This window comes from Bacillus rossius, chromosome 7, assembly GCF_032445375.1.
Source record: "Bacillus rossius redtenbacheri isolate Brsri chromosome 7, Brsri_v3, whole genome shotgun sequence".
In the NCBI taxonomy this organism is placed as follows: Eukaryota; Metazoa; Arthropoda; class Insecta; order Phasmatodea; family Bacillidae; genus Bacillus; species Bacillus rossius.
In genome coordinates, this window is record NC_086335.1 from 70,134,848 (window position 1) to 70,206,936 (window position 72,089).

The 72,089-nt window shown below is 40.3% G+C and overlaps 3 protein-coding genes across 3 annotated transcripts in view; all 3 read left to right on the forward strand.

Moving 5' to 3' along the window:
* Positions 1 to 1,821: 1,821 nt before the first annotated feature.
* On the forward strand, positions 1,822 to 33,916 carry LOC134534483 (uncharacterized). Its single transcript, XM_063372961.1, has 3 exons — positions 1,822 to 1,890; positions 31,099 to 31,210; positions 32,603 to 33,916. The coding sequence occupies exons 1-3, from the start codon at positions 1,873 to 1,875 to the stop codon at positions 33,049 to 33,051; spliced, it is 579 nt and encodes a 192-aa protein (XP_063229031.1). The 5' UTR covers positions 1,822 to 1,872; the 3' UTR covers positions 33,052 to 33,916.
* Positions 33,917 to 64,168: 30,252 nt separating this feature from the next.
* Positions 64,169 to 66,356, forward strand: LOC134534484 (prisilkin-39-like). The gene is made up of 2 exons (XM_063372962.1): positions 64,169 to 64,225; positions 65,745 to 66,356. Exons 1-2 carry the CDS (start codon positions 64,214 to 64,216, stop codon positions 66,165 to 66,167), a joined length of 435 nt encoding a protein of 144 aa, XP_063229032.1. The 5' UTR covers positions 64,169 to 64,213; the 3' UTR covers positions 66,168 to 66,356.
* Positions 66,357 to 71,645: 5,289 nt separating this feature from the next.
* LOC134534486 (scale keratin-like) overlaps positions 71,646 to 72,089 on the forward strand; it is a 4,011-nt gene continuing 3,567 nt past the window's right edge. The window contains exon 1 of the mRNA XM_063372963.1: positions 71,646 to 71,705. Coding sequence (XP_063229033.1) covers positions 71,694 to 71,705 — 12 coding nt within the window. The 5' untranslated portion in view covers positions 71,646 to 71,693. The remainder of the gene's footprint in view (positions 71,706 to 72,089) is intronic.

A 72,089-nucleotide genomic window follows, 5' to 3' on the forward strand; every position in this document is an offset into this window, starting at 1 on the left:
AGAGGGGGGGGGGGGGGCAAAATACTCTTGCCCCCCCCCCCCCCCTGTTGTTGCGCCCCTGTCTGCTACATTAATATTGCCGAAAAAAATTATTGTTTCTGAAACCAATAAAATATTTTAATATAATTAATGACTTTCTTGTAGAATCATAAAATCTGGTGGTTAGATGTTATGTGTAGTGTGAGTAGATTAAATACAAATTTAGTAATTTTAAGAAATTTTTTCTCTGGCTATTCTGAAATCCTAGAGTGAACCTCTGGATCCGCCACTGTACAGGATACAGAGGATGGTATGGATGAAGAGTTGGACAGAGTAGAAAAAAGTCCATCATGCGAGGTTGGGGAACTTGGGGAAACACATTCCACTTTCATATTTGTATCCATTGCTGGGTTCGTGACCAGGGTCTCTCGCTTCCTGGTGTTGAGTGGCTGCACCGACCACTCACTCCGCCTCCAGTGAGCACATAGCTCTGCAGAAGAAAGAAAAGCAGACAAACTTAACCCTACTAGGCATTTGATTAGTCAAGATTCTATGATATGCACAGCTCACAGCAGGGATGAGAGCCACGCCCAAACAATTCTGAAGTTCTCCATAGTTTGCTGATCGCTTGTGAGAAAACACTACAGCATTGGTATATTTTACGGTCATAGAGTATTTTTAAATAACGGTAACCTAACCTTACCAACCGTTAAATTTAGTTACGAACTTAATTTAACCTACCCTCCCCGGAAAAGAAAACGGGGTTGTCTGTAAAGTCGGTTTATGGACGATAATTTTGCGTGATTTGATATTATTGAAAATTTTCTCGCACGGTGGTTGGCCGCTTCTTGCACGCTCGGCTCAGGCGGAACGTGACTGTGAGTCATGCTTTTTACGTGCGTGCAGCCGGCGTTCATCGATTTATAAGACGTTATCACGTCAAAAGAACTATTGCTTATTACACTGAACGAACTTAACTTAACTTTTACTTAAGTAAACTGTTCCGGGATGTGGATTTCATCCATTTTTATCTCATCGTCAATTGCAGACGTTACCATGACTTAAACACGGATTATGAAATAGCCCGCGTGATGATTTTCTTTTCTATTGTTTTGAAACACTTGGAGGCGGGTGGTTGTTGACGTGACAGCGTGGCTCGTGGCCCGTGCAGGTGGAAGCGCCGGCGAGGCAGCGCAGCCTCGCGTGGGTGAAAGCGAGGTGACCACTGGACCGAGGAGGAAGGAAGGCCACGCCCCAGCCAGTTGCCTCACCGGGGGGGCGTGCCGCCGGCTGCATTGTCCCAGCGCCGGTACCTGCACGTCCGGGCGATGTCCCGCAGCTAACTGGGGGCATTTGTAACATCTGTTAGGCGTTTCTTATAATATATTTATTATTAGAGACCGGAAAAATTCGCGGGTTCAATGACCTGCAGGATAGACTCCAATATCCTCTACACACTCGGGCAAATGCCAACTGTTCATTGGCTGTTGACTTGTGAGTCGTCTCGATTGTGTGGGCCTGTGATTCGACGCTTCTATGAGTGATGGGTCTCTAATTGGCCCTCAGTCCTCCAGATTAACAGTGAACCAATGACAGAAGCAGAACTAAGGTATAATTATTTGAATTTTAGCATAACACGAAATGAATCTGCGAATTTTTCAGGTCTCTATTTATTATTGTATAAGTTATGTACATGTTAAATCCGTGGCTGAGCGTGTCCACGCCACGTGTAAGAGCGAGACGGCATGACCGAGTGTGGCAGTGCAGCGGGGTGCTGGGGCGGTAGTGGGGGCGAGGCACGGGGTGAAAGCGGGGCGCGGCCTAACGCGCGCGGCCAGTCCCGTGTCCCAGGTCGCCGCCTGCCGTGCGCGCCGCCGCTCCGCTTCCGGCGCCATGAGGACCCGGCTTCCGGTGAGTCTGCCCCCACCCCGCCCCCCCGGGCGCCGTCGTGACGTCACTGGCCCCGCTTTACCCCCCCCCCCCCCCCCTTTTGGTCCTGCCGCGCGTGCCGTGTTTGTTATACGACGGGAAGCCTTCTTTTCACAGACGAGAGGGCCAAACTTCCGATCGTGCATCTTCGGCTTTTTTTGTTCATTGTAAATAAATATGGCGGTGTTGATAAAAGGAAAGACCATAAACAAGGCAACGGTATTTATTTGTACGCCACCATATTTTTCGTTTGCCGTGAATGTTTATTTTGGACAACTCATGATAACTAATGGCCAATTAGGTTAGGTTAGCTACATTATAAATATTTTAAAACATCGTGGACGGTTGTTTTGGTTGGGATAGCTACATTAAAGATACTGTGAAATCATGTAAACGGTTTCCTAGCGCTGGATAGCTACGTATTAAAAAGTTATTTGCTAAGCAACCATAAAATGATTTTACAGTATTTTTTTATGTAGCTATACTTACCTAATATAACCAACCATCCACAATGTTTTAAAGTAGTATTTATAATGTAGCTAACCTATCCTAATCGACCGCAAAATTTAATGCCACACCGGTTTATACAATGAGATAGAACGGAAAAAAAAGCGAGCATGAACTTCGGGGAACTTCGGGTGTGGCTCTCTCGTCTGTGAAATGAAGGCTTTCCCACATCCCCCCCCCCCTGCTGTCCCGTCACCTTGCACGAGCACAAACCAACACACACGCTTATAACATTGTTTAGTTAGTGAACGAAAAAAAAAAAAAAAAAAAAAAAAAATGGTTATGGCATGCCAATTGTTGAAAACCAATATGGCGAATTTTTTGAAGTGAAAATCTTCTTCAGCCGCGTTGAGCGATTTTTTTTTGGTAGGGGGCAAAACTTATGGGTTCGCGTCACCGACATGCTAGTGACGTATTGCGCCAGACTGGCGACGCGCAGTGGCCTATCTGAGCACAGGGTTTTTAGAATAAAATAAATTTTAATTTAGCTGAAACAAGTTTCATTGTAAATTTTTTTCTTCTATTTTTTTTATCAATTGAAAAAAAAAAAAAAAACATTGTTCGGAGTGTCAATAGATGTGAAAACCAGACTCTTGTTAATAATTTCAATTTACAAATTATGTAATTTTAATTATTGAAACCATAATTAATTCAAAAATTAAAAAAAAAAAATTGAACACAGTTATTCTAAAGTTTTAAGTTTTCACTTCTGACGGCAGTCCCCATAATTGCCAATTAATTTTTTTTTTATTTCACTTCCCCTTAAGGACGCCGCCTACCCGAACACTCATACAGTGTGTAAACCTTCAGAAGAAAACAACGTGAACTGAAAACTGCTGAAGATATCAGAGTGGCGACTGTTTACGGAAAAAAACCGTTAAAAAATACGCTGGAGTAGTTCTGTTTCCGTATTTCGTTAAAAAAAAAAAAATTGTAATTTTAGAAGAGAGAAAATGGTTTGAAAGCGTGTTTTCAGAGTAATTTTTGGACATGACATATCCTGTACGTACTTGAACCACGCCATTATCTTTATTTCTCCGCCATGCACTGTCGTGGCTGCCAGTCCAGAGGCGACACCGCGCCGGAGACAACAGCCAGTCCCACCTCGCTGACAGATAGATACACCCCTGACTAGGACACGGTCTGCCATGCAGTGCAGGGGAACAGAGTGACGCAAATTGTAATAAAAAATACGTTTCCACCATCTTGAAAATCCGTAATTTTTAACCTAGAAAATTGAAGAAAAAAAAATAAAAATAAAAAAATAAATAAAAAAATAACGAAATTAAATTTTGATAATAAAATTTATATCAATATATTGGTTTCGAACAGGAAAAGTCATTCGATTCAAAATGGAGATGGATCCTTCCTGCATGGAAGCCACCGGCAGATTGATCTCCCACCAATAATTCCAAGGATTATATTACTGCAGCCAGTATGACGTCATGGCGGTCACATGGTCGTCTGCTCGAGGCCGCAATATTGGATCCGACACATTATTTTCATCTGCTAGAGGGTGCTGCTGCCACATCATTTTTAATTTTTACCCGCTAAAGTGCTGTAATAATTTATCACCTTGACATCCGCCATATTGTCTCCCGTCTTGGCCGCCATTACGAAAACCTGTAATTTTTTTAGCTAGAAATTTGAGAAGCACTATAAAAAAATATCGCATATTAGAATAGTGATTGATAAAATCTATTGCAGTATAATAATTTGCAATGAGCATGTCAAACAACTGGGGAACTATAAAATTAATCAGCGAGATATATGCATTCGATAAAATTCCCAATGGCATTACGTAAAAATTAGTTTCTAATAACTGATAAAATTAAAAAAAAAATCCGATATAAATAGTATATCCATTTTGTACTAACTCTATGCTAAATAATTTTCATTCGGTGAATTTAATAAATTTAAAGATAAATACTCTGTAATAAGAGTTGAGGTTGGATTGATAATGCTGGTTAATTTCATGCCAGCGGTATGCTGACGTCCAGCCACCGACACCATTAGACGGCAAACCACAGGGAACCGCAGAGAGAACATTGCGAGTGTCGACAAACCACAGGGAACCGCAGTCGGAACCCAGCGAGTGTATTGTTCCACCACTGAGTGGACTCGCTGTATGGCTATGTGTAACTCGTGGCCGCCGGCTGCCGCGCCATGAAGAGTGGGCTGCCCCAGGCTACAGCTCGGCAGACTCCTGCCGCCGAGTGGGCTGGATGCTCGGTCAGTAGGACCTGCTCTCCGTGGCGACCACAGCGGCACCCGGGTTCGAGTCCCGTAGCGCGTAACACGGGACGGGCGTTGCCTTAAACAGGTGGGTTCTCTCTCGCCCATTCCTTCCCAGTGCTCCGAACTCGTCTCGTCGTTGAATTTAATCAATTCAAATTGAATATCAATCACCAAATTTGTTGATTGCTCTGACTGATGGCTAGGGACAGGAAAAATTCGCGGATTCAATGACCTCTAGGATAGCCTCCATTATCCTCTGCATTTCTCAAGTAAACACGCGTGTTCATTGGGTACTAAATTGTGAGGCGTCTCCACTGGGTAGCTTGTGATTCGACTGGTCGATAGTCTCTCATTGGCCCAGAGAGTTCCAGTTAAACTGCGAGCCAATAGCAGAACCAGCAGAATTGTACACATGTTTGAATTTCAGCCTAGCACGAAATGAATCCGCGAATTTTTCCGGCCTCTACTGTTGGCATATAAAAAAATATTTCAACACCGAGAGGAACTGATAACAGTGCTATTATAACGAATCGTTAGGTGCAGGCATCTTTCGCTAAAAAAAATCTGTATTTCCATTAGACAGCAATACTTGTGTGCTCCGCGACATTTGAAAGAGAAGCCGTTGCCTTATTTAACAAGGGACATTCAGGACTGCAGAACGCTCGAAGTGGCTTTTTCACCGGTTGGCAAAAGCCAAAGTCACTCTCTGTCGATGCTAATTGGAACAGGTTGTTCGAGTCGAATGCCTTTCACTGCGACAAGAGACTTTTGCGAATTCCTGGGCCGGCGCGGACGAGTGTTTATGCAATCGCCCAGGTTTGTACTCTGAGCGGTAAACCACGCACTTAGCAGCTACTTGTTCGAGACTGAGTTCACTTCAGACTTCCACAGAGCAACAAGCCGAGACGACAATACTAGAATCCTATAATTACAATCTCGCATGCATACGCGAGTAGTACGTGAATGTTCCTCTCTGCTGCTGGAGATGGTGAGTGGTGTGTTGTGGGGTCAGTGACCGACAACTCTGACGTCACGGCGGCCATATTGGATGTCTTTGATCCAAACCTTTACCTAAACGGCCATACTGGATCTACCATTAGTAATCGAGTGCCCCGCTCACTAATGTTGCACTTTTCGTTACGCACATCTTGAATTCTAATGACGTGTTCGCTATCTTGGATCTGATGTCACAGGCATGTTTTTTTTCGATTCTGACGTCATATCCTCCATGTTGTTTTTGTCTGATTGAGGCCGCATCTTGAATAATGTCAAGGCTACCATTTTTTTCTGTTCTGCTGGAGGCCGCCATATTGGATACCGAAATATTTTTTCCCCGTGGTTTACTCCTAGAGAGAAACAGCATCGCTCTGTCTCATTACATAAGGTCAATGTTCCGTTAACTACAAGAGCTGTTATGGTCCTTATCGACATATTAAATTAAATTTTTTTAAGCAAATACATTAGAAGCACTGTGATTCGAACCAACACAGAGCATGCTTTTAACCACTCGGTCATCAAGATATTGACCTAACCGAGAGTTAAATAAAGAAACACACTTATTTGAACATGTATTTTTTTAAATTTGAAGTAATAATAGCATTGCCTTTTCTATACAGAACCGCCATCTTGTTTTTAGTATTCGCTACCAAGATATTGAAAACAAGATGGTGGCAGCACTCTCTAGCAAATGCCGTGTGTACTACGTGACATTAGTGCTCCTGGTAGTGAGTACTGAAAACCGGATGGTGGTTCTGTCTCAAACAAGTGATTATATTATTACTTCAAACTAAAAAAATACATGTCCAACTATGTATGTTATTATTTAAATATCTTATTTATTTTTTGGTCTGGTTAATGTATTGATGCCTGAGCGGTTAAAGGCGTATGTTTTTCCAACCCAGAGGTAAGAGCTGTGTTGGTTCGAATCACAGTGCTTCTAATGTATTTTGCGTAAAAAATTAAATTTAAAATGTCGATAAGGACCGTAAGAGCCATAACGGAACATCGACCCTATGTGATGAGACAGAGCGATGCTGGCGCTCTCTAGGAGTAAACAGCGGAAACAAAGATGTGGGTAGCGGCCTTTAGCAGAACAGCGGCCGTGACATCATCCAAGATGGCGGCTTCCAGCATATGAAAACATAATGGCGGACATGTTTTCAGAATAAAAAAAAGTGGCGGACATGTTATTAGAATTCAAGATGGCCGCCGTAACGAAAATTGCAACGTTATATAATCCAAGATGGCGGCCGTAACAAAAATGCAAACATGACGTCATACAAATTCAAGATGGCGTGCGCAACGAAAAGTGCAACATTAGTGACCGGGGCACTCTATTTCAAGATGGCGGATACAATATGGTCGTCGAGGTCAAGGTCAAGGCCATACAAGATGGCCACCGTTACGTCAGAGCGGTCGGTCATTGACCCCACCACACACCAAGGGAACACGCAAGAGGAACATTCATATACTACTCTCGTGGTCACCCTCATTACAAAACAATATTTATGCGAAGAAATAAGTTATGCTGCACTGCGAACTCAAAACTGTTAAAACTTCTGTTAACCAATTTAACACGAAACTATTTTAATAAAATATTGAAATTATATCTGACTGATATGCAGAAGTTTGTCGTGTTTAAGAGGAGTTGCTGATTTATAAGCTAGAAACGTTATCAACAACTACAATACACAGTTATAACAGTGTGTTGGTTCAAGGTAACAATTAGAGTAACTCAAACAGTTTCAAGTGAAGAGTTTTACTGAATTATCGGAAGTCCCTGACCGTTTGATTGGTCGTAATGGTAGAGACGACAGAGCTCTTTTTCGCTGGCCTCCACGTTCACCTGACATATCTTTGGATCTACGTTCCGCCGCTACCTAATTATTTTCCAGAGCTGAGACGTCTTAACAAAAGTGTGGGAAGAATGGGACTTTGGGTTGGATTTGTGCCGTATAAGTAGGGGCATGCATATTTCGCGAAAAAGATTCCGAGACCTACTGAAAGTTAAAACACTGTAGCATATTATGTGTTTCGTGATTGTGTGAGTTTTTTTTCAGGTACACGTATTTCGTTACAGCACCAATCACAGTAATCCAGTGCGGAAGCGAACGCGTCCTGAGTGTCTCGGTCAAATAAGACAAAACAACTTCTCTCGCAGACGGCCGCCAATCACAAGGAAGAAAAACGCTGGTGCGCGTATACCTTGTTGCAGTCTAATAGGCGTTCAGATTTTTGTCGCGAAAAATACCTGCCCCTACGTATAAGTAAAAGTACACAATTTGAACATTTGTAACATTTATAAGAACAAAAAAGGGGTTGTCTGTAAAGTCGGTTTACGGACGATAATTTTACGTGATAACGTCATAAGAAAACATTGATGAAAAATTGCATACTTATTAATTTTCAAATATTATTTACGGTTTTTGCAAATGTAATTTAAATAATTTGTTTAAATATAATCACGAACAATTAGTTAAAATTCCCGCCTTAACCTTTTTGATATTATAGAAGATTTTCTCGCACGGTGGTTGGCCGGTTCTTGCTCGCTCGGTTCAGGCGGAACGTGACAATGAGTCATGCTTTTTCGTGCGTGCAGCCGGCGTTCATCGATTTATAAGACGTTATCACGTCAAAAAAAACTATCCTATTTTACCTTCAATTTGATCTATGATTTGTTGAAAATAGTTTAAGTTAAACTGTTATAATACACAATTGATAGAGACCTGAAAAATTCGCGGATTCATTTCGTGTCATGCTAAAATTTAAATAATTATACTTTAGTGCTGCTTCTGCCATTGGTTCACTGTTAATCTGGAGGACTGAGGGCCAATCAGAGACCCATCACTCATAGAAGCGTCGAATAACAGGCCCACACAATCGAGACGACTCACAAGTCAGCAGCCAATGAACAGTTGGCATTTGCCCGAGTGTGTAGAGGATATTGGAGTCTATAATGGAGGTCATTGAACCCGAGATTTTTTCCGGTCTCTAGTTATAGTACACAATTGAAACTGGGACAGTCTCTCATGGACGCCCTGTGTTCAGGTTGCAACGTGTAAGTGTGGTTTGTGATCCGCGGGACACAATGGCCCGGGACGTGTAAAGCGGGCTCGCGGTTCACGCGCTTTCGCCAGTGTTCGCGCCGCCGACGCGAGGTCGCGCGACGCAGCTATGTCCAGGCCCGCGGCCGGCGGAGACACACTTTCCAGAACCTGTTTCCGTTCGATTCGGCGCCGCAGTGGTCTCTGTGACCGCGGGCCTCTGTGCTCGCTGCCAACTTGCGGGAAAAAATTGGTTGTCTGTAAAATCGGTTTACGGACGATAGTTTAACGTGACAACGTCACAACAAAACATTGATGAAATGATTGCATACTTTTATGAATAAAATTGACTAATTTTTATTGAAGTATCACTATTTTGTAAGGATACAAAGAAGGAGTGAAATGAAAACTACAATTTAATTGATAAATTTACTTTTATTTGCACTCATTAATTAAAATATGGACAGGAAAAGTAGGAAACGAATGGGAGTGTTTGAAGTTTAATGTTCATCGAAAAAACAAATCGATTGTTGTTCCAATGGAGTGGAAGAGAGATAGATGCGGCGCAAGCATAGAATAAGCGTAACGGGACACAACGTAACGGGAGAATGTGTGTTACGGGACACTTTTTTGCGTGCAGGCGGCGTTCACGAAGAGGAATCAGGAAAGAAACAGGTGTTTCGAAAAGCACGCCCCTCGAAGAGGAATCAGGAAAGAAACAGGTGTTTCGAAAAGCACGCCCCTCGAAGAGGAATCAGGAAAGCAATAGGTGTTTCGAAAAGCACGCCCCTCGAAGAGAAATCAGGAAAGCAATAGGTGTTTCGAAAAGCACGCCCCACGAAGAGGAATCAGGAAAGAAACAGGTGTTTCGAAAAGCACGCCCCACGAAGAGGAATCAGGAAAGAAACAGGTGTTTCGAAAAGCACGCCCCACGAAGAGGAATCAGGAAAGAAACAGGTGTTTCGAAAAGCACGCCCCACGAAGAGGAATCAGGAAAGCAATAGGTGTTTCGAAAAGCACGCCCCACGAAGAGGAATCAGGAAAGAAACAGGTGTTTCGAAAAGCACGCCCCTCGAAGAGGAATCAGGAAAGCAATAGGTGTTTCGAAAAGCACGCCCCACGAAGAGGAATCAGGAAAGAAACAGGTGTTTCGAAAAGCACGCCCCTCGAAGAGGAATCAGGAAAGCAATAGGTGTTTCGAAAAGCACGCCCCACGAAGAGGAATCAGGAAAGAAACAGGTGTTTCGAAAAGCACGCCCCTCGAAGAGGAATCAGGAAAGCAATAGGTGTTTCGAAAAGCACGCCCCACGAAGAGGAATCAGGAAAGAAACAGGTGTTTCGAAAAGCACGCCCCACGAAGAGGAATCAGGAAAGAAACAGGTGTTTCGAAAAGCACGCCCCACGAAGAGGAATCAGGAAAGAAACAGGTGTTTCGAAAAGCACGCCCCACGAAGAGGAATCAGGAAAGCAACAGGTGTTTCGAAAAGCACGCCCCACGAAGAGGAATCAGGAAAGAAACAGGTGTTTCGAAAAGCACGCCCCACGAAGAGGAATCAGGAAAGCAACAGGTGTTTCGAAAAGCACGCCCCACGAAGAGGAATCAGGAAAGCAACAGGTGTTTCGAAAAGCACGCCCCACGAAGAGGAATCAGGAAAGAAACAGGTGTTTCGAAAAGCACGCCCCACGAAGAGGAATCAGGAAAGCAACAGGTGTTTCGAAAAGCACGCCCCACGAAGAGGAATCAGGAAAGCAACAGGTGTTTCGAAAAGCACGCCCCACGAAGAGGAATCAGGAAAGAAACAGGTGTTTCGAAAAGCACGCCCCACGAAGAGGAATCAGGAAAGAAACAGGTGTTTCGAAAAGCACGCCCCACGAAGAGGAATCAGGAAAGAAACAGGTGTTTCGAAAAGCACGCCCCACGAAGAGGAATCAGGAAAGCAATAGGTGTTTCGAAAAGCATGCCCCACGAAGAGGAATCAGGAAAGAAACAGGTGTTTCGAAAAGCACGCCCCTCGAAGAGGAATCAGGAAAGCAATAGGTGTTTCGAAAAGCACGCCCCTCGAAGAGGAATCAGGAAAGCAATAGGTGTTTCGAAAAGCACGCCCCACGAAGAGGAATCAGGAAAGAAACAGGTGTTTCGAAAAGCACGCCCCACGAAGAGGAATCAGGAAAGAAACAGGTGTTTCGAAAAGCACGCCCCACGAAGAGGAATCAGGAAAGAAACAGGTGTTTCGAAAAGCACGCCCCACGAAGAGGAATCAGGAAAGCAACAGGTGTTTCGAAAAGCACGCCCCACGAAGAGGAATCAGGAAAGAAACAGGTGTTTCGAAAAGCACGCCCCACGAAGAGGAATCAGGAAAGCAACAGGTGTTTCGAAAAGCACGCCCCACGAAGAGGAATCAGGAAAGCAACAGGTGTTTCGAAAAGCACGCCCCACGAAGAGGAATCAGGAAAGAAACAGGTGTTTCGAAAAGCACGCACCACGAAGAGGAATCAGGAAAGCAACAGGTGTTTCGAAAAGCACGCCCCACGAAGAGGAATCAGGAAAGAAACAGGTGTTTCGAAAAGCACGCCCCACGAAGAGGAATCAGGAAAGAAACAGGTGTTTCGAAAAGCACGCCCCACGAAGAGGAATCAGGAAAGAAACAGGTGTTTCGAAAAGCACGCCCCACGAAGAGGAATCAGGAAAGAAACAGGTGTTTCGAAAAGCACGCCCCACGAAGAGGAATCAGGAAAGCAATAGGTGTTTCGAAAAGCACGCCCCACAAAGAGGAATCAGGAAAGAAACAGGTGTTTCGAAAAGCACGCCCCTCGAAGAGGAATCAGGAAAGCAATAGGTGTTTCGAAAAGCACACCCCACGAAGAGGAATCAGGAAAGAAACAGGTGTTTCGAAAAGCACGCCCCTCGAAGAGGAATCAGGAAAGCAATAGGTGTTTCGAAAAGCACGCCCCACGAAGAGGAATCAGGAAAGAAACAGGTGTTTCGAAAAGCACGCCCCTCGAAGAGGAATCAGGAAAGCAATAGGTGTTTCGAAAAGCACGCCCCACGAAGAGGAATCAGGAAAGAAACAGGTGTTTCGAAAAGCACGCCCCACGAAGAGGAATCAGGAAAGAAACAGGTGTTTCGAAAAGCACGCCCCACGAAGAGGAATCAGGAAAGAAACAGGTGTTTCGAAAAGCACGCCCCACGAAGAGGAATCAGGAAAGCAACAGGTGTTTCGAAAAGCACGCCCCACGAAGAGGAATCAGAAAAGAAACAGGTGTTTCGAAAAGCACGCCCCACGAAGAGGAATCAGGAAAGCAACAGGTGTTTCGAAAAGCACGCCCCACGAAGAGGAATCAGGAAAGCAACAGGTGTTTCGAAAAGCACGCCCCACGAAGAGGAATCAGGAAAGCAACAGGTGTTTCGAAAAGCACGCCCCACGAAGAAGAATCAGGAAAGAAACAGGTGTTTCGTAAAGCACGCCCCACGAAGAGGAATCAGGAAAGAAACAGGTGTTTCGAAAAGCACGCCCCACGAAGAGGAATCAGGAAAGCAATAGGTGTTTCGAAAAGCACGCCCCTCGAAGAGGAATCAGGAAAGCAATAGGTGTTTCGAAAAGCACGCCCCACGAAGAGGAATCAGGAAAGAAACAGGTGTTTCGAAAAGCACGCCCCTCGAAGAGGAATCAGGAAAGCAATAGGTGTTTCGAAAAGCACGCCCCACGAAGAGGAATCAGGAAAGAAACAGGTGTTTCGAAAAGCACGCCCCACGAAGAGGAATCAGGAAAGCAACAGGTGTTTCGAAAAGCACGCCCCACGAAGAGGAATCAGGAAAGAAACAGGTGTTTCGAAAAGCACGCCCCACGAAGAGGAATCAGGAAAGCAACAGGTGTTTCGAAAAGCACGCCCCACGAAGAGGAATCAGGAAAGCAACAGGTGTTTCGAAAAGCACGCCCCACGAAGAGGAATCAGGAAAGAAACAGGTGTTTCGAAAAGCACGCCCCACGAAGAGGAATCAGGAAAGAAACAGGTGTTTCGAAAAGCACGCCCCACGAAGAGAATTCAGGAAAGAAACAGGTGTTTCGAAAAGCACGCCCCACGAAGAGGAATCAGGAAAGCAATAGGTGTTTCGAAAAGCACGCCCCACGAAGAGGAATCAGGAAAGAAACAGGTGTTTCGAAAAGCACGCCCCTCGAAGAGGAATCAGGAAAGCAACAGGTGTTTCGAAAAACACGCCCCACGAAGAGGAATCAGGAAAGAAACAGGTGTTTCGAAAAGCACGCCCCTCGAAGAGGAATCAGGAAAGCAATAGGTGTTTCGAAAAGCACGCCCCACGAAGAGGAATCAGGAAAGAAACAGGTGTTTCGAAAAGCACGCCCCACGAAGAGGAATCAGGAAAGAAACAGGTGTTTCGAATAGCACGCCCCTCGAAGAGGAATCAGGAAAGCAATAGGTGTTTCGAAAAGCATGCCCCACGAAGAGGAATCAGGAAAGAAACAGGTGTTTCGAAAAGCACGCCCCTCGAAGAGAAATCAGGAAAGCAATAGGTGTTTCGAAAAGCACGCCCCACGAAGAGGAATCAGGAAAGAAACAGGTGTTTCGAAAAGCACGCCCCACGAAGAGGAATCAGGAAAGAAACATGTGTTTTGAAAAGAACGCCCCACGAAGAGGAATCAGGAAAGCAACAGGTGTTTCGAAAAGCACGCCCCACGAAGAGGAATCAGGAAAGAAACAGGTGTTTCGAAAAGCACGCCCCACGAAGAGGAATCAGGAAAGCAATAGGTGTTTCGAAAAGCACGCCCCACGAAGAGGAATCAGGAAAGAAACAGGTGTTTCGAAAAGCACGTCCCTCGAAGAGGAATCAGGAAAGCAATAGGTGTTTCGAAAAGCACGCCCCACGAAGAGGAATCAGGAAAGAAACAGGTGTTTCGAAAAGCACGCCCCACGAAGAGGAATCAGGAAAGCAATAGGTGTTTCGAAAAGCACGCCCCTCGAAGAGGAATCAGGAAAGCAATAGGTGTTTCGAAAAGCACGCCCCTCGAAGAGGAATCAGGAAAGAAATAGGTGTTTCGAAAAGCACGCTCCTCGAAGAGGAATCAGGAAAGAAACAGGTGTTTCGAAAAGCACGCCCCACGAAGAGGAATCAGGAAAGAAACAGGTGTTTCGAAAAGCACGTCCCTCGAAGAGGAATCAGGAAAGCAATAGGTGTTTCGAAAAGCACGCCCCACGAAGAGGAATCAGGAAAGAAATAGGTGTTTCGAAAAGCACGCTCCTCGAAGAGGAATCAGGAAAGAAACAGGTGTTTCGAAAAGCACGCCTCACGAAGAGGAATCAGGAAAGAAACAGGTGTTTCGAAAAGCACGCCCCACGAAGAGGAATCAGGAAAGAAACAGGTGTTTCGAAAAGCACGCCCCACGAAGAGGAATCAGGAAAGCAATAGGTGTTTCGAAAAGCACGCGCCACGAAGAGGAATCAGGAAAGCAATAGGTGTTTCGAAAAGCACGCCCCTCGAAGAGGAATCAGGAAAGCAATAGGTGTTTCGAAAAGCACGCCCCTCGAAGAGGAATCAGGAAAGCAATAGGTGTTTCGAAAAGCACGCGCCACGAAGAGGAATCAGGAAAGCAATAGGTAGGGGCAGGCAATTTTCGCGAATAATTCTGAATGCCTATTAGATTGCAATAAGGTATACCCGCACCAGAGGTTTCTTCCTTGTGATTGGCGGCCGTCTGCGAGGGAAGTAGTTTTTTTTTTTGACCGAGCCACTCAGGATGCGTTTGCTTCCGCACTGAATTACTGTGATTGGTGTTGTAATAATCGACATGCGCCTAAAAGAAATTCACCCAATCACGAAACACAGGCGATGCTACAGTGTTTTAACTTATAACTAATCTCGGAATCTTTCCGCGAAATCTGCATGGCCCTAGAAATAGGTGTATCGGAAAGTACGCCTCATGAAGAGGAATCAGATCTGGAAGAAAAACTTATCTGACGGTTGTTTCGCCAGCGTAACAGCGTCTGGGCTCGTAAAATACGACCTGCGATTATAGGTTCGGCTCTCCCGAGCTAAGCAGATGCGCATAAATTAATAACCGGTCACTAACGCTTGCTTTCTAACGTTAATTCAAACCCAGATCCTCAAGTGATTGAGACTAACAGGCGAGCGAACATGTATCGGCCGTTGAAAAGGAATTCACTTTGAAATATTACAAAACATTACCAGAAAAATTCAATTTGTGGCAGTATTAAAAAAAACAAACTTAAATGTTCGCAGGAAAGCAGGCATGGTAACCTAGGAACAAGTAAAGTGCGAGGTATGTAAAGGTTCACAGCTAATCAAAGAACACAAAGTGAATGAAAAAAAAATGTTATGGGTTCGTGTACTCATATACGTGCGTCAGAAGTTAAACTTACTTTGAGTAATACAAATCTTACTTAAATTTTGCATGCAAATAATTAATAGAAAAAAATATATAACAGGACTGGAGTGATACTATAAATACGGTTCGTAAATTATTAATTTAATCTAATTTTAATAAAAAAATTTAATAAATACTCAGTATTCAATATTAATATAAAATGCGAATAAAATTTATTATTTTATTTAGTAATATATTCCAGATAAATTTTAATTTATAATGTAAATTAATAATATTGCTGAATATTTATTCTAATTCCTGAATTTTAATTATTAATTAACTAATAATAATATTGTCTATAATGCAAATAAATTATATATACGGAAACATAGCCACACTGATGTAAATACACTTGAAAAATTATATAAACACTATTTATATCGCTAAATTAACAATAAATAAATATTTTTAATGATATGGACCAGCATTCAATAGCGATCACTTAAGTATAAGATTTAAAAGCACATATATAATATTTATTTGAATGTAAACATTTCTTAATGTAGCCTTTTTTTCTCCTGTGAAAATTTCGTTGCGTGGTGCGCGCTCAACGTAAAAATTCACTGTAATTTTTTTTGTCATAACTCGCCTAAAAATGTATAGCTTCTAAAACCAAAGATGGAAGGCGCCAGCTACTGGGTAGTCGACAGGTAAGTGTGGAGTGAGAGGGTGAAGCAGTAGCGATCTCAGTAGCGCTCCTGGAAGCACGAGTCTCCCGGCGCGACAGGTCCTGGGTTCGAGTCCCGGGCGAAGCTTGGCCATAGAGACGTATGGTTCTTAACTAGTCGCAACTTCGTGTCGTACGCTATTAGAAATTACAGCGAATTTGCGGACTTTCCAACGAAACATTTAACTCAAATAACCCGGCAATTTCTTAATAATTTCCAATAACTAACTGAATGTTCGGTGAAACCACGTCGTTGCTTATTTCGTGGAAAAAATAAGACTTTTATTGCTGTAGACTTAACCAGTTTTTAAATGTTGTGCTAATATACCTAGAATACTACTTTGGATTCATGTTTAATGTAAGTGAAGCCAGTGTATGTACATTTAAGAAGATCCAGTGGATAATTTGTAGCCAGCCTTTCTTCGTAAATTGAAGGTGAAAATTTTTAACGGCGTAGACAGTAAATAGTTAAATGGAATGCGTATGTCACTTGTTATCAGGCATAAGTCGTTAAATAATGTTGAGAGTGAAATATCACCGCCGAGCCAAACGTCTGAAACAAGGGGCGAGGCACTGAACTCGCATTGCAGAGGAAATTTTCTTGAGTCCCGGCCAGCCTTACTTCAGTGTTTCTGGTGCTTAGCTCATTCTTTCCCGATGTCTCTGGTGTGTGTTTGATCGCTGTCCGCTAAGTCCGAACAAGAAATGAATAAATAAACAGATAAAAGCGGCGTAGGAGAGCAGAAGAGAGTTGCTCTAAGTCAAACTTCGTGAGGGGTGTGATTTTTTTTTGTGGGTAGTTGGGGGTTGGGGAAATTAATTGTACTTGAAAAGGACAGTAAAAATTTAATACTGGAATTAAAATGGACTTTGAAATACAATGTTTTACATTAAATCACCAAATAAATTAATTTAACAAAATATATTACAGTAAGGCGTTATATAACTAATTAAAATTATTTAGAATTTATATTAAATTAAACTTATAACGCTCAGCGAATATGTTTGATTCTCTTTCAATATAACATGAACCTTTTTGTATTTCTTCATTTACTGACATGTCGTAATTTTATTGCGTGTTAAAAAAAAATTCACTGGAAACTTTCTATCTTTGGCCTGGAGCCTCGATTTGCCGCTGAAGCCTGGCGCGGTGTGCGTATGCAGACCGCGCTACACGCATGCTAGAGCAGTAGTGGGCTTCGCAGAATCAGGCGAACATCGCGAAGGTAGAGCAGCAGGAGCAGAGAAGACTATTACGAGGGCTTATATTATTTTTTAAATCAACCTCCGATGGGCTATAAAAAATGACAAATTAAAATAACATAAAAAATTGAGGCCAGTCCTATATGGTCCCAAGCACTCACTTCAAGCACCAACTATTTTACCAACTCACAAGGTAAACACTTGCTTGCCCAGGTGGGGCCTAACCTGCATATTAAATGAAAATTAAAGGAAATAACCTAGATGCTGAAAACTTTAGAAGTTTGCAGAAAATTAACAAAACAAAACAACCAATTTTATTTAATTTTTTGAAGTGTAAATGTCAAACAAATATAGGGGTGAAAAACAAAAATAATCAATCTGATCTTATTACTTTTTTCAGGTACAAAAAGTTATTTATATTTTGATTTAATCACACGAAATTATCCCAAAAATATTCTCAACTGTCAAATATATATCTCAATATGTCATGTTACTTTATAATAAATGTTTTTAAGCGATAAGATGATAAATCTCTCAAAAATAACACAATATACAATTGCAAATAATTTCAAGGCTTTGGAGAGTTAAGTTACTTTTACTATTCTGAAACAAATATTGCCAACAAGTAAACAGCACAGAAGGTCAGAAAGTGGAAACAAGTGCAGAGTATTATGAGCACAAAAAAAACTAACATTTACTATACTTTACCAGGTGCATCACGTACAAAAGATCAAGGAAAAATGTATCAGGAAACATTTGTGAAATTTACAAATAATCTTGTTCAACATGCAAACATATCAAACCTAAAAGATTACTGACAATTTAAGAAAATAATGAACACAAACATTATACTTAGCCCCTCTATCTCCCTCTGACGTCATTGATTCATGTTGGCGTCGTCTTGATGGTTCTTGCTGCTCCATACTGAACTGCATAAAACCCCGAGATTTTATACCCTACATTCCTCCTTCTCTCCCTCCTATTGCCTCTCAAACTCTCTAGGATGAAATAAAGTCTGGAATGGTTACAGAAAATTCTAGAAGGTTGTTCAATGCAGTCCAAACAATCGATACACAGGCGAGTCTTCCGGTTCTATTCTTCTTCTTACTAACATATTGGTTGGTACCCCTGAGTTAGAAGCGGTTTTGGAAGGAACCCTCATGATTTTGCTTGAAGTGTTCTGTCTTAAAAAGCACACAGCAGTAGCCTAGCTATGACTTGTTATGTCACAAGATGATCATTCCACATGGTAAAAAGGTAAGGTTATGCTTCTCACCTGTCCTTAGATGTTTTCAATGTAGAAAAATAACACGAAACGTCTCGTGACCAATACACACGGCCAAAAAATTTTATCACCAAAAGTACAGCAGGGTATACTTGTTTTTCTACATAATCGCCAAAACGATTGAGATATTTGTTACATCGGAAAAATAGCTTCTCGATAACTCTTCGAGGAAGTCAGCTGTCAGTGAGGAGAGACACAGGGCCAGCGCCTGTACATTCCTCTCCCTCACGACACAGCTGTGAGGCAGGTGGACTATCCTCGCGGTGCATTCTGCCCCCACTTATCTCAAATCTTGCGATAATTCTTGACGCGGAAGCCAGTGCGCCGCGCTATTAGTCCACCCGCCTCACAGTGGTGTCGTGAGGGAGGGATAGGTACAGGCGCTGGCCCTGTGTCTCTCATCACTGGCGGCTGACTTCCTCGAAGACATCGCGAAGCTTGTGTCACTATATGACAAATTCCTCGATCATTTTAGCGATTTTGTAGAAAAAAACGTTGGACCCTGCTTAACGTTTGGTGGTATAATTTTTGTGATATGTTAATTTGTCTTTTTTTATGGCCAATGTATGTTAAAAAAACAGCCCTCGTATTATTGAATTAATAACTCGGGTTTTCGTCAATATGACCACAGTGATAAAATAAACAAGTTATATAGGTCATTACAATATATTTTCTAAGCGTATTATAATTAATATGCAATTCCAGGACATTGTTGATTTAAAAAAAAAAAACCAATTAGGTGTTTTTTTTTCGAGATGGAAAATAAATCAAGGATGTTGCACTATCATCCAAAATCATACTGTCGAAATGTGACTGACAAACATTGGAGTGGGAAGTCTGCCACAATTAGTAAACATTTCATATAGTCATACAATTCTAACAGTTAGAAAAAAATTGACTGAACGGACGTTTAATTTCCAGTTAGGTAGCCAGCAATTGGGAATTATTTGACTCAAGTCTTGAATCAGTTGTAATAAGAACCGATGCAGTAATTACGTTCTTGAGTTTCTATCAACCATAGTTATTATGAGTGATACTAGGCCTCAACTCAACTGAACCTGCTGCAGTGTTAGTTTCTGTGAGTGGCGGAAGTGGTGTAAGTGGTGTAAGTGGTGTAAATGGATAATTAGGTGGAAGTTGCCTGGATTGGCATGGACGGGGCCGTACTTTGAGCTGGTACAAAAGGAAGTGCCTCGCAAGAGAATACTTCGATAAGGCAAAGAAGCGACAAGTAGTATTGTTGGCATTTGGCACAAAACTAATTTTCATGATAAGTAAAAATGTTCTAGACAAATATAGCCAGAAATTTACCGGTTTTGTTACCCCGTGGGGGCATTTAGAATGGCAAAGAGTTCCGTTTGGTGTAAATTTTGGGGCCCAATGTTTATCCCGTATATTGGGTCATATTTTACAGGAGTTCCAATATGAGTTCGTTATCAGTTTCTTATATGATATTTGCATTTTTTTCAGACTCCTTTGACGAACATCTTGAGCATATTAGGAAAGTGCTTCAAAAATTAAGGGAAGCTGGTTTTACTGTCAACCCAGAAACAATTTGTTGGGGCCGGGTGTAAGTGGTGTAAGTGGAGTAAGTGGCGGAAGCGGCAGGAGGCAGCTCGCCACACGGGAGACCACGGCCCGAGCAGGCCTCGGCGCCTCCCAGCAGGCCTCGCGTGTTCGAGACCCGCGCGGGGTGGACCTCGAGTGTCTCGTCAGTGGAAGACGCGGCGGTCGTCTCAGCAGGCAGTGGGTTTCCTCAGGGTGCTCCTGCTTCCACGCCCATCAACACCTCCAACACCCCATCACAAGCTTATGCCTTTCATCGGAACTGTAACTCAAAACTCAAAACATTTTTTTCACTAAAATATGGTGCTAGAAGTTAAAAAAAAGTTTTTTTTAGTTGTTAGTTTATAATCATTCTTTTACGTTAAGAATTTGATTAAATACCTCCACAAAGTAAGTAAATATTGAATTTATCGCTGAAAATCAATTCTGATAACGCCAATATGTCGTCATTATTCATTAAATATTATTAAATGAGACCATTAACACGAAATGTATTTTCGCATGATAATATTCATTAAAATCATTTTTTTTTCAAATATTTTTTTTTATAATTTCTTTTGCGCAATATTAAAATAAATATAATTTTTTAATAAACATTTCTCGCATGTTAAATCACAGTGCTTGTTGTGGTCGACCTGGGCCGATGACGCCCTGCAACCAGCCAGCTCGCTCGTCAACTGGTCGAGAGACGTGAACGCGGAGACTGCGCGCTGAAGCTGAGCGTGGGACACGCTATAGGCGGGAGTGACCTTGACACTCGCGCAAGCGCGGCGGGCGGTCACGGGCCCGCATCACACGATGCGAGTTCCCCTCGCGCGGCGCCCGCGGCGGCTGGCGGGGAGGCTAGCCTCGGAGGGAAGCCTAACATGCACATCGAGTTCTGTCCCTGCCCGAACACGCCCGAATATTCACCTTCGGCCAACCTCGGGATTTGTTTTATTTTTGCGCAGGAAAAATGAATTCAAATATTAAAAGTGATCGGTTAGGTTAGCTACATTAAAACACTTTAAAACACTATGGACGGTTAGTTAGGTTAGTATAACTACATTAAAAAAAACAGAGAAATATAAATATATAAAAATGAACCCGAGGTTGGCCGAAGGTGAATATTCGGGCGTGTTCGGGCAGGGACAGAACTTGATGCACATCTTAGGCTTCCCGGTCGCGCGGAGGAATTACCAGAGCAACGGCCGTTTCCATGCGAGTTCTCGTAGGAGGTGGAAATACTATACAATCATATTGAAGCGGCAGTGTGCCCTAATGTGTTTAAAACGGTAATTTACTTTCGAGGGATATAATTACTGATTTGAAATTAGGTGAACGTGTGGTATATTGAAACAGTCACAGCGTAATGGGAAAATTATGAGAGACATCTATGTTTATAAAATAAAAAAACACAGCAAAAGCACTCGCACAAGCAAGGCCTACGCGAGTCACCGTTCCACGTGTAAATAGTTTCTCCCGTGGAAACACCCAGTCTAGTGGCGGAGAGCCTGTGTGGAACATCCCGTCTTGTAAAACGGGCTCTAGAACAAGGGTGGCCAAACTTTTAAACACATCGATAAATTGTTTTTTTTTCCCCCGATATATCGCTTGAATAATTTCGATACCGTTAAAATATCAACCTAAAATATCGATATTTTCGATGTACCTGTCTATTATGAATTTATTATTTTTAGTTCATGTTATACTGGGTTCTTAATCCATATATTATAATATAAAGAAATTTCTAAATACAAGATTAGGTCTTTATAGCCAAAGTGAATAAAATTTTTTAAAATTTTTTATTATTATCCATTAATACCTTCTCTACATGTTTCAATAAATTTTTTCCCTTTTTTAAAGGTAATTTATTGGATTTTTATAGACTTCTAAAGATGTTAAGCAAGAAAGACGCAAACAAACACGTATAAAAGAGAATAATGAATAATAAAAAAATGAATAATTACTTAGTTGCATTTGATTTGATTTGTTGTTGGGATTGATAAGAGAAAAACATGCTATAGATAATTTAATTATAATGAACTGAAACTAGCAAAAAAAATATTACTAATTTTTTTCAAACTTAGAGGCGTTTTCAGTTATCTATGATCTATCTTTTACTATTTTTCTGCCAAATTTTTTAAATGTAATTTTAGTAAAATAGTGTTTTTTTTTTTTGGGAAAATATAATTGAATTAAAATTCGATATCATTGAAACAACATATATATATATATATATATATATATAAATTATAGTCACTAAAATATCGATACCAAGATATCGATATTTTGAACCTGAAATATCGATATTTCCGTTATAGTAATAAAACGTTGCCATCCCTAGTTCAGGGCCACCACATTCGACCACTATTGCGGTTGCTCTTGAAAAAAAATTGGATATTGCAATAGCAGTTGCACTTTTAGTTAGAAAAAGGAAAAAGAAATAGCAAAGTAACCAAGGAGTATGAACAAAGATGTCTGCCACGACACTCAGCTAATGGACTGGTTGTTTGGAGTGGCGGGACGGTGTTCCTACACGCGGCAGATGGAAAGTTATCAGTTAGTAAGACCATCAGCTCCGACTGACCAGTCCCGTGTCTTCGCTCACACACGGCAGTACCGACCGATGGTTTCGGACCGACAGTTTCGGACTGACGGTTTCGGACTGACAGTTTCGGACCGACAGTTTCAGACTGACAGTTTCGGACTGACGGTTTCGGACTGACGGTTTTGGACTGACAGTTTCGGACTGACAGTTTCGGACCGACAGTTTCGGACTGACAGTTTCGGACCGACAGTTTCGGACCGACGTGCGGGGCCTCTGAGAAGCGGAGCCTGCACGCAGAATTTCTCGAGCGTGCGAGCTATGATCCTACGAGGTTTCACGTCCTCTTGAAATAAAAGCGTGACAGTTGGTTTGCAGGGAAGAGTCCATCTCAAAAATCGCTGGAAAGATTTAAAAATTCATTCAAGGTTTACTATATAATTTCACCCAGGAAAGAAAGACATATTACTAAATTTTGGGAACATGTAAATGACCAAAACTACTGATTAGACAATTCTTAATAATTAAATAATTTGGAATAGTATCGTAAACATTAGGACATGTTTAACTTAATTATTTTTTCAGCAACATATGCGTATTTTATCTGTAAATATGTTAAATTATCTTTTTTCACGTGTTTGAGTATCGAGTTTGTGCATGTGGGACGACCTGAGGTTAATAATTAGCCGTTCATACGATATTTTAATTGGGATTTATTTCGTCTTTGCTGTATATCCCTATTGAAGATCTGATATCCCGTAATTGAGCTTGCACTGGGTAATTTACTTTATATCAGCTTGGATTCATCAAGAACTCGGTATAACACGCAGTAGGCAAGGCACGGGTAAGAGGCTGTGTGTTATAAAGGACCGATACGCCGATGTGTTCGGCAACGCGGTCACGTGACTGCTCGCCGGACCGGTGTTACGGCAGGGGGCGCGGCCCCCCTCCCCCTGCTCTCTGCGGGAGTGGCCTTGGGGACTCTGCCACGCCCTGGGACCATACAGGTTCTCCTGGGACGCCGCTCTGGAGCGACGAGGCGTCCAAGGTCACCGGCTGGCGGTCACGCCTTCAGGCCTCCAGTCCATCCAGGTCTTCAGACCTTCAGACCTTCAGTTCTCCAGGTCTTCAGCTGCCTCTTCGACATACGCGGCTCAACTCTTGTAGCTCTTACCCCTGGTACGGCAACACTCAGTACCATTCTGTCTCATTCTTCTTGATGATAATACTGATAATCTGCCAGGGCTATTGGCGCTACGAGGTGTTTCAATATTGTATCATGTTATCTCTAGAGACCTGAAAAATTCGCGGATTCATTTCGTTTTATGCTGAAATCCAAATAATTATACCTTAGTGCTGCTTCTGCCACTGGTTCACTGTTAATCTGGAGGACTGAGGGCCAATTAGAGACCCATCACTCATAGAAGCGTCGAATCACAGGCCCACACAATCGAGACGACTCACAAGTCAGCAGCCAATGAACAGTTGGCATTTGCCCGAGTGTGTGTAGAGGATATTGGAGTTCATCCTGAAGGTCATTGAACCCGCGATTTTTTCCGCTATCTAGTTATCTCCTTATATAAACAAATATTAGATAACCATAGCTATAAACTCACACCGGTTTACAAACCCTATTGTAATCGTGTTAAAATATCATATTAGGTATATTTTATTCATACTTCTGTTAAAATTTAATATGTTCAGTTATCTCTCGTAATTCATAAAATGTCCTTATCAACTTCTTCCTTATCTTAATCTTCATATCTATGTTTAAAAAAACGACAACTTTCATCGTAATCAACATCGTCGTTCTGTTACAAATTTACATTGTTCCAACTCGTACCTCTTCTTGGAAACAGAGTACCTACATACCTTTAGTTCAATTGATGCTGAAAAAATAAATATTTGGAAAGTTTTGGACTTAAGCCACCTCCGGTTGTCCTTCAAGCTGATTAGCTCTTAGAACGCTGAAGATGGCGATTGCAATGTGTACCGAAACGTCGACGATGAGCGACAGCCAGACGAGGCCAAGGCCCAAGAGACTAGTCACGATGGCCGTTTAAATTAGCGAACTACTTTATTTATTAATAAATTTTGAAACATATTTTTGGTAAACGTACCTTTGGAACGAACAAAAATTGGTTCATAAGGTGTTTTACACGTTTATAAGTTGTGTTATAATGTATTTTGCTTGATTACCACAGTAACAAAAATAACAGTAGACTACTCCTGTAAATTTATTCCTACAGCTCTCTTGCATTTTTTGTTGGGTCACCGACTTTCAAAAAAAAATTACTAATTGTTATTTTAGGTTGTAAAAGGTCATCCAAGAGATTATAACTATGCAATTTTTATCAGTAATAGATTATATTTAGTAAATGTATGCTGAGAAAATTTGAGGTGACACAAAACACAAGAGAACCAATGAGTAGGAACGGAAAAATTCGTGGTTTCGACAACCTTCAGGATAAACTACACAGTTCCCAGTATTCTCGGGAAAATAACGCTAGCTCATTGGTTGTTGGCTATGAATCGTCTCAACTGATTTGCCTGTACCTCCGATACTTCTTTGGTTGAGGGTTTCTCGTTGGCCCAAAAATCGCCCAAATGAACAGTGAACCAAAAGCAAAACCAGTACAGTGATTCCTCGATTTACGTTACCCCGTCTTACGCGAATCCTGAGTTATGCGATTTTTAAATCTTTTCGTAAATTAGTTCGTCTGTTGTTTTAAAGTCTCGCGAATCTCGATTTTTCACTCCGTCCACTCCATTGTTACCGCGCTGTGAGGAAATTTTGCATGAGAAGCAAAAATCTTTGATCCGTCAGATGACTTTGTTAGAATTCATGAAGTCTTCTACGTCAAAATAACCTCAGTTTACGTTTTTGAAATTTACAGTTGTATAATTTGTTGTATTATCTAAGTTTTGTTACACATATTCATTTTTAAATTATTATTTTCTTTATTTTATGGTCCCAATAAAACATAATTTGTATGCATGTATGAGGGCTGTTTTTTTTTCAATCTCAGGACGACTACATAAAAAAGACAAATTTACTAATAATTTTATCACAAAAAGTTTAGTAGGGTCTTAATTATTTTTCTATATAATTGTCAAAATGATCGAGGTAATTGTCACATCGTGACACAAGCTTCTCGAGGAAGTCAGCTGTCAGTGAGGAGAGACACAGGGCCAGCGCCTGTACCTCCCTCTCCCTCATGACACCGCTGTGAGGCGGGTGGACTAATAGTGCGGCGCACGGGTTCCCGCTTCAAGATTTATCGCTAGATTTGCGAATAGTGGTGCAGAAATTATACTTACTTTCCGCGATAAAAAAAACCAACCATAATTTTGGATGTAAATAATGAATATAAATAAAAACTGACAGGAACTGTCTGATATTTAAACAGGTTTGGTAAAATATAAATTAAATTAAAAAAATAATTATTCAATATTAATATCAAAACGCGTATAAAATTAATTATTAATTAAAATAATGTAGACAATTTTTAATTAATAATGTAATCAATAAATATGCTTCAATTATTATTTATTAAATAAATATGTTAAATTATAATTTAAATAAATTATGCATACGAGAACATAACCTACTTATTTAAATATATTTAAAAAGTTTATGAAAACAATTACTATCGCTTATATTCACAACAAAAAAATGATTGTAATGATATGGATCAGTACTCAATATCAATCACCAAGTGTAAGATTTAAAAACACATGTATTATTTTAATTGAATATAGCCGTTTTTTGTCCTGTGAAAATTTCGTTGCATGGTGGCGCGCATCGTAAAATTTCGCTCTCATCATGTTTTAGAAACGCGCCCGAAGAAGTGTGGCTTCGGGAGAACAACAGCAACAACACGCCAAGGTTGCCCGAAAGTGAAAGTTGTCGAGCTGAATGCGGAGCGGGCTCGAAGACACACGCGCCCGCGGTGTGGTTTATATATTTTTTTGGTTAATAGCGCGAGCGGGGCGATGATTGGTCGACCCGGACTGCCTCGGTCACCCTGGTCCAGTAGTTGCCCCGGGGCAGACTGGTCATCGCAGGCAACTCTCGCTCGGGCGGCGGATGCAGACTTCCTTCACGTCGCGTGGTTCAGGGGCGGCGCGCCTTCTGCAGGAACGATGTTCCACATCGGGACGGAGTATCGCCCAGTTGTGACATCACGACACAATGTTATCACCACGACACACGCTATCATCACGACAGACGATATCATCACGACACACGTTATCACCATGACACACGTTATCATCACGACATAATGTTATCATCACGACACACATTATCATCACGGCGCGGCGCACATTATCATCACGACACAATATTGTCATCACGACACAATATTATCATCACGACACATGTTATCATCACGACACAATATTATCATCACGACACAATATTATCATCACGACACAATATTATCATCACGACACACGTTATCATCTCGACACAATGTTATCATCACGACACACGTTATCATCACGGCACAATGTTATCATCACGACACAATGTTATCATCACGACACACGTTATCATCACGGCACAATGTTATCATCACGACACAATGTTATCATCATGACACACGTTATCATCACGACACAATGTTATCACCACGACACACGTTATCACCACGGCACACGTTATCATCACGAAAAATTTCATCGAACTCCATTGTATAGGTTTCATCTGACGCTGGACAGACAGTACCACAGACGGACAACGATTTCCAAAACATGTCCCACGTTACACACACGCCGGCGTAACAGTTTTATTACACACAAAAAAAGACTAACGGGCAACAGTATTTTGTTGTTTCCAGGCTTCTTTGTCCAATAAATTCTCATAGTAAGAAGTGTTACCCACTTTGAAAGAAAAATATGTATGTTTCTGCCGTACTAAAAATATGTAACGTTTAAACTAATAAAATGTCTTATCAAAACATGCCTGATGTGTGAAAAGTTAACATGACAGTATTATCCTGTTTCCTAACCTAAATAAAATAAAACAATATAAATTTAAAACTCGGTGCGTGTACTTAAGTACGCGCGTTATAAGTTATACATAGTTAGTGTAATAAAAAAAAACCTTAATATTATATGCAAACAATTAATTTAAATAAAACAAAAAAATACGCGATTGATATTATAAATACTGATGGTAAAGAATACATATAATCAAATTAAAAAAATATATTTAATACTCAGATTTCAATATAAATATAAACCTGTGTATAAAATTAATTATTTAATTATGTAAAATAACAATATAAATTTTAAAGAGTAATGAAAATCAATATGCTGATTGTTGATTGATTTTTCAAAATTATTTATAATTTATAATGTCAATAAGTTATACATACGGGAACATAACCTCACTTATACACATACACTAGAAAATACACTTAAAAAATTTATAAACATAATTTCCATCATTAAGAAAGAAACGTTTTTAATGACATGGACCAGAATGAAATATCATTTTTAAAAGTATAAGATTTAAAAGCACATATATAATTTTTATATGTATGTAGCTTTTTTTTATCCTGTAAAAATTTCGTTGCATGGTGCGCGCATCGTAATAATTCACTCTCATCATTTTTTTTTAATAACGCGGCAGAAGAAGTATGATTTCAATAACACTTTTAATGAGCGGCGTGGATGTAGGTGCCTCTTTTCCTAACTCGCTTCCAACAAAACTGAGCACTGAAACTGCAACTGAAAAAGGAAACTGAGAGCATTCGACTTCTTTGTCCATTGCTCAGGTTTTCTGCATGACATACAGTGCAATTTAGCAATGAAGTAAGTATAAAATAAAGATTTAAATTAATTCTCCCTATTGCAAGAAACATTTGAAGATTGTATGGTGCTTCAAAACCCTCCTTAATGGTCGTGTTTTGGTTTGGTTTGAACAGTAGACTGGGTGTTTTGGTGTCACAACATGGGCACTGTGCATCGTTGTTCACTTCATGCACAGAAATCCAGCTGGTGCAAAATTTTTTGAGGTGTGTATTATACAAAATGTCCATAAAATAATGTCTTGGTTTCAATGGTATATTTTAACGGTTGAATTGAAGGTAAACTAACTTTTTTTTTACAAATATTCAATATGGCACCTTTATTTATACGGCACACGTCCAACCTAAAGTCCCATTCTTTCCACACTTTAGTTAACACGTCCGGAGTAATGGAAGCAATAGCCTCTTCATTTCTGTGTTTTCAACTCTGGCAAATTATTAGTGCGGCGGAATCCAGACAAAATCTTTTAAAAAGCCCCAAAGGAAAAAAAAAAACATTTCATGGAGTTATGTCAGGTGAACGTGGAGGCCAGCAGAAAAGAGCTCTGTCGTTAACCATTACGACCAGTCCTACAGTCAGGGACTTCGACGTTCAACCACTCTCGTACAAAGAGATTCCAATGGCGAGTGGCTCCATGCTGTTGCCAAGTAAAGTTTACAGGTTCACCCTCTACTGATTGAAGAAAGAAAACAACAAAGATTAATTCGCGAATGCGCTTATCTAAAACTGACTGAGTTATTCTTTAATATTGTGATCTTGAAGCAACACTTTATAATGCTTACAGTTGATACTATTAAAATGTATAAATGTGACGTTCTTTGTTGGCCTCTCTCCTGCGGCTGGCCTCAGTTCCTCGCGGATCAACAGCCTCCTGACCGGGGAAAAGTCAGCACACGCTGGCCGTGGAAGCACTCGGCGATGTCGAGGCACTAAACAACCATCAACCCGTCAGGTCGCGGAGTGCGCGCGGACATTACAAGCCACGCCTCTCTCGTCCGCCGAGACGTGGCGGGCGCTGGACCTGCCAACCGGCAACTGGATCACGTGATTTGGCCGTTACTGTGATTCCTTATCAGCGCGACCACGGCGAGCCCCGTGTTGCTGAGTGCCCGGGCGTGTTCCGACACGACAGGCAAGTAACCTCGCTACACGCGTCTGCACTCGGTGGCCTCCTTACACGCACGACTTTTATATCATCTCCCTTTCCTTGAGGGAAAAAATTGGTTGTCTGTAAAGTATGTTTACGGACGAAAGTTTGACGTAACAACGACATAACAAAACATTCATGAAATGTTTGCATACTTTATGAATAAAAATGAATTATTTTTATTTTAATAATAAACGAATAAATATTTGAAATTATACTAGTAATCAGATTTTTAAAATGCAAGTTAAATTTTAACTTTATTGCCGAAATTGTTGTTGTAATAAGCAATTGAAACCACATTAACTTTTCACTTCACTTTATAAACAGTCGAGTGGAAGAGAGATGCGGCGCAAGCGTACAATGAGCGTAACGGGACACAGCATAACGGAACAATATGCGTAACGGGATACAGCGTAACGGAACAATGTGCGTAACGGGACACTTTTTCGTGCGTGCAGCCGGCGTTCATCGATTTATTAGATGTCACGTCAAAAACAAATTGAGGCACTTTTGGATTTTGGAAGGCAATTGCGTCGACAGCAATGCAGCGTGTATTAAATATTTAATTTGTTACACTGGTAAAAGGACATGTGATGCACTTTTGCACGATGTGAAGAACAGAAAACAGTAGAATTGCTTTTGAAATTTAGTTGAAAGACAATTATGAGTAACAGTGCTTTCCTACACACCCGCAAACAAAGATTGATTTACATTTTTGTCTAGAAGAGCATTAGACTAAACAATCATAACCTCATTCTACTTTTTTAATTCTTCTAGAAAGAACTTTGAACCCAATGGGCGTACGGTATTCAGCTCAAAAAAAAGCCAAAATGTAAAAAAAAAAAAAAAAGAAGCACGATGTCACAAAATTGTGTTCAACAATTTTCCTCTATCAATACGGTGGTTTTTCTACATTTGCATCAGCTGTTCTAACGTGTTTTGACTAATGCTTGTGATCAATGCTCTGCATAATAAAACATGAAAACATGAACATAGCATCACTCGGTACCTCGTATCGTCCAAACTGAAATACGATGGTGTAACTGCGATACAAATGTGAACAACCAGCAGCCTCACTGACACATGAGCTTCGCTCCAGAGACTTGGTCTTACTCCACTCGTGGAGATGTATGGGTTTAGTTCCAAATGCACACTTTTTCACCTCCAGTGTCGGCTCGGAGACTAATAATGCATCTAGACCATGCACCTGCTGCGCAGCAGAACTTTTCTGGGCCCATCATTGAACGATATATTTGCCAATAGAGCTCTTAGAAACGTGTGTCATGGCGCATTGTCATTGGAGAGTCTGATATTCTCATTGGTTGGTTTCAAGTCGCAGGTTCTCATTACAGATCGTAATGGGCCGAGAATACGTCCCGGCGTGGAAGGCAAGACGGCCATGACATTATGAGTTTTAAGCGGTTTGCTGTTGCCTTCTGCAGTGTAGAGGTGAATGGGCACTGCAGAAACCAATCCCGAATCCCGGGACCTTCTATCACCAGCCAGAAGCTGTAACCACTGAGCCAACATACTCGGCAGGGCATTTGAATGAGCGTGGTTTGCTGCCACACTACTACTTAACATTTACAAGTTTTAACAAAGTGTGTCCCTGTTGGAGCATCTCATTGCTTAAATCAGTTAAGTTAAACGATTCTGTTGACGATAATCATAAGCCAATGTTGACCCAAAGTGCAGAAAGGAAGTATTGGTCGCTGGTCATTATCCAACATCAGTATGTGTCAGTCGGCTGCCTCTAGTTGATGCTACCTCTATGGTATATTGTCCACAGACTTGCACAGTTCTGCTCCTGGTAGGCGTCGCTGCCTGGGCGGGAGAGGAGGCAGAGAGCTCTGATGGTGAAGCATTCAACCAAGATGTTGCTGAGCGCTCGTCCTGTCGAGGTGAGCTCCGGTGACTCAAGGGAAGCACCTGGCGCATGCAGGATAACTATAGAGCCCAAAGTTTTAGTGAGTACTATCAGCTCACTCTGCTTAGGTTAACTCATATGAAAACACCATAGTTGTTAAAATGAACAACATTAAATCAGATTACCAAAATTGTGGAACAAATTATTTCAACCGTTTCCTCACATTCTTCAGATGAGCTTAAATTATTGAAAAGTATTCCCACATTCACTTTTTGGAGCCTACTTTCTTTCATCAGTTAAATTCTGGCCTGTTTTCATCTTCGATTTCTCTTGAAATAATTGGGGTTCGCCAAGATTCTTCTGGAGAAAGTGACTTTTTTTTTGTATACGTCCAAGTGTTACTTCCACTTTTTGCAGATCCCTTTGAAACGTACTGAATCAGGAATCCTTAGTTTTCTTGTTAGAGATTTGCAAAGACCTAGTTGGTCATCATCTCCTGGCTAATATGTTATCGGCCATAGAAAGCAATCTTATTTCTTAAATTACGTCTTTTACCCTTTCCTCATACATGTACATTCCATTGCGATATTGTCACTTGTACCTACTAGCCATTTTCCTATCTCGGCTCTAAAATATTCAACAGGATGGCTTATAACATTTCAGTCTGGCTTTTCGTAATCGTAGCGAGGCCGTCTGCTGAATACATGAAGGACATCTGGTCGATTGACTGTAATGTAGTGCCAGAGCTTGGTGCAGAAAGTGGGTTACTTGTAGACACCTTTAGTCAGATGGCATGCTAACTCCAGATTGTTAATCATTAATGTAAAAGCTTTCTTCTCAGTGATGTTTGATTGTATCCATTAGTCAATGTGCTAAAATATTTTCTACCATTTTATTTTACACTATTTTCAAATCATCTTCAATTTAACATACATGATTGTGTAACATAGTAGAGTTCACACAAACTTGTTTCAATAATTAAGATGAAACACTACATAAGTATTTTTTAAATTTTTTTGTAAATAACTCTATTTTGCAATGTACCTTCCAGTCTTGTATAGTTGACATAGATATATTATTGTGTAGGCCTATAGTATTAAATATTCATAAGGTATAATACAAGAAGAACTAGTAGATGGTTCTCAGAACGTGTTTGTGCTGAGACATGAAACTTCAAGCACCCAAATTCCCAGGAGCAATTAATTTTTATAGATTATTATATCATTGACCAAGCTGTTTGGAACCCTGAGTATAGTTAACGCCAGTCATAGTAAGCTCTTATGAGTAAGGTTACATTGTTGTAACTCTCAGCACGAAGCATTTTATGAGCACTAAGAAGTCTGAAAACTAAGTTATGTATTTCCTAACGCCACATGCCTCACTGTGCATTGCCGTTATGTGATATTTGTCCCCGTGTGGTCTGCAGTGTTGCCCGAGGGAGGCCGGACGAGGAAGAGGTCGCCCCTGGACGCCGCCCCCGTGGGTGGTCTGCCGGCGGTGCTGCCCCACGGCCTCTCCTCGGTGGAGCACCACGGGCCCAAGGCGGCAGAGGCGGCTGGCGTGGTGTCCACGCACTCGGCGGTCATCTCTCACGGCATCGAGCGTGTGGTGGCACACGGACCCAGCGCGCCTCTGGTGGTGCCGGTGCCACTGCTGCACGTGCTCACCAAGGTCACCAAGACCTCGCTGACGGTGGACCACGGCGGGCCGAGCTCGGTCCCGCGCGCCAGCCACGTCACCGTGGTCACCGGTCTGGTGCACCACGTGGTGGTGGCACCCGTGGTACATGAGAACATGTTCCACTCGCACCTGGGCGGCCACGGCGAGGGACTGGGCTTCGGTGGACACGGCAGTGGCCATGGCTTCTTCGTCTAGCGCACGACCGGAGTTGCCGCTCCACGTGCCAGCGACGCCAACGCGGGTACCAACCTGCAGCACCATGTGGTGGTGGCACTTCTGTCACATGACAACATGTTCCGCTCGCACCTGGGCGGCCACGGCGCGCCACTGGGCTTCGGTGGACACGGCAGTGGCCATGGCTTCTTCGTCTAGCGCTCGACCGGAGTTGCCGCTCCATGTGACAGCGATGCCACCGCGGGTACCAACCAGCAGCACCATGTGGTGGTGGCACTTCTGTCACATGACAACATGTTCCGCTCGCACCTGGGCGGCCACGGCGAGGGACTGGGCTTCTGTGGACACGGCAGTGGCCATGGCCTCTTCTCTTAGCACGTGGCCGGAGTTGTGTGCCAACCCACCTATAGTATACCATGTGGAGGTGGTGCCTCGACCAGTATAACTATATTCTGCTAAAAAAATTAATAAAAACATTTAGTGAATAAATCTTGACAATAAAAATAATAAAAAAATATTTTTCTTAAAACATACGAAATTTATCGTAGGCTGTGAGTTACTGAAAATTTGTTTGTAATAATGGTCACTTCCTATACACCATAAAAGTTTTGGACAAATTTATGCAATTTTACAGAAAAACCTATTGTAAATATTTATTAAATTAAATTTAACATATTTTTAGTGTATCTGCAACATTGTGAGTTTCATGACTGTAGTAATTGTCTTTTAACCAAGTTGTCATGGCAGCAATTGTCCACAGATATGTTTTCTTTTCACAACTGGGAGGTCACAAAGAAAATTCAGGCTTTGCTGGCTAAGTTAGAGCCTAAAACATATTCATGGGGTGTACAAGGTTTCTTGGGATCAATAAAATATGGTCTTGGAATGTTGAAATCTTATTAAACAGCATATTCAAGCAAGAATATTATCAGGCGTCAGTTTTGGTTGTTTCTACTAAAAAGTGTAATTGATATCGTGTAAAGAACTTGTGTTGCATTGGCCTCCCTCATTTAATTTACTTAAAAACGCCCAATAATAATTTTTAATTTTATTGTTTATTTCATAATAAATATTTGAAAGGAACAAAAATGTTTGAGTTATGTTTCTGTTCATGTGAAACATATCTCTATTATATTTAGTGCAAAATCACACTCTAAAAATAAACTGATTTTTTACATTTTTTCTTTGATCTTTTGTGAATACTCTAAGTGTAAGACAAAGGCGTGAAAACAAAGTGTCAATTCTTATCCTCGCTCTTCAAGTTTACGTACCATAAATTCTTTTGCTCCTATATAACAATTTTATTTACGAAAGAGAAGGCTGTGGCAGACTGACTAAGAATAGCGATATTACTAGAGTTTCAATTGATCACAGGCATCACAGTGTCTTTAATACTACTAAACAAAAACATTATATTTTTACAGTGATACTGTTTCTGACAACTTTTTAAACAAGAAGTAAAATTGTTACATACTATTGATAATAGTTTGTCAATTTGACTGGTTTATTTCCATTTTTACTTAAATTATTTACAATTACTAGCGAAAGTTTGTGTTTTTATAATGGCTAATAGTGGCATTCTAGACTTACAGGTCAGGCAACTATATGGTGTTACATTTAACCGACGATCCCTGAAAGTTACATCATTAAGGTGACAATTCAGCACCGAAAGCTTAAATCTTTTCTTAACCTAGCTGAACGATGTGACTCTTATTTAGCCATCTTGCATTTCTCCCGAGTTCGATAACAAGAGAGGGCGTCATTTTATTAGCATACTTGGATTGCCAATGGCTATCGAAGAGTCCCTTTAACCAGTGAGTTGGATCTCATGTTCTTCTGTGCAGATAACGGGCTCCATTTGATTATCAAGAGGTTCCATTTAAGTATCGACCTACTAGTTTAGTTTACAAACGTACGCTATGTCGTAGTGACTTTCTGGTTACTAGGCCATCCAGAAATGGAAATTTTTCCTTCCTTTTATGTTCACATTGTGGATTTGATACTTATGCATATTTTGGCGGATACTGTTGTGATGCTGTAAGAAGAAAGCAAGTGTCTTTAAAATGGGCTTTTATTCTCCCTATAACAAAGTGGCTATCCACATATCTCAACCAGCGCTTGGGTTTTATGGCATATGGAATAAGAAATTATTATTTTTTTCAAAGTCTCTCTTCAGTCTAGATGCATAAATTAATTTTTCTAGGATTAGAATGTTGACTTAATATAGTTTTCAGTCAAAGTCTTATATTTTTTTCGCTTTTGAGGTCTTTTTGGAGGATTTTTCGGAGTACCTGTTTTCAGAATCTAGGATTCTGGTAAAAAAGAAAAATACATCAAAGCAGATATATTTCATTTTTCTATACATAGTTATTGTAAAGTTCCAACAAAGTTTTTGTTAGTTACTTAAACGACATGTAGGGTTCGGTAAGGTTAGAGTGAGAAGTTTATTGTGGTGTCTGGTTAGAATATGCTTCGGAGAACCTATAGTACTGGCGGTGAATCGAAAGAGAATGTCTTACTTGTTATTTTTGGAAGCTCCTGAAGTGATGTTCTTTTGTATTTAATGATGAGTTCTTTCTAACGTATTCTGGAAAGAAAAATTTTGAATTATTTTTCTGAATCATCATCTGGACTTACAGGACTGTTTTGCAATGAAACCTGGTTGCTGGTATACCGGGTCATTCAGCAGGTCTTGGCTTAAAAGTATTCTGACTCCATGCCTGCAGCACTTCTTTTGCCTGCCTTCAGTATAGAGACATATTTGTTGTGGCACACGACTTTTGAGTGATTATCGTTCTTCTCTTGTGACGTATGATTGAGAAAGTCAAGTCTCGTTAAGTTTCTGACTGTTTCTGCTCGCATCTCTCCAGCAACCGCTGCTGGTTAGGGGGACGATAGATTCTTTGACTCCACATCAATGTCTGACATATGTATTCCTTTGGAATAGCCATTAATATTACGCCTTTGGAAAGGAGGTATGAGTATCTTTGCTTCACCTCTCTATAAACTTTTGAAATTATAATGCTGCTTTGTGCTGTAATCCTGTCTACTGTATCCGACATCCTGTAAGGTAGTTTTCATGAAAAAAAAAAGCAAACGGAGAACACAGAGTCATTTTCGATTGTCATCTAGTTCACTGGGTATGTTTTGGGTTATTTATAGAAGAAGTGAGTCACTGGTGCGTCTGTGTGTTTCTGAGCTACTGGAGTTTCGATTTTGTGATGACGCTGCTTAAAACTTTGCAGAATTTTGTTACTTCTACGTGTCTTTGAAATCCAGTCAACTTAGAAAGGTCGGTCTTCTGGCCCGAATAAATCATCTACCTTGGAATGTTTGCCGCCTCCTCCTCCGCGCGGCTGGGCTGGACGAGGCATCAACCAGGCCGACACGGGAGCGGGGGGATAATGCCACGGACACTGGGGCAGCCTATGGCAGCACGACGGGGCGAGGCGGCGGGCAGAAGAAGTGATCATCGCGGTCTGCCGATGGCTTATCTCCTGCGGCTGGACGCGGGTTGAAGGTCGCCGGCTCGCACGGGAGCCAATGAGACCGCACCTGGTCCGCTGGTCACGAGGCGGTCCGCCGAGGGTCAGAGGTCAAGGCCGAGCCGAGAGCTGTGTGACTGCCCGCGCCTCCCGGCCCTGCCCTCACCTGGCATTTCAAACATATCACTAGAGACCGGAAAAAAAAAATCGCGGGTTCAATGGACCTTCAGGATGGACTCCAATATCCACCACACACTCGGGCTAAATGCCAACTGTTCATTGGCTGCTGACTTGTGAAGTCGTCTCGATTGTGTGGGCATGTGATTCGACGCTTCCATGAGTGACGGGTCTCTGATTGGCCCTCAGTCCTCCAGATTAACAGTGAGCCAATGGCAGAAGCAGCCCTAAGGTATAAATATTTGAATTTGAGCATAACACGAAATGAATCCGCGAATTTTTCAGGTCTCTACATGTTACACTTCTTCAGGCGCGGAATGAAAAAAAAATAAATATTACGACAGTGAATTATTACGATGCGCGCGCATCATGGAACGAAATTATAACAGGATGAAAAAAAAGGGCTACATACAAATAAAAATTGTATATGTGCTTTTAAATCTTATACTTTAGTCATTGATATTGAATATTGGTCCGTATAATTAAAAAAAAATTGATTTATATTGAATATTAGTGATCGAAATTTTGTTTATAAACTTTTTCGAGAGTATTTACACGAGTGAGGTTGTGTTCCTGTATGTATAACGATGTCTGGTTGTTATCTTTGAAAGATTTGTGCAATGTGAGTGCATGACTTGATGTAAGCTTTTGGACATACGCCATTGCTAAGCACATGAATGTCTGTAGAATAAAACTACAAATTGACCATATTCCTGTTATGGAATAGTATGTGGTGTTTATATCGAGTTGAGAACAGCAATTTTTTGCTTAATTTGTGTTTTTTGTAGTTTTCTTCTACAGACATACATGTGCTTAGCGCTTAGCAATGGGGTATGTCAAAAAGCTTACATGAAGTGATCTCTGGTTGCTTGTAAGCTTCCATTGTCGCTGGTAGGGAGTGTCTGTGGAAGGTTTAGTAGTCTCCTGGCAGTGTTTGCGAAGTTATGTTCCCATGTGTATAATTTATTTGCATTATGAATAATAAATGATTACAATTTTATTTAATAAATAATTAAATTAATAACTTAGAACTAAAGTTCATAATATTTATTGATTTCAATTATTAATTTAAATTTATCTCAATAATTTTACTAAATAAAATAATGAATTTTATACATGTGTTTATATTAATTTATTATCTCATAAACATATTTAATATTTACATAAATAGCTGTAGCTATATGTTGTACAAAGTTACAATATATTTTTGTAATGTTAAAAACTTTATTTTGGCAAATGATTTCCAAATTAATCTTTAGCAAAAGCACAGAAACGTTTTTTTTTTTTCTGTGTGTCTGAGGACCCAGCCTTGCGTCAGGTAAGGTTTTTACATGTTATGTATTACTAGAAGTGATCCAGACATTTAACATACTAGCGAGTGAGGGAAGAGCGCCGCAGGAGTGCTTGCGGCCGGCTCCCGGACCTGGACGCGTGACGCGGCGGTCGCGGCAGGTGTCCGCCGGAAAGGGCAGTTGCTCCGGTGAACCGCGCGCCCGGAGCGGAACCGGCCGAGCGACCGGCCTGACATTCGCCCGCCTCGTCTGCAGCCTCGGGCAGTCGTTCCTTTTCCCGCCGCCCGCGCGCACGAGCTGCACGAGCTGCACGAGATACTGCATGCTGCCAGAGCCGAGCTGGTGGGCCGGTAACAATACACAACCTTCCTTTCACTTAAATAAAGGGGGTTGTCCCTAAAGTCGGTTTACAGGCGATAATTTTACGTGATAACGTCATAAGAAGACATTGATGAAAAATTGCATACTTTTTAATTTCCAAATATTATTTACAGTTTTATGCAAAATTTAATTTGAATAATTTGTTTAAATATAATCACGAACAATTAGTTAAAAAAATCCCGCCTTAACCTGTTTGATGTTACAGAAGTTTTTTCTCGCATGGTGGTTGGCCAGTTCTTGCACGCTCGGCTCAGGCGGAACGTTACAATTTTTCGTGCGTGCAACCGGCGTTCATCGATTTATAAGACGTTATTACGTCAAAACCCCACTACGTGACCACTACATATTTGTTTTTGTCGACACAGAAAATTGTACAAAACTCTTTGTGGTGGTCACGAAACTGTTATTGACGTGTAAACATCTTAGCTCTCGGTATCATGTTTTTAGTAAAAGTAATTTCTTGAAAATGAAACGTTAGGATAGCAAACCCAAGTGAAGCAACATAAACCCGTATACAGTCACTTTCGTAAACATTAGGGTAGGTACATACCAAAACTTATTGGTGTGCCAAATGAAACTTTATGATATTGAAACCAAACTTTAGTACATTTGCTAAACTAAAAAAGAGTCACGGTAAAAACTTGTATTATTCTTTTTAATATACATAGTCTCCTTCTCTGACGGTAATTATTCCGATGGCGCCGAGGCAGAACGCGAGGTGGAAAAGTCCAATGTTTAATTTTTGTCGTGGTTATAACCTCGTCACTGGAAAAACTTTTCTTTACTTTTTTTTTACATCATATTACTGGATTATTAAAATTGTTCTTTAATCAAATATATAAAAATACATTTTATTTGTACATATAGTTGATATAATATTATTCATTACATAGTTCATTCCATTGGATGGATTATTTTACACTAGGCAGACATACATATCCTTTATTTAACCTTTAAATTAAATAAAATTAATTAAGTTTATTAGGAAATGAATGTTGATTAATTCGCAGTCGTATGAAAAATATATTTTAATAACAGTGAAACTATCCTTTAATACTTTGTTATAATTTATAGTCATCTTACATGCGCAGAAACTTTAAAGTATTAAAGATTTAGTGTATTTTAACAAGATGGGTATTAATATAGTAAATTACTTGTCAAACACCAGGTCTAAAGCCGGGGTGAAGAATTTTTTTAAAAGTATTTTTCGCTTTTATCGGAGCAGTTTATAATTGTTAAAAATTCCCTTCTGTTTCATGCTGCTTCGCGCTGCCATCTGCGCATGATTGATTGTGACAATCAACGTTCACGATTCAGGCAGCGATTTATAGCGGCGGGCGGAGAAAGTACGTGCTTGCAAATCGAACATTTATCACGCACGGCATTTTAAGAGCGCGACGCTTTGCCATGTGTTTTTTTTTAAAGGCTGAGTTTATAAACTACCCAAGAAACGCAATAAGGCTAGTAACTCATATTATAAATTTATTTGGAATAATTATAATACATGTATTCGCTTGTTACTGAGGTTAGATGTTACACATCTCTGGCGAATTACTGAAAGACTAGCTCACATTTTTTAGTTGCAGTGTTTGTTAAGTGCCGCAAAACTGTAACTGGGGGTCAATTATGTACAATGATTTCATAGAAAATAAACTGATTACAAAATTCATATCTAAGTCAGAATTTTTATTTCATTACAGTACAATTAGAAGTAAAATGCAATTATATGTTATTCTGAATATTTTTTTACTGTCGATTTTTTATTTTTCATTTTGAAAATAGAAAATACCCTTTTTTTAAAGGTAGAATATCATACAATTTGTGTCTGCACACACAGTAGACATGTCATATTGGGCTCTCCATACAACTCGAAATATTTACTCAGATATGGAGGCGTAAATAATCCTTATTTAGTACAGACATTTCATCATTTCGATACAGTTTTATTTTTGTTACACGATTTTTCACTATTACATACTTGGACAAAGTAAATATACAACTTACTTGAGCAGAAATACTTGTCTTTCATAACAGAAGGCATGCGTTTTCTTTAACGTAGAATGTATCTAGTACTGAGTACACAGGAAAAGGCCATAAGAATGAGTTTACATTATACACTCACAATTACAATTAATTAATTAACTTTAGAGTGTGATGTTACAAAAAGTAGCTGGTTGAGACTAATAGAAAGTAATGTTAACTTTTACCGAAGTAAATGATTGGTAGGTAATAATTAAAAAAATAGTTGCTACGTTTAATTCAAATGTATATGTTGGTATCACATGACGTCATAAATAAATGACATAAATAAATACGCTGATCACTGATTCACTGACCGACTCTCTAACGCTGTTCGAATTCTGTTGTCACGCGCTTACAGTGTAACATTTTCATTGCCCTTTGCTACCCTGTTCCTCCTAGCATTGCTGCCTAGTCCGTGGAGCAATAGGGGCAATAGCGGCGTATTTTGACGAGGCCGATAGTTCTGTGATTGCTAGTGAACATTTAACAGTGAATAATTGTTCATTCCGTAGACTTTTGAAGCGACCACTTCTGCGTATTTTAAAAAAAAATAATCCTTAACACTGTTTACTGAGCTAAAATTTTTATATTTTCTTTATTTTCACACTTATTGGTGATGTGCGTTTAACTTTATGTGGGTTTATACATTTTAAAATTTAATATGATAAAGTGTTAAAAATTGATACCGAACGTCATTAAAAAATAAACAGCTGAGTCGCAGCTGTGGTGTTGCCGGCTCTGGGAAACGGGACAGCTCTTCGCGTCTTCGTGCGCTGCTGCCTCCGTGCGGGGAACGAGACCCTGAAGGTGGCCCAAGGCCTCAGCGGGGCGTGGCCTCGCGCCTGCACCCGCCGGCCAATCGCAGGGCGCCTCGCCGAGACACTGCTCTCTCATTGGTGCACGTCTCCAGGTCTCTTCATCACTTCGGGCTCTCGTCTCACGGCATACGGAGCACGAGCTGCGCAAAAGCCTGAAAGATCCATAAACGTATCAACCCGTAGGGATTATTATCGAAAATAACTCAGAAAAATTCGCGGTTTCAATGACCTTCAGGATAGACTGCACATTCCCCTGTACACTCGGGCAAATAACGCAAGTTCATTGGCTGCCGACTTGTGAGTCGTCTCAGCTGGTTCGTCTGTGATTCGATCCTTCTTTGGTTGAGAGATTTTTTAAATTGTTTTGAGATTCGTCCAGATGAACAGTAAGCCAATAGCAGAATCATCTAAAGGGTATATGTATTTGAATTCTAGCCTATCGTCGAATGAATCTGCGAATTTTTCCGGTCTTTAAAAATAAATTTTGATTTGGTCTACGTTGTGTAAATCAAACTGAAACCATCCCTTAATTTTTTGAAAATCCTAGTGACTTACCAAAATACGCTAATAAATGCGTTCTGGTCAAAACGATCAAATAATGAAAACCTTGAAAGTTCGTGAAACATTATTGATGATCTCCAGGCGGGAGAGAGACATACATACACATGTCCATCGGTGACGTCAGAGTGGACAGGCGAGAGAGACATCTAGGGCCAAAGGAACACAACAGCAGCTGTACCGCCGAGGATGGAGGATGGCTATGAAGCGACGTGCGCGCCTTTTGGGAGTGCCTGTGTCAGGGGCCTTAAGGTTTGGGAACACTCGCCTCATTGGACGTTTGGTTCTACCTGACTCCAGATATACCTATACATGTCTACAGGAACTACACAAGTTAAATTAAATATGCCACCCAGCTTTGGCAGCAGAAATGGAGCTGATTGCTAATACACAATTAGTAAACAAACATTTTTTTTATAATATTGAATACATGACTAACATTTACTTAAAACAGTTGGTAAAAATCATACACTTGACAGAAAAATTAAAAAAATTACAATACTTAATTTTTATGACTTATTCTGTGAAACATCCATAGCAGAAATGACACGAAATTAAAAACAATTACACGAAAACGAAATAGATAACTCTATGCGAGGGTTGAGAACGATTAAATGTATGCATTTTATTATATCTTCTTTGAAAGCGTTCAGAAACCTACTTTTTAAAACCTAATTCCAAAATAATTTAAACCCAAATATAGAAAAATTAAGTTGCGACTCAACCTACGGGAGCAGGCAGATTTCGAAGTTCCTATTTGTTTTGTTTTATTTTTACATTATGGAAGAATCTTAAACATTCTAGAAATTCTGAGACTTTCTAAATATTTAATATACAATACATGCTCTAAATGAATATTATTTGCAACGATGACTATATCAGTATATTTGTGCCTGAAGACGCGAACAGGTGACACTTCCCGAAACGTCGCAACTGTTTTGTCATAGAAAAACTCCCGTGTTCGTCGTCTTATCCATACTATCTGCATACCTTCATCATTGTATTCGTACATTTGCTGCGTTTTCCAGGTTTTGCAGTCTGTCTGTATTTAATGTTATTGTTGAAACCGCTTGATATATACTTTGCTTTAGAACTATAAATAATTTTTAAAGTCTACATTTAAAATTGTTATTCATCGAATAATGTCATTGAATTTTGATTCAAACGAAGCGTGCATTCGTAGACAATGTATAAACTTTTCACTTTGGTCTAAGTTTGTGTATATAAGAAAAACATGTGAATAAAACAAAATAATAACTTATCAAGATATTGTGAAGTTTCGTAAAAAAATATTGCTTACGTAAATATAAATAATCTTAAAAGCATTCGTGTTTGAACTTAATCTATACTTAGTTGGCTCTTTTAGTGATGAACTACATATCTCTGTTTTTCGTTACAGTCTCAATTGATTGCGGGTTTCCTGTACGGTAAGTTTGAAAACTGGCCTCACGAGTTGAAGCCGCAGCTGCGTGGGAAGGCATGTCATGCCCAGAGATGTTGTCTCGCAGGGAGACATTGCAAAGGCATGCATGCGCAGCGGGACTAGCGCACGCAGGTGTAGTACAACCACTGTTGGCGCAGCTTCAACCGCCTGGCGCTATGCAACCTGCTACACATACACGTAATTTCAGCCACATACTGCACAGTTTCAGCACACACTTCAGTGACCTCGTTGATCTGTGCTAAGCGATGTGTTATCCGAATATAAATGTATTGAGATGTTATTTTTTTTGCTGTAGTTTAAATTTGGGTAGAAAATGTCTAAATAAACGGTTTTCGCTCTACCTCTCTGGATTTACATGCTCATGTTCTTGAGAATACCTAACTACAATTCAGCGCAAATCCCCTTTTTGTTTTTCTTGGACCAGAAAATTGTGGCTCCTGGTAAAAAAAAAACTGAACCGTAACAAACAAAAAAATATTTTATTTTAATTTTCATCATCGCATTAATAATATATTTATTACACATCAAGCATTTAAACATATACTAGCTGACGTATCCAACGTTTCTTCTGTTAAAAACATCTTAATATAAGCGACACCACTACCGATTTTCAAGTATGTAGCAGATACACTTGGAAAAAGGGAAATTTTGATTTTGAAATCCCATTAATTGCAGTCTCGGTGAATCAAGGCGACGCATAAGCAAAACTGGGACGCAAATCTTCAGCTTCATTTTGTGGGAAGGCAGGTAACCTCTAGGCAAGACGTGACGGACGCATCAGACGATAGCGTGTTTCAAAGTCAAGGAAACGCCATCTATTGACGACGCTATAAACTAAACTGTTATTAGCTTCTTTAGTTCGCTAGCAGCCGCGAGCTTCACAAAGCGGATGGGTTTCGTCAAGTAAAAGGAAGATACATTTTCTGACCTTACCATATGACCGTGTGGCGGAAATAGAGAAATAACACAAACTCACTGTTTGTGTGTCTATGACCTACCTTCTATGAATTTCTATTATGAAACTTAATTTAAATATTTTTTACTCCCTTAGATATGGCATTTAATAATTATTTTAGTCTATGTCACTATTCAGCCGATAAATTATCTATGTGCAGAAAATGCTGCCTGAAAGAAGGACAAACAGAAAAACACACTTTCGCAATTATAATATTTTTATGGATTTGCAATAAATCTTAAAACACCCCCGAACTTCGTCATTTCAAGGAAGTTTGAGGAATTGCCAAAAAGATTAGTACTTAGAAAATAAGAGTCAGCCGATGTATGAAGAATCATTCATATATTTTGGCAACTATTTTCCATAATCTAGCCACACACGCCTTTTTTCCTTCAAGCTTTCGGAGAGAACCACTTTGATGGAACACTTCATGTTGGCCGTGAAATTATGTGTTACGTAACACTTCCACCGAACAAACACAGGTTATGCGAGGTGGGATTGTAAACCGCTGGCATGCGCGAGTTAAGAGGGGCGGGTTATGACCTTGACCTTTTGTTTTGATCGTCAGCCTTGTTTTACGATCGGCAGTTGAGTGTTCCGGAGCTGTACTCCACACATCCACTTGGCTGAAGCTCATGTCGCTAAGGGCGGTTCTCGCTCACAAAACCAACACCTCATAGACTCAACGAGCAAGCCATCTGAACATACAATAGGTCGGTCTTGCAATAATAATGAAAATAATTGAAGTTGATTAACCTATGAGTTAAAAATAATCTACCAGAGAAATATTTTATCCAGAAAATATTTTTTTAAAACAATTTCAGTTGTTAAAGTAATGTCTTTAGATTCTAATCGAAACTTAAATTTACGAACACTGATACGTACAGATGACCAACAATTATTAATGTTTGTTTCAGTGCGCTAAGAGATAGGAAAGAAACAAAGAGGATAAAAATCAACCAGCAACAACAAATACGAACTTACTGAACGTAAGGAATTCTCACGTAAGATCAACTTTTAAGAGTTAGTATAGTTATAATTACTATAAATTATCTATGTTCAGAAAATCATGTCTATACGTTGCTCCTTTGCTGCCTGAAAGAAGGACAAACAGAAAAACACACTTTCGAAATTATAATATTTGTATGGATTTGCAATAAATCTTAAAACAACCCCGAACTTCGTCATTTAAAGGATGTTTGAGGAATTGCCAAAAAGATTAGTAGGCCTACTTAAAAAATAAGAGTCAGTCAATGGAAACATTTCTGTATACAGGCGTCCTAAATGTTACATAGCAATGTAATTAGCAATTACGATGTCAGTTTGCACGTTTGGAAACACACAACCCAGGGATTCATAAAAAAAATTACTCAAACCTCATGTAAAAAAAACGCAATTATTCTCAATCAGTGTATTATCGTGTAGTATCGAAAGTTTTACAAAATTGGTTTTAAAAACACAAAAATAATAATTACAAACCAGGTTGGCGAACAAGGGTCACAATCACAAGAGGAGGAAAAACAGTTGAATGCAAAGAACAGGTTTACCACACGGACGAGAGCCGATGGGACGACGTATGGCCTTGAAAATGGCATTTGGACCGACTCCAAAAATAATCAAGCAATCAAGACTATATTACAGTAGTGTACAATAGCCGATACTGCGCCTGGAGCTGGAGTGAAGTGTTGGTGTCGGTGTCCACTATCTTGGATAGTGACGTCACGGCGGCCATCTTGGATTACCTTGACCTTGATCCCGGCCGCCATCTTGGATGACTTCACATCCGCCATCGTGAATTCCGGCATTTTGAAATCAAACGCCCAAAAAGGAAAGTTTCACTTTTCGTTACGGCGACATCACAAAGTTGGCTCATGTCGTCATATTTAATTATGACGTCACGTCCACCATTTTGAATTCCTACATCACGTCCGCCATCCTGGATCTGATATCACAGCCACTATTTTTTTTCCGATTCCGATGGCATGTCCGCTATCTTGTTTTCGTCTGATGGAGGTCACCCTATGGATGATGTCACGACCGCCATCTTGGTTTTATATGCTAGAGGAAATTATCTTGAATACCGCCATCTTTGTTTATGCTGTTTGTTCCTAGAGGGCGCTAGTATCGCTTTGTCTCATGCACATAAAGTCGATGTTTTGGTCCTTCTCGACATACTAAATTTATTTTTTATACAAAATATATTGGAAGAGAAGAGATTCGAACCATGACAGTTCAGACTTCTGGTTTAGAAAATGAACACCTTTAACCACATGGATATCAATATATTTGCCAGACTGAGAATTAAATAAGTAATATAAAAATATCAATTACATACTGGGTTATAAAAAACTTAAAAATTCGGGATTCCGTAATACATTATTGTAATAATAACTCTGAACGAATGAAATATTAGTGCAACAAGAGTGGTAGTCAGTTTATACGCTACGGAAACTAAAAAAAGTAGGCTACATGTTTTTTTTTGCAAAAGAATGATTTACATTCATCAGAATAAATCTGTATATACTGCGGGAAGAACATTTGTATGCATAAAACATGCAAGGCATCATGAAATATATTAATGTCCTTTTAACGAGACTGAGCACTCTGAGCTGTGTGAAAAATGTGGTAATCAACTGTCACGTGGAACTGCCCTGAAAAGACATGTCAAGACATGTAAAGGACTTGCTTCGTACTCTAAGAAGATTCCAGAAATAGAAAACCGCCAGTAATCTGTTTGTTTTTTGTTCTTTGTAGTAAAGTATAAATTAAGTAACGAATTTTTATTTGTAACTTTGTTGCTTTATTTTTTGAACCTGTCATTTTTATGGCAACTTTAATTAAATAATAATTATTTTACTTACAATTAACTTTTTGCATCAGTCAAGGATCGAACCGAGGCGATCGAATCAACCATTATTTTAATAAGTGATGTTTTTAATTTTGGATTTTTCCCAGAATTTCTAAAGAATTACAGATTTTCAAGATTGTGGCTAAGATGGCTGACAAGATGGCGGGCGCCCTGGAAGTTAATAATTACTGCACTCTAGCGGGTAAAAATCAAATTAATGTGGCAGCAGCACCCTCTAGCAGATGATAATAATGTGTCGGATCCAATATTGCGGTCTCGAGCAGACGACCATGTGACCGCCATGACGTCCTACTGGCTGAGGCAATATAATCCTTGGAATTATTGGTGGGAGGTCAATCTGCCGGTGGCTTCCATGCAGGAAGGATCCATCTCCATTTTTAATCGAATAACTTTTCAAGTTTGAACCCAATACATGCATATAAATTTTACTATCAAAACCTAATAACATGATATTTTTATGAATTAAAATTTTTTTTCTAGATTTTCTACAATAAAAATTACGGATTTTCAAGATGGAGGAATCGTATTGTTTATTAATTTTTTTTTATGAAAACCAAACTTTTTCCCGAATTTATAGCTTAATAATTACGAATTTTCAATATGGCAGCAATAAACAAACGCTCATCTGTGTAAGGATTTTGTAACTTATAAAATTAAAATGGTAGTTTACGGATTATTATTTTATCTGCAGTAGGTTTAGCGTGGATGTCAATTCAATGGTTTTTTTGTACGTAAGCGAACGACAACACACACATTTGGCGACTCAAGTTTTGATGTGATAACGTCTATATAAATCGATAAACGCCGGCTGCACGCACGGAAAAAGCATGACTCATTGTCACGTTCCGCCCGGGCCGAGCGTGCAATAATCGGCCAACCACCGTGCGAGAAAATTTTCCATAATATCAAACAGGTTAAGACGGGCTTTTTAAAAGCAGCAAATTAAAAAAAATTGATATGAGTCTAGTGACCGGAAAAATTCACGGGTTCAATTTACCTGTAGGATGAACTCAATAGTTCTACTTACACTCGGTAAAATGCCACCCACTCATTGGCTGCTGTCTTGTGAGACGTTCCAGCGAAGCAGCCTGTGATTCGATAAAGCTTTGGTCGGGTGTTTCTCATTGGTTCAGAGTCATCCAGGTGAGTTGTGAGCCAATAGCAGAGGCAGCACTAAGGTATAACGATTTGTATTTTAGCCTATCGCGAAATAAACTCACGAATTTTTCCGGTCTCCAGATATGACAATATCACGTAAAATTATCGTCCGTAAATCAACCTTTTTGCGTATAGACTCACTCCTGCGTTGCTGAATAAGCGAAACAGCTCCGCGCTCTGGAAACAGCGCTGGCGGCGCGTGGCATTTGCCCTGCAAGGAGGGTATGCGTCAGCGGAGGACCGTGAACTTTAGAAGAGCAGGCGGCGGACCGGCCCATGGACACTCGCGCTTATGTCAGAAGCGTGACCTGGGGGATCCGCCATTTCGACCAGACGTGCTCCTGCCCCGACCACGGCTCCAAATTACCTGATGATCTTGCAACTTTCACGTTCCCCGAACAAATGATGCGTTGTCGGATGTTTGCGATGAAGGCTTCTCCCAAGCGCGGCCAATCCCTTTTATTTTTTGTTGGCCGGCTCCGAAGTATTCATTAAGCATGATTCTAGGTCTCCGGATCAAAGCACTGCGGACTATCGCGGATCTGAACTATCGTGAGAACAGTCGATAAAATTATCCTCGCCCCCTATCACTTGTAATTTAAGTTCCGAGTCTGAACAAAATGGTCTGTAGAAGACTTGGGACTTCAAGGAACCGCTACTGAGCACTGTATCGCATTGCATAGTGTTCGAAATACACTTTTTAGAGAAAATTCACATGTATATAGTTAGAGACCGGAAAAAAATCGCGGGTTCAATAACCTTCAGGATAGACTCCAATATCCTCCACACACTCGGGCAAATGCCAACTGTTCATTGGCTGCTGACTTGTGAGTCGTCTCGATTGTGTGGCCTGTTATTCGACGCTTCTATGAGTGATGGGTCTCTAATTGGCTCTCAGTCCTCCAGATTAACAGTGAACCAATGGCAGAAGCAGCAATAAGGTATAATTATTTTAATATTAGTATAACACGAAATGAATCCGCGTATTTTTCAGGTCTCTATATATAGTATACGTACTGCGGTCAGATAAGTTTAAAGATAAATTACGCATGACTTTGCCATAAGCTAATGTCGCTACACGTTACTAAACCGCCGAAACCTCATGTCGGTCTCTGGTCACGGATTAATACTCAGTGGGACACGTTTTGAAGTCCTGAACCCACCATTTTGGTTTCAGTTCCATGTGGTTTTGTGAACTTATTCTTTTCCTAATTGTTATTCCCGAGTCATTTCCCAGATCCACTTCATTGCGTTCCTCGTTGACGAGAATTGATATAAATAAAATCTATAATCTCTCTAAAATATACCCAATTCAAACTCAAAACGGGCTTTTCCTAATTTTCTAAACTATATAAATAAATATGTTTGTTCGTTCAAAATCTTAAATCTCTGAAAGTTCTTCACCGTTTTCTTTGAAATTTTGACACAACGTTGCACTCGAATACTCGCGTGTTTTTATTTACCTATGTTACACGTGTGATAGATAAGTAAAAAAAAAATATATTTAAATTAATGTTTTTGTGTAATGGTATTCTGTTTTTGCAAAGATAAAGATAGCGATACGAATATTTAGACATATAAAGATAGAGGTATAGAGAGATAGAGCTAGGGATATGCATACAGAGATGTAGAGAGTTATAGATAGGGGGATATATTTCGATATAGATAGCAACATAGATACATAGAGAGATATGGATAATTAGATAGAGATCTATATATATAAAAATATAGTCAGTTTTTTTAGAGGGACATGAATAGAGAGACAGAGACAGATGCTTCGTATATGTTTACCTACTTCAAAGAAATGACAAAAAATATAATAAAGAGGCATAGCAACTCATGCCGGGCATTACTAAGTGAAAAATAAATAAAAAAAAGAATGGTAGAATTCAAATTTAATATATTGTTAAATAATTTTAAACACGGAGATACTTACACAAATTATTATATAATTGCGATGCACAGAGAAATATTCCGCAATTCCGTGTCTTCCTTGCGGAAAATACTGGGCAATCAGTTATCCAGACATGTTTATGATAAGAAGGTGTGAAAGGCGTGTTAAGGTGAGCGCGAGATGGAACCGCGGCCGACCCCCAGGTGCGTGACCAATGAGCGCCGTGCTTTACGAGGGGCTCATGGGGGGGGGGGGGGGCATGGGGCTTTCACGCGCTCTCTGCGAGCTTCATCCCTGCGCGTCAGCACGAGCTTCTTCAGACTGGCCTTCGGAGAACACAAAGCGGACCAGTGGCGGATCCAAGGGGGGGGGGGGGTGCCCACCAGGGGCAAGTGCCCCCCCCCCCCCCCCGAGAAACCAGTTGTATGCTACATTAATATTGCTGACAAAAATGATGATTGTTTCTGAAATTAATAAAATATTTTAATATAATCAATGAATTTCTTGTAGAATCATAAAATATGGTGGTTGGATGTTATGTGTAGTGTGAGTAGATTAAATACAAATGTAGTAATTTTAAGAAATTTTTTCTCTGGGTGCTCTGAAATCCTAGAGTGCCTCTGGATCCGCCACTGAGGCGGGCACTGGTCTTAGAGGCGCCGAGCACCGGGCGCAGCATTAGAGTGTGACCTCTACGACGTCGTTGGACGCAACACGGACTGGGTTGAAGTAATGCTAACGCGGTTCCTGGCACAGTCTCTCCCCTAATCCCTCGAGGCGGTGTCTTTGAAAGATTTTCCCTCCTCTGAAAAAAAAAAACTGGTACCCAAGTGGAAAGGTTATTTTCCAAATGTCTTAAGAGTAGGGGACTTCAGGATTTTTTACAGACCCTCGCGATTAGCAATTACAATCTCTCCAACGTTTACTGACACCAGTTAACTCCAAAGAGGCCAGAACAATCGTATGATTCTCTATTGGAACTTGCCTTCACCATAATAATTAATCATTTATAATTTATTTTGAATGGATATAAATTTTCATTTGCCCTCCTAAAAATATCACCAAGCCCAATATTATCATTCGCTCTACTAACATTGCACCAAGGTTGATTACTTGTGCAGGATTTAAAACTGGAAATCACACATATCCTCATCAGACATTAATATGATCGCACACGTTTCACAACTTCTGTCGCAAGCTGTGGTAACTGCCTGCACACACGCAGGATAATCTGCCTCGATGTTGCTAGTGGAAAGTGCTTGATGATTACAACCGCGAGGTAACTTGAGAAATGTGAGCGTATATCAACGTCATTATGCAAATTGGCGTGTAAGCTACAGTGTATCCATCCACCGCACTGAGATATTTACTGGTGAAATATAAAAGCAAGCATTTAAAAAAAAAATAGTTTTTGAACTTGTTTGATAAATTGAAACGCTACGGGGCTTTAGGCACTAATCAATATCTTAGTTGAAGATCAGGCTAACATCGTAGAGAGGGATTCTGAACATGACTATCAGACCAAAAATTCGCGGATTCATTTCGTGATGTGTAGAGACCTGAAAAATTCGTGAATTCATTTCATATTATGCTAAAATTCAAATAATTATACCTTTGTGCTGCTTCTGTCATTGGTTCACTGTTTAATTTAGAGGAATAAAGGCCAATACGAGACCCTCACTCATAGAAGTGTCGAATCACAAGCCACCCAGTCGAGACGACTCACAAGTCAGCAGCCAATGAAAAGTTGGCATTTGCCCGAGTGTGCAGAGGATATTGGAGTCTATCCTGGAGGTCTTTGAATCCGCGAATTTTTCCGGTATCTAGTGATGTTTTAGAATTAAAACAGTTATACCTTAGTGCTGTCTGTACTATTGGCTCAGAACTCGTATGGATGGAGGAATGTTGGTCAATTGGAGGCCCTCAACTGAAGAAGCATCCAATCACGAGTTTACCCAGTCGAGACGCCTTACAAGTGAGCAGCCAATGAACAAGCGACGTTTGATATAGTATGTATAGTATCGTGGAGTCTATTCTGTAGGTCACTGAACCCATGATATTTTCCGGCATGGAATATACCTGACACTTCGACTTGCAGTTTAGCTTCATTTAAGTTTAGAAGTCGCCCCTGGTTAGCCTAGCGGCATGAAAATCTGGGGAGATAGCAAAACCCATAAATCTTTATAAAATATCTTTAAAGTGAATATCACTTGTGGAAAATTGCCAATCACCGGTGGATGCAGAAGCCAGTTGGTGAGGAGGGGAAAGAGGTGACGGGAGCTTGTGTTGAGAAACAAATGGTTTCCCTATTTTCCCCTCAAAACTTTGCAATCGGATAAATGGAGGACGCCTCAGTGGTACCAACAGTGATTAATGAAAATTCTTACTCAAAAGGTTCACTTGTTTAACGTGGCAAGGCCAAGCCTGCTATAACATTTTTTTAAAATTAGTAACGAAGTATCTTGGAGTACAGATCCCACTAGGTTTCAATGCACTTAAACCCACCTGAAAAGTTTTTTGCGAATTTTGTGATAAACATTTGCCGCAGCAACAACGAAACTGTTCAATATTTTTGTGCTGTCATCATTTGTGGTTTTTTTTTCGTTCTCTTAGTCCATTTTTCTTTGTTTGTTGACCATATTCCTGTTATGGAATATTATGTGGTGTTTAAATCCTGTTAAATACAGCATTTTTTTTCTTAATTTGTGTTTTTGTCTTTTGGGTATTTTTTAGTTTTCTTCTACAGAAAAAGTGCTTAGCAATGGCGTATGTCCAAAAGCTTACATAAAGTCAACAACGAACCGGTTTAAGATGACGCCACCTAGGGACTGCAGTGAGGATTCACCCATCTTTGTGACGACTCCATGAAGCATGGCGAAGGGAAATTTCTGCCACGTGAGTGGAGAGCCATAGCGCTCTCGACCGCGCCGAGAGCACACACGTCTGTGAACAGGGTATGTCCCACATGCATTTCAAACATTACTAGCGTCACCACCAGATGTTTTCCAGAAATGTTTTCTGTGCGACAGTTGGTCCACAGCTTCCAGCTGCACTAACCGTTCATCGAACGTTTACGGACAGGCCAAGCGATACTACTTAAACTGTTAAGTGAATTTTAACATTATGGGCCAGTTTTTAAATAACATTCTTTGTCGAAAATCATGCCTAAAGACAGGGTTTTATTGGAGTTTTTTCTAATAGTTTAAAATTCCCGTTTGTTTCTTGCTGATAATTGCCATCTGCGTTCGATGGTGGCAAGCAACGATTACGATTCAAACAGCGGAACTCTAGCGGCGAACGCAGAAAGCATGTACGTGATTCGCCGCCAGAAATTTGATATTAGTAAAGTGACTGTTTTATTTCTCAGTTTATTTATCCCGCTCGGCACTATTTTTTAAAAAAAAAAATTCTTCACTAAATTTCATGTCCGCGCTGCGAGGGTACTTGGTAAAACTTGGCATGATCGCGCCGGGAAACTGGCGATATTGACGGCTGCCGACACGACACAAGAAGTAATTATTTCGCGCGCCGGCGCAGCTGGGGCGGACTCCCGACGGAACGCCTTCTAGGGGGGCATTAAGCGACCTGGTGGACCGCGACAGATATACGGCGCAGGAGCGAGCGATTTATGGCTGGCGGTCAAGTGGGTGGTTAGCTCGTGAATATTAATTGATGCCGGTCGACGATATGATGCAAATTGGGAGCCAGTTATGCTGTTGTGTTTTTTTTTTTTTCGGCCGGAGCGCGCCGGCTTGGGATAAGTGGCGGGCCGAGGTGGTCTCGGCACGGAGATCACGAGCGCCGGGAAGCTGTGCTCCTGACGCGCTTACAGTGGTAACACGCTGCACCCACACCCCGGCGGGACCTGGGCCAACATCCCCGCCGTCGGTCCCAGGGAGACCTCTCGGAAGGTTGAAGTCACTAAACTTCACATTAAAAAAAAAAAAAAAAATATTGGGGGTTGTCTGTAAAGTCGGTTTACGGACGATAATTTTACGCGATAACGTCATATATATATATATTTAAATTGCTGCTTTTAAAAAGCCCGCCCCTTAACCTGTTTGATATTATGGAAGATTTTTCTCGCACAGTGGTTGGCCGGTTCTTGCACGCTCGGCCCAGGCGGAGCGTGACAATTTTTCGTGCGTGCAGCTGGCGTTCATAGATTTACAAGACGTTATCACGTCCAAAAAAAAAAAAAAGAACCCGTGAGAGAGTTTTTCAGTTCCCTCCAGGAATGTGCAACATCTAACCTCGGTAACCAGAAAATGCACCTATAATGCGAAACTCGGACACGAAACTTAACGTAGCTCAGTGAATGCATATTTGATGTATGAAGTAGCTTGGCATTTTAGTGTCCTACAGCTGCGTTAATCTTTTCTATCTATCTTTTTTTTTTTCGAACGCGCCAAACTCGGAGGTAAATTACCAGTTGCGGAGAGCGCCGAGCCTTGGAGGTTCCGGAGCGGGTAATGGCAGCCGGTGACATTAAGGCGGAGACAATGGACCTGTTAGGAGAGCCCGCCGACCGTGGCGGTAGCGCGCACAAGGCGTGGAGCGTCAACTGACCGGCCCCCGCCAAAGAGCAGCGAGAGCGCAGGAGCACCTCTCTGTACAAGGAAGTCCGCACAACCTCCATGACAACCAAGTTGCCACCAGAGCAGCCCAGATCGTGCGCTGTAACCGGGCGAGTGCCTCGCCTCAAATGGCGCGCCGAATTCACGTTATTCCAGTTTCGATGTCCTTGGCTTCGAAGCTCGCCGTAACGAGAAATGCTTTTAAAGTAGAAGAAGAATGGGTCCAGTTATCAGTCTCCGACCGCAGGTATTCAACACACGCTGAACATTACATGCACTTACCACAGCAACAGCCAGAACAGTAGATAATACAACGGTTTAAAGAAGATCATGCACTGCCTTCGTGATTATAATTTTTAACTGGGCACAGCTTGCATTACAGACGCATCATGTAATGTTTGGACACTTGTGGTCACATGCTGACGCCTACAATCGCACCACACTATTATGAAGTAAAAATTCAATATCTACTATTTTTGCATTGCAATGTCATGCCAAAATTAGGATTAATATTTGGAAATAGGAATTTAATTGAAATATTTCGTAGAGAATACATTGAATACAGAATTTCATCGATGATTACAGCAAGATTTTTTCAAACTTATTTTTCGTTGCTTGATATTTAATGTGGATTGAAGATACTTTGGCCTACTAGTTCCCGTAAGAAAAATATATCGATCCCTAGAAATTATACGTAATTATATCATTCTAAAAGCACAAACAAAATCATAACGAATGCATATAAAGGAAGCAATTGCTTATTTTTGATTACATTGAAACGCAGCACTTAGACTGATGGATCTAATTGTTTTGACCAAACATGGACGACAGGTTGGAGAAAACGCCGATGAGCTGAAAAGGTTAACTACTAGGGACCGGAAAAATTCGCGGGATCAATGACCTGCAGGATGAACTCCATAGTTCTAAGCACACTCGGTCAAATGTCACCCACTCATTGGCTGCTGTCGTGTGAGACGTCCCAGCGTAGCAGCCTGTGATTCGATAAAGCTTTGGTTGGGTGTTTCTCATTGGCCCAGCGTCATCCACGTAAGTTGTGAGCCAATAGCAGAGGCAGCACTGAGGTATAACAATTTGTATTTTAGCCTATCGCGAAATGAATTCGCGAATTTTTCCTGTCTCTACTAACTACGCACAGTATTTTCCCGCCATCCGCATCAAATAACAAATGTATGTAATATTACATGTTTGTTTTTAAAACTTATTCTGAAGATGGAGCAATCGAACATGAACCTTGCTCTGTCTCGTAACAGCCGGAAACTCGCCTTCACAGGCTGCAGCCACCCAAGCAGTAAGTTCTTGCACGACTTCGTCACAGCATCTCCGAGTGTGCATGGTCCAGGCTCGTAATTAGCACCGTCACGGCACACTCAGAACAATTAACTGAAACCTACACTGGAAGGTTTTGTGCGTGAAAAAAGCTGTTCGCTCGATTCAGTGATAGTCGGTCGAACACTCTTGTACGACGAAATACCGTCAGATTTGAATCGCTAGTAACTAAGAGACTACAGTACTTGAGCCCACACCGGATAATATATTGTCTGTACGTGTTTGTCGCGCAGTGTTTGTTTTGCCTGTGATGTCATCGCACCACTGTAGTTCGCATGCGAAGGATTGTTACGAATTAGTAGGGACCGGAAAAATTCGCGGTTTCAATAGCCTTCAGGATAGACTCCACGTTCCCCTGTACACTTGGGCAAATAACGCAAGTTCATTGGCTGCTGACTTGTGAGTCGTCTCAGCTGGTTTGTCTGTGATTCGATCCTTCTTTGGTTGAGGGTTTATAGTTGGTTGAGATTCGTACAGGTGGACAGTAAGCCAATAGCAAAATCATATAAAAGGTATATGTATTTGACTTCTAGCCTATCGCCGAATGAATCCGCGAATTTTCCGGTCTCTAAGAATTAGCTTTGTGTAAAATTATTAATTAGTATAGCCTAGAAACGCTTGTAGCTAGTACATTGATTCAGGTACAGTTGTGAAGAACTTGCGTAGCACTACTAGGACTCAGAGTGAGATATTAAAAGTAATCGACGGAATATAAGTGAAAATGGGACCCACATGCCCCTCAGGAGACTTCGATGTTGATGCCGACAGCGACGAAACAGCGCTGAATGCCTTCATGCTCGCGCAATGCGGAACGATGCCCACGACGGTTCATGGCCTGTCAACACTCGGCAACATCTACATCGATGTGGCTCTCGTCAGACACTTGAATTCGATGCAGTGTGAGGTGTACGTGTGTTACATTAGCTACCACGACAAATTGTGATTTATAGAGATCTGTAAAATTCGCGATTTCTAATCCCTAAAGGATAGACTCCATGATCCTCTATGCACTCGTGCAAATTACATCTGCTGATTGGTTACCGATTCGTAACACCTGTTGACTGGAATGATCGTGATTCGCTAATTCTTCTGTTAAAGATTTTTCATTGGCCCAGAGTCCTTCAGATAAACTGTGGCCCAATCACTGAAGCAAAATAATGTCAAAAGTATTTGGACTCTATCCTATCGCGAAATGAATCCGCGAATTTTACAGGTCTCTAGTGATTTATATTTTCTGTAACCATATTGTATTTAACATATTTATAATTAAATAACATACTAATACAAAACCCTTGTTGTGTTTCCATCCAAACGTTTTCACGAAAAAAAGTTACGACGCGGACCCAAACGGCTTCCTTCTCTGGTTTTTATTCATTGTTATCTTTTAAATATATTTATTGCGGGAATGAAAAATTTATAAAGGAGTCTGGCTTCAACTATGATAAATGTAATCAATAAAATTGCATGGCCATCACGTACTATTGCCTGGATGTCTCGTGGCGATAAGTGCGTGTGTGCATGTGATGCAACGGGGAAAGTCGACCCTACCACTCTGCCACACTCAACGCAAATACGGAAGAATGGAAGGGCGCTCGCAACACAAGAGCTTGAAAACACACTTCACAAAGAAAGTTAGTGAAATAAAGTATGTTTATAAACATTTTTAAGTGTATTTATGCGTGAGGCTATGTTCGGGTATGTCTATTTTATTTGCACTATAAATTATACATCAATATATTATTATTTTATAAATCATTAAAATAAATACATAAAAATAACAATTCAGCATAACATTTATTGATTTTTATTAAAATTAAAATTTATTTAGATTAATATAATGAAGTAAATAAATAATTTTAACAAAATATATTTTAATATTGAATACTAATTATTTATTTAATTATTTTTTTAAATAAATTTCAAAATAGTTCAGTGTCTTAAATAAAAAAAGCATAAATTCTAACGAATATATACATACATCTCTTTTGTATGAACTATCAAAACGTTTTTAGTTTAATGACTTTGATGTGAGTTACTATGTTAGTTTAGTTAAAAAAAAAAACATGTTACTAATATAATTGTTAGACTTAAGTTTGGTTTTTATTGGCATAAGTACGTGAACTGTACCACATTCTTAAATAAAAAGAGTAAATAAAATAACTAAACCTGCAAAAAAAATAATAGAGTAGTTTTGTCAATTTTCCAGTCAAATCTAACCTGATTCGCAATAGTTTTCACAATTTGAAACTTGAACTCTTGAGACTGCTGATGACGGAGCGACAATACGGTTGGTTTGAGGTTATTGCATAGCGGTTCGTGCAACACACGTAACTGTACCAGCTGCAGGTGGATCTGTAGCTGTACTACAGACCTGTACCCAGACCTATGCCAGCCCTTGTCTCGGTGCCCAGCCTGGAAGCAGGAGATAGTCAGTGATCCACGGCGGGTCCTTGGAGCCTCTGAGGCCTTGGCGACAGCCAATCAGCGCTCCCGTCCTCGGGCGCTCGCTCCCCCGTGACCAATCACAGCCGTCCACGCAGCCCTGACGTCAGCCAGCAGGACGGCAACGGGACCAGGAGGAAGAAATGTCACAACTGCAACGTCTTTTCTTTTGTTTCCAACTTTCATCTCTGTAGGCATTGACGCTAAGGATTTTTATTAATTCTGGCCATGCTTTGATTCTTTTCGGCATGGAAGATCTTTAGAGCAGGACGCAATCTTATAACATAATCAAAAAAAAAATGCGAAAGAAATCGGCCAAGGGTAGGAACTGGCATTTTCATCTAAAAACACTGACCCTTCACTAGACTTGTCAAAAGTCACATCCCCGTGACAGCGGTTTTTCTTCCTTGTGATTGACGCATGTTTGCAAAGAGAAGAATTTGCCCTGTTTGGCTGGGATATTCAGGACGAGTTTGCTTCCGCTTAACATACGCCAGCCGGCGTGTATCCGAAAGAAACTCAATTACGGAAAACAAAAGATACAACTGGTCTCGAAATATTTTAGCGCAAAATTGATGGCCATGTGATTATCGCGGAAAGATTTCCAGACAGGCTGTGTGTTATTACTTTGACAGTGTTTCGTGGTTGGCTGAGTTTATTTCAGGCACACCAATCATAGCCATCCCGTGTGGAAATAAAACGCGTCCCATTATCTTCATTTCACGGCCATATAATGTCACGGTCACCGCTCAGATCTCATAGTTGTCAGGTACACGACGCTTAGAGGCGACACCGCGCTAGAAGCACCAGCGAGCGTCGCACTTATCATTCCCGCCTCACCAACACAACTACACCTCTGACTAGGCGGGCCCCTTAACTAACCCCTACGAAGACGATACTGCCATCTCAGAAAGAAAACAACGGCACAATGGCACTCTATCAGATGCATCCTTCTGTTTAAATCGTTAAATACGAATTCCTGCAAACATACAAACATGCATGGCTAGATACCGGAAAAATTCACAGATTCATTCGACGATAGGCTAGAATTCAAACACATATACCCTTTAGATGATTCTGCTATTGGTAGAGGCCTGAAAAATTCGCGGGTTCATTTCGTGTTATGCTAAAATTCAAATAACTATACCTTGGTGCTGCTTCTGCCATTGGTTCACTGTTAATCTGGAGGACTAAAGGCCAATTAGAGACCCATCACTCATAGAAGTGTCGAATCCCATGCCACCCAGTCGAGACGACTCACAAGTCAGCAGCCAATGGACAGTTGGCATTTGCCAGAGTGTGTAAAGGATATTGGAGTCTATCCCGAAGGTCATGGAACCAGCGAATTTTTCCGGTCATCTGGACGTATCTCAAACAATTAAAAACTCTCAACCAAAAAAGGATCGAATCACAGACAAACCAGCCGAGACGACTCACAAGTCGGCAGCCAATGAACTTGCGTTATTTACCCAAGTGTACAGGGGAAATGTGCAGTCTATCCTGAAGGTAATCGAAACCGCGAATTTTTCTGGCCCCTATGCATGACATCTTCTAACCTACTTTACGCCACGCCATGCATGTGGAGCCACAGATTCTCCTCTGGGCAGATTACGAAATCACTTTACAAACCAGCTTTCTCAGTCCCAACGAGTGCTCACATACGAGCCGTCGCTAATATTAAGTTGCTGCAATTTTTTCGTGACTTGCATATTTATTGTAAAAGTAAGATTGCTCTGACCTTAGTTTAATGCTACCTTTTTTATATATGACGAAATTAGCTACTATTGTCACAAAGATTAATTGTATGACAAGCCAAATTATTGCAAATTCAAAGAACAATTAATGCCCAAATAATTAAAGTTTATCAAAGGAAAAAGTAACCATCGTTTATTACATAATTAAATAATATGTAAAATTAATTTCTTACAAATATCTGTGCGTAGACACCACGCGCGTTGGAAGTGAAACTTCCAACTTGAATTAATTCACTAGAACAATACAACCAATTAAAAAAAATTGGTTGTCTGTAAAGTCGGTTTACGGACGATAGTTAAACGTGACACCGTCATAACAAAACATTGATGATATGATTGAATACTTTTATGAATAAAATATAATAATTTTTATTGAATTATTACTATTTTTATGGATACAAAGAAGGAGTGAAATGAAATATACAATTTAATTGCACTCATTAATTCAAATATGTTTATTACTTTAACGAAGAGATTATTTTAACTATAACTTTTATACAAATTTGCTATTTAACTTCTTCGAATCTGTGTTATTCTGTTAAGGATAGGACGATGATAGGAAAAGTAGGAAACGAATGGGAGTGTTTCAAGTTTAATGTGCCTCGAAAAAGTCAAATCGATGGTTGTTCCACTCGAGTGGAAGAGAGATAGATGCGGCGCAAGCGTACAATGAGCGTAACAGGACAATGAGCGTAACGGGACAATGTGCGTAACGGGACACTTTTTCGTGCGTGCAGCCGGCAGTCATCGAAATATCAGACGTTGTCACGTCAAAAGGAACACGATACCAAACTAAACACCAGCATGTCTGGTGAATGTGCAGCTGAGGCTGTGTCTAAGAGGAGAGTTGGGCATCAGGGCGAGTGTGTGGCAGCTTGTCGGCAGCGTAACGAAAGAATGCAGCGCCGTAGCGTCGCTTCATTAGCGCTTGCACGAGATCGAAGAGTGGGGCGTTAAATATCACCCCTCCTCTTCTCCATAAACGATCGCCCCACTCCTGATATTTTTAATTTTCCTTTTATCTCCATGAGTCATTGCGTCGAATTACACCACAGGTTTATAAGATACTTCACTTCAAAATAGTTGAAAAAAAAAAGGCTCGTAAAATACCGTGCATGAATATTTTAAAATTATTTTTTTACGTGAAACATGCTATGAGAAAATTATTTTAAAATAACTGTTTCAACATTTTTTTAGTTGTTCCAAAATAATTAAAACCTTTTTATTTTTAGGAATTTGAAATATATATTTTTTATCACAGACATATTTAATGAAAAAAAATTTCTGATCGCTCATTAGACTGCAATGAGGTATGCTCGCGCTAGCAGTTGCTCCCTGGTGATTGGCGGCCGCCAGTAGTGAGCCAGGGCCCTAATTGGCCGGGCATTCAGGGCGTACGTGCTTCCGCACTGGACATGTGACGAAATAAACCCAGCCAACCACGAAACACAGACAATGCTAGAAATTCTTAACGCACATTTGGTCTGGAAATCGTTCCGCGGGAAATACATGGCCCTGAAATACACACATATAAGGTTTCACCTGAAGTAGTTTGAAATTAGGGAACATGAGTTAAGGCGTATTATGCCCCGCCCGCTTAGATTATTACATATATTTGTTATAATTATGATTTCGAACTATTTATCCCAATTTTCGATATGTCAAGGCATAAATCATTAGAGACCGGAAAAATTCGCGGTTTCAATGACCTCTAGGATAGACTCCATGATACTCTATGTACTGGGACAAATTGCACCTGCTCATTGGATACTGACTCGTGACACGCGTCAACTGGGATGCTTGTGATTTGATACGTCTTTTGTTGAAGGTTTTTCATTGGCTTAGAGTCCTTCAGATAAACGGTGGTCCAATCGCTGACTCAGCATAAATGTGTACGAGTTTGGAGTCTAGCCTATCGTGAAATGAACCCGCGAATTTTTCCGGTCTCTATAAATAGAGACCTGAAAAATTCGCGGATTCATTTCGTGTTATGCTAAAATTCAAATAATTATACCTTAGTGCTGCTTCTGCGATTGGTTCACTGTTAATCTGGAGGACTGAGGGCCAATTAGAGACCCATCACTCATAGAAGCGTCGAATCGCAGGCCACACAATCGAGATGACTCACAAGTCAGCAGCCAATGAACAGTAGGCATTTGCCCGAGTGTGTAGTGGATATTGGAGTCCATCCTGAAGGTAATTGAACCCGCGATTTTTTCCTGTCTCTATCTATAAATCATATCTCCCAGGCCTTCTACACCTTGTTGCAACCACATGTTTACCAAAAAGCTGAAGTCTATAAGCGCCGCGATGAAATAACTGATTATTTCACGCGGAAGACTAGAACTGTCATGATAACCACACGCTGAATAAAAAAATAAAAAAAAAAGGTTCGTGTATTTGAGTACGCGTGTTATGTGTTATACTTAATGGGCGAAGTAAATAAAAAAATAACTTTAATTTTGCATGCAAATAATTAATAGATATAAAATAATGATTGTGCTGGAGTGATATTATAAACACTGTTGGTGTGAAGTATAAATTCAATCAAATTTAAAAACAACTTAAGAAATACTCAGTATTCAATAATAATAATATAAGAACGAGAATAAATTTGTTTTAAATTTCGTTAAATAATAGTTAAATTTTAATGAATAATGAAAATGAATAATTATGCTGAATGTTTTATCTAAATTTATCATTTAAAATTATTTATTACAAAATAATGTAGTAATTTATAATGCAAATAAATTATAAATACGGGAACATAAAATCAATTATATAAATACACTTGAAAAATAAACTTTAGAAAAATTATAAGCACAACTTATATTACTAATATTCACAATAAATAAATTCCATACCAATCACTTAAGTAAAATATTTAAATACACATATATACTTTTTTTGTATGTAGCTTTTTTTTTTCATCCTGTGAAAATTTCGTTTGCATGGTTTGCGCGCATTCTTCAAATTCACTATAGTCATTTTTTTTCATAATACTCCTAAAGAAGTAAAACTTAAAAAATCAAAGCTATGCGCTATATGTAGAGACCGGAATAATGCGCGGATTCATTTCAATATATGCTAGAATCCAAACAACTGTACCTTTATATTGCTTCTCTGATTGGCTCGCAGTTAATCTGAAGGTCTCGAGCCAATGAAAAACGTTCCACCAAAAAAGTATCGAATCGAAAGCGTCCCAGTTGACAGGTGTCACGAGTCAGTAGCCAATGAGCAGGTGGAATTAGGCCGAGTGTGTAGGGGATTGTGTAGTCTATACTAGAGGTCATCTCAAGCGCGAATTATTCCGGTCTCTAGCTATATGCCATGTTGACCCAGATAAATGTAACACCGAGGATTATTGCAAGTGGTATCAACACATTGGTAGGGACCGGAAAAATTCGCGGGTTCAATGACCTGTAGGATGAACTCCATTGTTCTACGTACACTCGGTCAAATGTCACCCACTCATTGACTGCAGTCTTGTGAGACGTCCCAACGTAGCAGCCTGTGATTCGATACAGCTTTGGTTGGGTGTTTCTCATTGGCTCAGAGTCCTCTAGGTGAGTTGTGGGCCAATAGCAGAGGCAGCACTGAGGTATAACTATTTAAATTTTAGCCTATCGTGAAATGAACTCGCGAATTTTGCCAGTCTCTGGCTATATGCCGTGTTGACCCAGATAAATGTAACACGGAGGCTTATTGCAAGTGGTATGGAAACACTAGCGATTGCAGGACGAGGCGGGCTAATCCCTCTCGATGGAAGGCGCTGCACCACTTGTGTCTGGCGGCCTCAGAGAGAGAGAGAGAGAGAGAGAGAGAGGCGGGGATGGCCTCGCCTAGGATGGGAGAGGCGCCGGGTCAAGGGTCACCGCTGCCCCCTCAGGGCTCGGGGCTGACCACGGGGAAGGGGGGTAGCCGCTGGTATATAAGCCCCAGCCACCGGGAGGATCACCAACAAGCTCCAGTCCTCGAGCAGACGTCGACAGCCCCACTCCTGCGACACCATGAAGCTACTGGTGAGTGGCACCGCTGTACCGTCATCGCAGCTCTAGTTTCCCGTTTCAATTTAATTGAAATTATTAAAACCCTGTTCCCAAAAAAATACTCAAATTTTTAAAAATTACTCAAATTTTTAATTTTTTTTGAAGTGATAATCGATGAACGCCGGCTGCACGCACGAAAAAGCATGACTCATTGTCACGTTCCGCCTGAGCCGAGCGTGCAAGAAACGGCCAGCCACCGTGCGAGAAAAATCCTCTATAATATCAAACAGGTTAATGCGGGCTTTTTTTTTTTAACTAATTGTTCGTGATTATATTTAAACAAATTATCGAAATTAAAATTGAAAAAAAAAAAAAACTGTAAATAATATTTGAAAATTAAAAAAGTATCAATTTTTTCAGCAATGTTTTCTTATAACGTTATCACGTAAAATTATCGTCCGTAAACCGTAACCGCCCCCCCCCCCCTTTTTAAAAATTAAATACTCAAAAATCGATAGTAATTTTTTTGTAACCTAATCACTAACGTCCAGTTTTGTGAGCTTCACTGTACCACCTACAAAAATAAATACTCTCGTCCTGTAATAATGAAGGCCAGTGAAAAAATTGTCATCGTACAAGAATGTTAAAAATAAAATGAACGACATACCCACTGATCCGGAGGACAGTTTGCAGCGACTTAAGAAAATGCCCATCTCAAAATCATTGGTTGAAAAAAAAAACATTTAAACCCTGTAAGCCGCTTCGCACCTGAGATTCTCTTTGGAAGAGCGATTCTGCGGTGGTTTACCTTTGTTTTTTGCAGCACAGGGGTGATTTGGACAGGTTTCATGTTTCTACTGAAAGTTTTTGAAACATTTTAAAAACAAAATAATATTTTAGGTATGTTAGTTTCGGCAGCGAAACTTGTGATCACCAAGGAGACATCCATCAATATTTCATTATCATTTTTACAAAAGAAAAAAAATGTTTGTCACTACTTCACGAAACGCTACGAGAAGATATTACGCGAGCTCACTGTGGCACTTAAAGTGTTTAATCTTTCCTCCTATGTGTTAACGTGTGTTGAGGACCTTTATCCATAATTAGAGACCTTCAAAATTCGCGGATTCATTGACCTCTAGGATAGACGCCACAGTCCTTTAAATACTCGCGGAAATGACACCTGTTCATTGGCTACTGACGTGTGACACGTCTCAACTAGGCTGTCCGTAATTCGGCACTTTCTTGGTTTAGTGTTTCCCATTGGCTCACAGTTCCCCCTGATAAAATGTGGGCCAATCGCAGAAGCGGTACGAAGGTATAGTTGTTTTGATGCAAGCCTATCGCGAAATGAATCCGCGAATTTTACATGTCTCTACCCATAATGCCTAGCTGTGCTGTCTCGGGCTTGGAGAACTGCTCGTGTAACCCGGGCTTGGAGAACTGCTCGTGTAACCCGGGCTCAGAGAACTGCTCGTGTAACCCGGGCTCGGAGAACTGCTCGTGTAACCCGGGCTTGGAGAACTGCTCGTGTAACCCGGGCTCATTGCAGGCTTGCGTCCTCTTCGTGCTGGCGGTGGCCTCGGCTGCCGAGGAGCCGCAGAAGGAGAAGAGATACGCCGCGGGTACCGCCCTCGGCTACTCGGGCATCCCCGCCGCCGGCTACCCCGGCTACAGCGGCTACCCCGGCTACAGCGGCTACAGCGGCTACAGCGGCTACCCCGGCTACAACGGCTACAACGCCTACTCGGGCTTGGGCAGCAGCGCCTACTCCTCCGGCCTGGGCTACCCCGGCTACAACGGCTACTCGGGCTTGGGCAGCAGCGCCTACTCCTCCGGCCTGGGCTACCCCGGCTACAGCGGCTACTCCTCCGGCCTGGGCTACCCCGGCTACGGCGGCTACAGCGGCTACAACGGCTACAGTGGCCTGGGCTCGCAGCATGCCTACTCGCCTTATGCCGGCTACAGAGCGTGATCTGTCACTCGCAGAACTCTACGTGGACTCTCGCTGGCGAAACGTATCTTCTTCTTCTTCTTCTTCTTCTTCTTCTTCTTCTTCTTCTTCTTCTTCTTCTTCTAGTGGCTTCAACTAATGCAACTGGCTGTGCAGCTGGAAAAAATCTTGTTTAATTGTATCATATAAAAATAAATATTTTACTACTTTACGTTTTCTGTATATTTCAAAACATGTTCATGTATAGGTTGAATACAAAATTATTTTTTAATCTGATGTAAATTACAAACAAAAAAAAAAGTTTTTATATAACAAATATCTCATTTTCCATTGAAAGATAATTTAACTGAGTATCCCCTGTTTTCTGAGTAAAGTGTTCCGTCCTCGAAACTCAGTCAATGCAATTTATATCAGTGGGGTCCCTCACCGTGAATTAATTATTACTATTTAAGAAAACATTTAGGTCTGAATGAAAATTTCAAAACAAATTCGAAAATTAATATGAAGGTTGGCATTTCTTCAACACAAGTTCAAAAAATTACTAAATGACTAAACAAAATTTTTCTAACACTTAAGGATAATTTATTATGAACACTGGTAAAACTGTGAGCTAATTTAATACCAGTCATTTCAGTACGTGTTTGAAATAAAGAAATATAAATTATTATTTTTCTTCGGCAATATTTTGCTCACATGTATCAATCACAGGCTTTCGAGGCTGATGTCATTAATTTTTTTTTTTACTTTTGGCTCGAGTGTACGTCTTTAAAAGTCGTTGATAACATGGCGAAACTACACTTTTTATCACATACGTAGCATCAACACAGATGCCCAGAATCATTCAAAGGACATTATTTTAAAGCAGAACAAATATTAATGTTATTTCTGGAATTGAATACAAGCAATAAGGATTTTTAAAAATAAATTTTGTGTTTCAATTTACTATACTTTGGCATTTAAAATCTAAAAAAAGGAAGCCTTTCAATGAAAAATGTAAACTAAATAAATGTTACATAAAAATGGCTGAAAAAATATTAAAACTGTACGTAATAGGTATAATGGTCGAGTTCTCTCACAAATATTTTGGAAATATTTCTTGTGAACCAATAATATAAAATTTTAAGTTTTAGAAAATGTTATTTTATTTAGTACTAGCTGCCCGACCCGGCTTCGCACGGCTATACTTATGGAAAAAAATTAAGCCACATCTTCCATTTACAGTAATGGTAAATAAAAAAATTAAGTGAAAATTTATTACAATGCTGTATAACGTACCGGAGAGAAAATGAATAGCACCGGTGGTTTCCCGACTCGTGCACGCAACGTACCACTGATGTACCCGTACTTCGCTACGGCAGTCTACAGGCAGATCACTCTTGCGCCGCTCATTATACATGCCCCTCCTTGTGGGTACGCCACTGCCGCGCGATGCCCGTTGCCATGGAGACGCAGAAGGCATGAACAATGCAAAATCCTGTTCTCATGTAGACAAAGTACCCACTGTTGCCTGGTTTTAACCACCCATGGGATCTAATTTTCGGAAAATGTCATCCTGCGTAACATAAGGAACATTACTGTGAAGTATCAAGTCTGTAAAATATATATACTTAAAAAAAGGCAATAAAAAACAAATTAAACACACAGAGAGGAAAAAAAAACAATAGTTTAGGTTTGCGATTTAAAGTGATAAAAATTATTTAAATACTAATTGAACTCTTATGAGGGTACTGATTGCTTCGTTGTTAATATCACACGGGTGTTTTTTACTTGTATGGGAAAATTAAGAATGATAAGGCATCTAGTGCGTGGCAACAATGTTAATATGCAATAGGAAATAAACTTCTAGCGCCTGCGGCATTGTCAACACACACTTCGTACGTGAACTGCATGTTGTATCTAACCCCCTCCAACGCATTTGATTCTAAATTTGACTTTTAGTAAGGATCCCTAATGTTATTGATAATATAATATAGCATATAGCCTTCCTCGATAAATGTACTATCCAACACAGAAATAAGTTTTCAAATCGGACCAACGGTCCTGAGATTAGCGCGTTCAAACAAACAAACAAACAAACAAACTCTTCAGCTTTATAATATTAGTATAGATGGATCAAGTGTTGATATAAAATTTTGTAATAAAATATACGGGAAATTTTTTTATTCTTGCTTGATATTGTATGATATCATTAGGATAAAAATAGCTAAAGTTTGGTGTATATATATATTATTCGATAAGATTAAAAGTTTTAAAGTTATTGCAACATAAGTAAAGGAATGCAGAAGTTAGTGATTATCTCTAACATGATTCACCAACATTATTTTTAGTAAGAATATAGTGAAACATTATATTTCATAGTGAAGTTACTACATATGTTAGTTATAATTATTTGACTAGGCCTTACCATTCAAAACAGTATAGGAAATTAGATAAAACCCCTAAACCAATTATCGAATGAAATTTTTTAAAATTATAAAAATGATTTACTATCTGCACAGTAAAATGTTTTACGAAACATAAGTAGGCCATTAATAATATGTTAGCTTTGTTACTTCGATAATTTTATTTTAAAATGAAGAAGAAAAAAATAGTTACCAATTATGAAGAATCATTTAAATAAATTAACCAAAACGGTTTAACACAATATTTTCAATAAAAATTTAAAAAAATTTCAAATTGGTAAATGCGTAGGTCATTCTTATAAAAAATTGTAAAGCAGAAACCTTTCAATATTCTCAAATTTGTTACGATTTTGACAGCCAAGAAACATGAAATTAGTTTTTGCGATAGAAATGCAAACCATATCATGAAGTAGCCAGTGGTATTGCAGTTAAACCTAAAATGTTTCAGTTCTGCAATAAATTTAATTCTCCTTATTTGTACAACCAAAAAACGTTAAAAATGTAACTTTGGCAAAAAGTAGGCGCTGTATATAATTTTTTCATTTCGTGAAAGTTAAACAATTAAAAAAGTCTAAAAGTTGTTCAGTGATTAATATAAATATAAAATCATGACCTGAAATGGGAGGCAGCCCCTTAACAGAGTATCTTAGCGTTTGGGTAAAGTGATACTGATTTAAAATAAACACAAAATTTCATTTTGTATTATTTAAAAAAAATTCTTAAAATGATGTGTTCGATATTATTACTTATGTAGACTTCAATGAAGTGTCAGGAGAACCCACAAGCATCTGAACTGCTAGACCAGTCTCCAGATGGAGACCTCTCATTGGTTGGGCCGACCCGGTGCATGCATTTGTACCACAACTTCCGCGCTGCGCAAGGTACGAATAGGTTGGCACCTCTGCCACAAGTTGTACCCTTACATCCCAGCTCGAACTATAGCTGGCATCTGAGGGTTAAATAACATTATGGCAAGGCCGCATTTTTTTTAAAGAAGCAAGATAGCAACCAGTTAAATTTTTTTCAGTACGCCCAGTAAGTATAACTTGTAACGCGCGTACATAAGTAAACGAACCAAATTGTTTTACATTTAAAAAAGTAGGTTTTTTAATCGTACCAAACTATTTGCAGACTTAGCTAGTGAGAGAGAGAGAGAGAAGGTGGATTAGTAAGAACTAGCTTGACTTGATACTGACATTGCTAAGCACATGTATGTCTGTAGAAGAAAACTACAAAAACTCAAAAGACAAAAACACAAAATTAAGCAAAACATTGCTGTTTTCAACAGGATATAAACACCACATAATATTCCATAACAGGAATATGGTCACCAAACAAAGAAAAACAAAGAAAAATGGACTAAGAGAACGAAAAAAACCGAAAAAACCCGAAACAACCCGAAACAACCCCCCACAAATGATGACAGCAAAAAAAAAATATTGAACCCAAAAACATTCAGCACAACAGTTGAAAAAAGACAAAACCACGACAAAATGAAAAGACGAAACAAACAAAATAGTTTTTGAAAACAGAAGAGAACGAAAAAAAAAAAAAAAAAAAACCCACAAATGATGACAGCACAAAAATATTGAACACAAAAAAATTCAGCACAACAGTTGAAACGAGACAAAAACACGACAAAACGAAAAGACGAAGCAAACTCAATAGATAAAAGATAATAAGAACTAGCTTGTCATAGTCTCATCCTCTACTGAGCAGACAGCGACTCGTACCCAGCACCGAGATAAGGCCATGGGACGAGGTGGTAGTGGTAACAAACTGGACTGGTGTTGCAAAGGACCCATGTTCGAGCTCTGGCCTGGCCTTCCTGGTTTATGTGCCCCGTGTCTTCCCGGTCTAGCTTCCTCCAGACTTGTTACTGGGTTCGTCCGCCTCTGCTGTCGACCAGACGTTACACCCATTCCTCGTGCAATGGGGGAATTCTTATTTGATAAAATTACTTGGACGTACGCCATAGCAGCTTTGAACTGTTTGTCATGGATACAATTCAAGAACCCGAATGGAGAATTAAAAAAAAAATGAAATCATAAACCCACTGTGAACAAGCCTAAATCAGCTGATGGCCTGATGATGGGAACACATACCAGTTCTCGAAAATCGCAACTGTTTTTTTTTTTCATAGAAAACCTACCGTGTTTGTCGGTGTTTTCGTCTTTGTGTTGTCCATATTGTATGTTTATCTTCATCGTGTTCGGATATTCGCTGCGTTGTCAAGTTATTTGTTGTCTGACTGCATTTACTGTTATTGTTCAAACGGTTTCGTCATTTTTAGCCTACAGTGTTCGCCTGTGCTGTCATTATTGTTTTCTTCATCACTAAATTCCTACCACGGAAATTTTTTGCATTATCACATTTAAGATTAAATGTGCTTGTCTGTGCGGTCGTCGTTGTGTTGTATATAATACCTGTGTAGGTTTATCGTTGGGTTTACATGTTTGTCATGGCTGATTTTGACTTTTTCTCTGTGGGTTTGTGTTATCAATTTATAATTTTTAGTTTGCGTTTAGGAATTTTTTCCCGTGACAAAGAACGAAAAATTGCAGCTGCGTATCTCCTTGAATATGTATTACGTATAAGTAGAGACCGGAAAAATTCGCGATTTCAATGACCTATAGGATAGACTCCATGATCCTCTATGCACACCTGCTCATTGGCTTCTGACTCGTGACAACTATTAACTGGGATGCTCGTGGTTGGATACTTCTTTTGTTAAAGGTTTTTCATTGGCCGGGTATCATTCAGATAAACTGTGGCCCAATCACTGATGCAGTAAAAAGGCAAAAACGTTTTTGGATTCTATACTATCACGAAATGAATTCGCGAATTTTTTCTGTCTCTACGTATAAGAAGATAGTGTCTGTGGGGGAGGAGAATGCCCCAAAATGTCTGATCTCCGAGACTGACGGCTGGCCGCGCGCTGGGACCGCTCCGCCGGTGGGACGCACCTCGCGACAGTGACCTCCCTTGCCCTCTGCAGCCGGCCGCGCTGACCTTGGAGGAGTCCCGGGGGTTGGCGGGACCCGCCAGGGAGTATATAAGCCCCGGCCGCAGCCCCGGTCGGCACCACTCGCTCTCCCAGCACCACCGAGTCCAGCCGAGCCAGCACACTCCTCACATCGCCGTCATGAAGGTCCTGGTAAGCAACTGCCGCGCTCAGCACTCGACCAAACTTTGAATTTTGGTGTCCAGTCACGTTTTAGACTTGACGCGGCGTCGGGTACTGCTGAGGGAATTTTCTAAGACTAACAGGCCGACTCAGTATTAAGTGCTCTCAACACTCGACCAAAATTTAATTTGGTGTTCAGTCATGTTTTAGACTTGATGCGGCGTTGGGTACTGCTGAGGGAATCTTCTCAGAGAAATTTCAGAAGGCTCACGACCGAAGTTGTGATTTGATTCCTTATAATGGTTACTAGTCGAAACGTCTAGGTGCAGTACAATTTCAGTCACTGAAAAAATATTATCTTTACACCGTGCAAAGTCTGGAAACTTAGTACAAACCCTTTGCGAAAACTAATGA

Bases quoted from the DNA above. Each gene is read 5' to 3' on its own strand.
- LOC134534483 (XM_063372961.1), top strand. The intron at 31,211-32,602 runs GTGAGCTCCGGT...TGTGGTCTGCAG, and splicing joins TGAGCGCTCGTCCTGTCGAG to TGTTGCCCGAGGGAGGCCGG.